The sequence below is a fragment of the Sorex fumeus genome, unplaced genomic scaffold (genome assembly GCF_029834395.1).
Source record: "Sorex fumeus unplaced genomic scaffold, SorFum_2.1 ptg000265l, whole genome shotgun sequence".
Lineage (NCBI taxonomy): Eukaryota > Metazoa > Chordata > Mammalia > Eulipotyphla > Soricidae > Sorex > Sorex fumeus.
In genome coordinates this window covers 32,529,567-32,601,655 of record NW_026606322.1, presented here as the reverse complement: position 1 = coordinate 32,601,655, position 72,089 = coordinate 32,529,567, and the positions used below count along the sequence as shown (strand labels likewise).

General features: G+C 43.9%; 1 pseudogene; it reads left to right on the top strand.

Annotated features, from left to right (window-relative positions):
• The first annotated feature begins 29,211 nt into the window (after nucleotides 1-29,211).
• Nucleotides 29,212-55,123, top strand: LOC130018491 (dnaJ homolog subfamily A member 1-like; annotated as a pseudogene).
• The last annotated feature ends 16,966 nt before the right edge of the window (nucleotides 55,124-72,089 follow it).

Sequence of the window (72,089 nt, the reverse complement as noted above, 5' to 3'; positions counted from 1 at the left end):
AAGAAGCAGAGGCAGGGGCAGAGGCAGAGAAGAGAGACTGTTGTGGATGGAGAGAGGGTTGGAATAAACTGCGACTAAGACCAACCAGTCTGGCCCTCGTTCCTTCCCTTGCCTGCCCATCACCATCGACCTCCCCGGGGTGGGGGAAGAAGGGTGAGACTAGCAAACACAGGCGGCGGGAGAGATAGAGCCACCCGCCACTGTGTGCCATGCCCCTTTCTTGAGTTTACACACCCTGCCACAGAGGCAGGGTGGGATGGAGGGGATGGGGGGGGTGGGAGGAATGCTGGGACCCGTGGTGGAGGATGGGCGCTGGTGGAGGGATGGGTACTTGATCATTGTATAACTGAAACCCAAGCACAAAAATTTGTAAGTCTACAACTGTACCTCATGGTGTTTCACTAATAAAAAATTTTTTTAAATAATAAAATAAAAAATAAAAGTAGGTAAGGGAAATTCTAAATAACTTTTCAGTATTAATATTGCAAACCACAGTGCCCCAAAGGAGAGAGAGAAGAAAAGTACCTTCCATAAAGGCAGGCGGGGGTCGGGGGGGGGGGAGATGGGAGGGAACCTGGGGACACTGGTGCTGGGAAATGTACACTGGTGGAGGGGTGGGTGTTGGAATACTTATTCACAGCAAGGTAGGAGCAAAAGACCAAAGAAATGATCCAGACAATTGAGTTGAGGGATGGGAGTGTGGGGACTCACTCAAGAAACCCACTGGGATCCTCGGGGGAGGTGATAGTTGACATGTTGGAATTATGCTCATGAGAAAACATCATTAGCAGTCTTCTAAACCTCAGAATCTCAATGAAAATTAACTAAAACATTAATAGGGCACAAAAGAGATAGTACATTGGGTAGAGCACTTGTTTTACTTGCAGCCAACTGTAATTTAATTGCCTGCACACCAGATGGTCCCCCAAGTCCTGCCAGGAGTGATTCCTGAGTGTACAGCCCAGAGGAAGCCCTGAGCACTGCTAGCTGTGGCCCCAAAACCAAACATAGAAAATTATTAAATTAAATTGAAAGATAAATCAGGGCAGGTCACTAGAAGCAAAAACCAGGTATGTGCAATCAGTAACATGCAGACTCGATCACACTTTTCATCTCTGGAGGGAGGTGGTGCTGTTTCCTGCCCCAGCAGCTGGAAGGTGAAGGTCCTCCACTCAATACCTGATACAACAGAAGCTCTACACAAGGGATGACTTTAGCACTGCAAAGTATAGATGTTTTCCCTCAGGAGACAGTCCTTTCCAAATATGCCTCTGTTGTTGTTCCTGAATGAGTTTCTTTAACAGAATAACTGATCCCTTTTTGTTTGAGATCAACAGGTGCAACAGCTGGTAGAATGTAGATGTTACAATTTCTCAGTCCAAGAGTTCCCAAATGACTAGACCAGGAGTTCAAAAAGAAATAAAGTCACCCATCTTTGTTTCAAAGACATACCACTTCATCTAGAAAACATTCAGTAACAGTAATCTGATTGGAATAGAGAGAGAGAGAGAGAGAGAGAGAGAGAGAGAGAGAGAGAGAGAGAGAGAGAGAGAGAGAGAGAGAGACTCAATTGTGCAAATCACCTGTCTTGGATTTAGTGAAAATACCTGGACTCAGGCCGGAAAGATTAGTATGTAGGGAATGACATTTGCCTTGCATTCAGTCAACCCATGTTCAATCACCAGCATCACACATGGTACCACAAGTACTGCCAGGAGTGATTCCTGAGTAAAGAGGAAGGAATAGCTCTCTGAGAATTCCTGAATATTTCCAAATGTGGCTCACACAAAAAAAATACATTTGGACTCTTGAGCAGTCTTATCTACATTTGTTTATAACTATCTGTTCTGTTACAACCTTAACCTCTGACATTTGAGCACACAATGGAATAAAAATCTTGTCATATTTGTTTTGTCACAATCATAATCTGTCACAATCTGTGTCTGCCCTGGATCGTCATCAAAAATTTCACCAGTTTAATTCCTCTGATTTATGTTTACCTATTTGCAATATACCAACACATTTCCCCAAAATTTCCCAACTATGGAAAATTGGGTTCTCCAAATAGTCTACTGAAGTCCCTAGTCATAATCAAAGATTCTTGTTTCTTGTTTATTTGCTTTTTGTGTGTGTTTAGTTTTGGTTTTGGTTTCTGAGCCACTCTTACCAGTGCTCAGGGCTTACTCCTGGCTCTGTGTTCAGGGATCACTCCTGGCAGGCTCAGGAGAGCATATGAGATGCCAAGGAACAAACTCAGTCAGCTGCATACCAGGAAAGTGCTCTGCCTTCTATTCTATCTCTCCAGTCCCCCACTGTTTATAAATAGATATTTCTGCATCCCTTGAGTAATTCGAAAACTATCTATGCTATAATCTGGATGAAACCATACCACAGGGCAGGGGCATGGTTCAAGGGGTAAGCACATGGCTCCTGGGTTCTCTCCTCAACTGGCCCCAAGCCGGGGAAAAAAAGAAAAAGCAAAAAACATTCCACAGCTGTTATCAGCATAAAGATCTGATTGACAAAGAATTCATCACTGGGCAGAGAAAATTTCTCTCTGAAACACCTCTTATTCTATCCATTCTAGTTTTGGGCTTTTTGGTTGTTGTTGTTTTGTTTGTTTATGGTTTGAGGTCCAACTGGCTGTGCTCCTGATTCTACACTCAGGGAATGCCTAGTGGGGCTCAAGGAATTATTTGGGATGTTGGGACTCAAACCAAGGTCAGTTACATGCAAGGCAATCACCTTACTCACTGTACTATCACTCCAGCAATGAATTACATACATTCTAAATGTGATTATGTGATTCTAGGTATGATGACATCCATCCATTAGGATATTTCCTTGTCAAAGACAGTAGATCAATTGTTATGTCTCATACAACCCCAGACATAATGATCCAAGCAACATTCATCTCACTCCTTGTTATCATCTACTCAGATTGATCACTGGACATCCTGTTACTCATCGATTTGCTTGAGTGGGCACCAGTAACGTCTCCATTCGTCCCTGTCAAGTGCTCCCTGTCCAGGGATTACACACAGAAGACCCACCCTACCAGTACCAGATAAATACCTCATCGACAGACCTCCACTACCTCCACTACCTCCACTACCCAGCCTCCACCATGCTCCAGGATGCTTTCCAGACACATCATAAGATACTAACTATAAGATTACTGCACCATATTTGATAGGGTTCAAAAATGGTTTGAACCATGGGAACACCTGCAAGGGAGATTAGACGCCGCCCTAAAAGCCTCTATCCCTCTCAGAATGCCTGACAAGCTACTGAGAATATCCCACCCGCACAGCAGATCCTGGCAAGCTATCCATGGTGTATTTGATATGCCAAAACCAGTCAATACAATAAGTCTCACTGGGCTACTCAGAGTACTGTGACAAAAATAACAGACTTGGGGAAGAAGTGAAGGGGGCTTACAGCAGTGCGCACTTATTTCTGCTATATTTCTATTTCTGCAGCCCTATGGCATCCTAGACAATAGCACTGGCTAACTTTACCCTCCTTCATCACCTTGGTTTGACAGACCTATGAGTGTGGGAGAGACACAAACATTCCAGTTTTAGAACTCATGAAGGTGTCAGCCTCAGACACCTGCACCAGGATCAGCCAAGTGGCTGTACAATGAGCATCTGGCTTCAACTGAATGTTGGTCGGGGGCCTCTGCTTCTAGAAGCTGGCTGGCCATCTACAGGGCAGCTTAGCTCTGCACCCTCACAGTCTCCACAGCAGGCTGGACTGCACTTGGCTAAGTCCCCAGAGAGATGAGAAGTGCATGCCACTCTTGAGACACGTTCATTTCTCTCTGTGTAACAAAGACCATGAACTTCGCACCATCATACAACCATCATTTATTCGCTCACGATTCTGGAAATCAATTACATGCTATGTGACTAGTTTCTCTGCTCTGGGAAAGATCATGAGGCTAAAAGCAAGCCTGGACACACACGAATCTTGGAATCAAGCAGCTTGCTGGAGAGATGCCTCCGGACTTTACAATAGACCACTTTCACCAGGCCATTCCAGATGAGAGCAGGGGCTGTTCCTCTGCCTGGCCCTAGAAATCCCAGCAGCCGCCACCTGCTAGCACTCAAGAAAGATCCAGGTATGCGGGAGGAGTGGCAGCAAATGCCAGGTCTCACAGAACAGGAGAGGAGCCAGTCTTTCTCCTTCTTCCTGCCCCAATGGGACTCTGAGATGATGCCCACAAACTGCCACTGGCTATGTAAGCCCCTACATGGCCATGTTCTAGAGACACACACACGAATCACGGAACCAAGCAGCTTGCTGCAGAGATCTCTCCAGACCCTAATTATTAAAATTTTAGAATTCCTAGAGCAGCCATGCTACATTATATACTATTCATAACCAGCAATATAAAACAAATCGTCTAGCATTGCCTTTTAGGCAGGTTTGAGTGGTAGTGGGACTGGTGTCGAAATATCGAATGTAACCAAAGTAGAGAGAGAGTATGGGACAAATTGTCTGCCACACAGGCAGGGGAAGAGTTGGAACGGTGGGGGGGGGGGGTGGGGGGGGGGGGGGGGGGAGGAGGTGGAATACTGGGGATTTGGGTAGTGGAAAATGTGCATTGGTGAAGGAATGGGTGTTTGATGATTGTATGATCAAAGCTCAAACATGAAAGCTTTGTAAATGTATCTCACAGTGAACCAATAAAAAGAAGGAAAAAATAAAATAAAGTCAAGCCTGGCCACCTTCTTGTCTTGGGGGACAGAGATTGGTGGGGGGGGGGAAGGTTTGAGGGGCCCAGAGAGAATCTTCCAATCTCATTCTTGGTGTTGGCACAATTCAATTCCTTGCGGTTGTAGGACTGAACCCTCCCTCCGCGCCCCGTTTCCCAGTTGGCTGGGTGTGAGAGTCTGTCTCAGAGAGTAGAGGAACCCACCATTCTGACCACTTGGCCCTTTCCAAGCCAGTAGGGGCACTTCAAATTCTTGTTGAACTCTGACCTCTGAACCCAGATTTTTTTTAATGGGGGGGGGGGAACCACACTCAGCAGTGCTTGAGAACTACTCCCAGCTCTGCATTCAGAGTTGCTTCTGGTAGAGCTCAGAGAACCCCGCGGTGCCAGTACCCAGATCTCCCACTTCCGCAGCAGGCATTCTGGTTCTCTTAGTTCTCTCTCTGGTCTAACACCCAGATTTGTGTTCCTGTGATTAGGTCAAGCCCACCTGGAAAATATCCCTAGTCTGGGAAATCAAACCATCTGGACAGTTCATCGCAGCAGCAAAGTTCCTTTTGCTGTGACACACAGGAGTGATGGCTCATCAGATCTACAGGTGCTGAGTGTGCTCAAAGATAACATCACACAAAAGGGGGTGGGGGCAGAGGGGAGTGGAGGAGGTCACTAAGGTTTAGCTGGCAACTCTGCCTGCTGCAGAATCCTGCCTCACAGCCTCCCCGCCCCCCACCCCTGCCTCCCACCCCCCACATTGGCACCTGGTTACTTCTGCTGCATTCTAAAGCCAAAGCACATCAGCCCAGAGGCAAACAAACAGGGAGGCAGATGGTGCCTCCTGTCCATGCCAGGAACTGGAAAATCACAGATGCAAGAAGCGTGGAAGGAGCGAGAGCAGGTTTTGTAATCCAAGTGAAGCCCTGGAACTGCACCTGAGTCGCGTTCCCTGGACCCAGGTGGTTTGGAGTCCCCTTGGAATTATAAATAGGGTGACCTGATGAGAGAAGGGAAGCCAGGGTCAGGTTTCCCCCCTTCCCACCCCTATCCTTTGTAATAGATCCAAGCCGCCTTTTCCTGGCCAGCCACATTGCACACAGCCTGGTCCCTGGCTTATCAACAGTGTGAAACTCCGGACGCTTTCACACCCGCTTTCGGGGGGCTCCCAGGCAGGAAACTTGGCTGTTCCCAGATCGGAAAACCCGAGTCCACTAATATCCTTTCTAGAAATTCTGCTGCTGAGTGTGTTGTTTCTCCAAAGAAAAGGATGAGAAAGGCAGGTGCAAAGGAAATAGAAGCTCCACCAGGCCAGATGGGAAAGTCAGAATGGGCACGAGAGTTTCCTTTCGCTGATTAATATTTCAAACTCCGTGGAATCTTTGGATCTTATCTTGCTCATGAAACCTCAAGCTTCATTCTCTCCATGCAAAATTGAGGCATTAGGGAGGTTTTAAAGGGGCTGCTCTGAAAGGCAGACTTAGAGGCCAGAGTCTCCACTGAATACACAAACTGTTGGGGGCAGAGAGGGGAGATTTTTCTGTTCTTTGTGAATTTTATCTATTATTCAATGTTTTTGAGGCTTTGGGGGCAAGACCAGAGAAAAACAGGACTTCACATATCAGCCCCTTTTAATTTTTTAATTTTTATATTTTTGGAAGTGTTGAAATCATGGCCTACTTGGGTGGAAATGGTTTTACAGAACTTAACTGGTGCATGGAATGTTCTTGAAGCAAAAAAAAAAAAAAAACTTGAAAAGAAAAAAAAAAAGATGAACTGCTGTAAGATTCCTGGGCCACCCGGGAACTCAAGCACCAAGATGAGAATCTCAGTTGGAAGGAAACACTTGTCTCAACAGCTGTCCACAGCCGCCTTTTTCTCTACTCACCTCGCTTCACTACTCAGTCCTCTGTGCCACGCTGGGCGCCGTTTACCGTGTCCTGCAGATTACACCAGCCGACTCTGCCAGAACACACACGCAACCTTTGCTGATTGGCATCTGGCCAGTCCTGCACACGCAACATCCAGGAAAAACCAACAGAATGTGAGAAGTGAGGAATCCTGTTGGAGACAGGAGAAGTGAATGACAACACTGATGTAGGCAGGTAGATAGGGAAGAGGCCCTTTGCAATGAAACAAAGTTTCATGGAAGAAGAATTCTAGGAATGACCCACCTTGTGAATACAGAAAGCAGAGGCCTGATAAGACCATCCGCAGACCCTGAGGATATAGGCCTCCCCATGAAATTCCTCTTTTTGGACCTCCCTGGTAACCTCCTTAGCAACGGACTTTTACCTGGAAAGAGGGCCTCACGTGGGGACAGGCTGGAGAAACCCTATAAAGGCCACCTTGAACAAAGGAAGGGCGCGCATATGCTGCCCGAGCCCATGTGCTGCTTGTGCCCACATGGCCAAGCACATGTGGTGCCCGAGCACATGTGTCATCCGCATCTCCCCTCTTGAGATGTGTACTTTCATGCTTTTGTGTCTAATGCTAGGATGTGTGTAGGGGCTCTCTCTACCCTTGGGAGAAGCCTGGGCTCTCTCTTGAGTATTCTCTCTCTCTCTCTCTCTCTCTCTCTCTCTCTCTCTCTCTCTCTCTCTCTCTCTCTCTCTCTCTCTCTCTCTCCCCTCTGCACCTAAAAATCCTCCAAATAAAATCTATTTGTTTCACTGCTTGTCTACTCCTGAAATTCCTCTCTGCGAGGCGAGACAAGAACCCAGTAACCCTGGGTCCCGAGTGGCAGAGGCGGGTGGGGAGAAAGTGACCGTCTTTCTCCTCCCCACTTCACATAAGTCACCCGTGGGGCCCACCGACATCAACACTTCTACTGATTTGCAGGGGCCGGCCTGGAGGAGGATAAGGATACAATTTCGTGTTTTCAGCTGATCCCCAGGTTATTGGTAGAGATCAGAAGCTCAGAGCCCCTCTGCGTGTCAGCAAAGCTGTGTCCACTAGCTGGGCCTGAGCCTGTGTCTGACCTTAGATGTTTGCATGTGCTATTGAAATCATAATGGGGGCTGAAGCGGTAGCACAGTGGGTAGGGCGCTTGCCTTGCACACGGCCAACCCAGGTTCAATTCTCAGCATCCCATATAGTCCCCTAAGCACCGCCAGGAGTAACCCCTAACCCCTGTGCATTGCTGGGTGTGACCCCCCAAAAAATCATAATAGAAGTGATTAATTTTTTTTCAGCGTGCTACTAGCTTAGCTGGTGGTCTGTATTATTTCCACATTTGAATAATAAAGTGTTTCTTTTTTTTTTTATCTGACTCCTTTCAGTCAAGTTTGTTGCCAGCTCCAAAAAAAAGACAGCTGAAGTCTATTAAGCACTTTGAAGGCTTATTACTGCAGGTGTTGGCAATACTGGAGTGGGGCAATGTCAGGGATGTATTTTTCTGACAATGGAAGGATAAGAACAGGGTGTTGAACTGGAACTGAATGACACCTCCCACCCCCAAAACCCCAGGGGCAGTGTACATGCCTACAGGACAGTTAAATCTGTCCTCTCCCTCACACCTCATTCAGACACCAATCTGTGACAGGACACAGGAAATAGTCACATGTCATGACCGGGAAGGAGCCTGGAGGCCTACTTGGCCCAAGTCCACCACCCAACTCTCAGGACCCCCAAACAATAGAAAATCATACAGAAATGGTCCTGACTCTGAGCACCAGGATTACAAACTGTTATTAGTAGGATTTCATATGTAAACTATGCCAGCACCACACCCGAAATTTTTTTTTTACTTTTAATAGAGTACTTAAAATTAAAAAAATTTTTGGCTATTTCTGGGCCAAAGGCAACACAAAGAGAGAACTGATTCACCAAACTGAGTTGTTGGGGCTCTCATGGGGGAGGGAACGAAAGGAGTTAAAGGGAGGGGCATTGGGTCCATAGCGGAGGGGGGTGAGTGCGCTAGTGATGGGTGTGGTGTTGGGCTGCTGCTCACAGGAAACCATCATCAATGGTTTGATGAGTCACAGCACCTCAATTTTTTTTTTAAAGTTCACAAAGGAGACAAAGGAGAAATGAGCCTGAGAAACAGAAACGGGGGCTGCAATTCTAACCTTTCTCAGCCCAGAATACAATCCGAATGGACACTCCACCACCACCACCCCCCCCCCCCCCACACACACACACATACACATACACATACCCATACACACATATTCATTCCACCACAGCCGCTCTGGGAGCGCCTGGGGCTATCAGCACTGATTCAAGTTCTTCAGGGAACTTGAACCTTAGCAACTTGAATTGCTTTGACTCATGAGCGATAGCACAGCGGTAGGGTGTTTGCCTTGCACGCAGCCAAGATGGTCGAACCGAGTTCGATTCCTCCGCCCCTCTCGGAGAGCCCGGCAAGCTACCGAGAGTATCTCGCCCGCATGGCAGAGCCTGGCAAGCTCCCCGTGACGTATTCGATATGCCAAACACAGTAACAACAAAGTCTCCAGTGGAGACGTTACTGGGCCCGCTCCAGCAAATCGATGATCAACGGGAGGGCCTTTTACTTTTACTTTACATTTCTTCCAATAGGGTCAATATGATGTAGGCAGGATAGGGGAGGCCCCCTCCCAAGGCAAGGGCAAAAGCTGACCTTGCAGAACACAGGAAAAAACGGGAACTAAATTCTGAAAAGACCCTCACCTATCTACAGCAACAGAGCCAAGAGGCTCCTGCAGAAACAAAAGGCCAGGAAAGGAATTTCAAAGAAGACCATCAGCACTCCCAATGCCCCTGGTAACCTCCTTAGCAACGAACTTTGACCTAGATAGAAGCCCCAGCTGGGGGCTGGTTGGAGACCCTATAAAGGCCACCTTGAACAAAGGAAGGGTGTGCATGTACTGCCCCGTGTGTTGCTTGTACCCATGTGCCCAAGCGCAGGTGTTGCCTGAGCACAAGTGTCGTCCGCATCTCCCCTCTTGAGATATGCACTTTCATGCTTTCTTATCTAATGCTGGGATGTGTTTGGAAGCTCTCTCCACCCTTGGAGAGATTCTTGGAGAGTCCGGGTTCTCTCTTGAGCCCATTGCTCTCTACTTTCTCCCACTTTCTCTTCCTCCTTTCCTCCAAAACCTCCACTTATTTTATCTCCTCCTGAAATTCCTTTCTGTGAGTCACACTGGGTCCTGGGTGGCAGAGGGAGATGCGGAGAAAGTGACCGTCTTTATCCTCTCTGCTTCACATAAGTCACCTGTGGGGCCCACCGACATCAATCAGAAAATTTGCAATTTTGAGAGCACCTCACCATGTTGAAATGATCAGCTGTATTCTAGACTCTACCTACCCTCAGTTGTAAACCATTCTATGGGGGAGGTAGGGGGGTACACCTGGCAGTATTCAGGGTTGACTTTGGTCTCTGTGCCCAGGGAACACTGCTGGCTGGATTCGAGGAACCATCTGGGGTGCTGGTGAGGGAACTTGGGTGAGCTGTTGCAATGCAAGCTCCCTACCCACCATACTATCTCTCCAGTCCCAGTTGTAAACCATTTTAAAGATTAAATTTTAAATCCCATACAATGGTCAACCAATGGTAACTTAATCATAAGAATTTATTTTTTAATTCTTCATCTAAAATAAGTTTGATAAAGGTCTTGTTTCCTGGAACATTCACAGTGAGACCAATAAACTAGCCCAAAGTTAGATATACATGTGGTTCCTTTTGGGGCCACTGGAGAAAAAAAGCAAACTCATAGTCACATTTCTGATGCCATTTTTATAAAGACCTAAAAAGGTTCCTTCTTAGTTTTCTACTATTAATCTACAGTCTTTTTCTGTTTGGTCTGAATAAAGAAAGTGGGTCCTTCTCAGTTTTATTCCACTGAAAATATGAAATAAAACTTACTTTATTAGGGACCAAGAATAGTCATTTCAGCAATGAATGACTGAAAGAAACCCACATGTATTTAACTATATTTGAAGGAACTAAACACAAGATGCTAAATATTCAAAATGGAATTTATTCAAAATGCACAATGGGAGTATGAAATACTGAGCAAGTGTCAATCAGAGGTGAATAAAAGAGGAATTTCCTTTCTCCATAGCATTCTTTATGAAACTTAGTTGGTTGAGAGAAAATCCAGTCTTCAAAATGAAGGGTAGCTAGGACAGTAGAAACAAGAGCCAGGAAATTGCCCCAAAGTTGGAAGCCTGTCTCATGAGCTGGGGGAGAAGGCAGCTGGGATAGAGAAGGGATCACTAAGGCAATGATGATTGGAGGGAGAGCCGAAGAGATGGCATGGTGGGTCAAGGTCGTCAATTAGGGGATCTGAATGATGGTTGGAGGGATCATTCGGGATGGGAGATGTGTGCTGAAAGTAGATAAAGGACCAAACATGATAGCCTCTCAGTATCTGTATTGAAAACCATAATGCCCAAAAGTAGAGAGAGAGTATGGGGGAAATTGTCTGCCATAGAGGCAAGGGGAGGGTTGGAAGTGTGTGTGTGTGTGGGGGGGGGGGTGTAGTGGGGAATTGGTGGTGGAAAATGTACACTGGTGGACGATGGGTGTTCAATCATTGTATGGCTGAATCTCAAACATGAAAGCTTACTAACTGTATCTCACAGTGATTCAATAAAAAAAATGGGGGGGGGGGTTGGAGGGAAGGAGGCTTCCCTAACAGCTGCACCCAGAGATGCTCAGGACCCTGGGGTGTGGGAATAGAACCAGGGTCAACTACATGCAAGGCTTAATCCCTGCACTATCACTCCAATCTCTCATTTTTCCATATTCAAGCAGGATGCATGTAAGCAGAACTTTCTATAATGACTCTCTGTCGCTGTCTGTCTGTCTCTCTCTCTCTATCTTTCTCTCTCTCTCTCTTTCTCTCTCTATCTCTCCATCTCCCCATCAGTTACAAGTGATTATTAAAAATCCAATGAACCAAAATTCCATAAAATGAACAATTCACTTTTCTGTAGCAGTCTCCCTCACATTTTAAGTGCTTAATAACAACTCGTAAGTAACGTCATGCCAGCAAGTGGTCCAGCACTTCGCAAAGCTGTTTAGGTCCACGGTGAAAATTCAGAGCTTGCCAAACAAGGGTGGAAGTGGAAAATGTTTCTCAAAAAGCCTCCATAAGATTAAAAAAAAAAAGTCTACTTTGTATCATCAGGAGAATTTTTTTCCTTTTGCCATCAAGTTTCAGCCAATAATTAAAACATCCTCAGCAGTCTTTTTCATCCTGACGCCTTGAGTAAATTCTCGATAGGCTCTTACACACCCTGTCTATAGAAACACACTTTCCACACAGACCGCGTAGGTTTTCCACGTGAATTCGCTTTTCTGATCCCTCTGAGTCAGTGTTTCATGGAAACTGCTCCTACATAAAGCCCAGCTATACCTCAGCAAACCACACTTTCCAAGCTGCCCCGTGAAAGACGTTTCTCTGTTGAGTTTCGTCTATTTCTGCTGCCCAGACCACGCAGCAAGATTTCCAACCCCGCAAGAAAGACAAAAAATGGACAAAGGCCTTGATTGTACAGGTAAGCTCTGAGATGACTTTTCCTAGGAGATCAAGCAGAGAGCAGGAATTCAAATGAGCTTAGATCAGCATCCGCAGGTCAACCACGAATTTCTAACCTTCTTCTCTATGTGGGTGTCATAGTTCACACACAGATGATAGCGTCCATTCACAAATTAATGCTGAGTGTGAGAGCGATAGCACAGCGGGTAGGGCATTTGCCTTGCACCTGGCCAACCCGGGTTTGATTCTTCTGCCCCTCTTGGAGAGCCTGGCAAGCTACTGAGAGTATCCCACCCACACAGCAGAGCCTGGCAAGCTCCCCATGGCATATTTGATATGCCCAAAACGGTAACAAGTCTCACAACGGAGACATTACTGGTGCCCGCTCGAGCAAATTGATGAACAATGGATGGAAGGACAGTGCTACAGTGCTACAGCCGTCATTAGATGAGATGCATCTCTAGCATCCTGCTCAAGAGTCAATACCAACTCCCCAAACTCAATGTTCCACCTATGCAGACAATGATACCAGGGTCAGAGCGAGAGCACAGCGGGCAGGGCACTTGCCTTGCACACAGTGAACCCCAGTTCCATTCTCAGTACCAAATATGGTCCCCTGAGCACTTCCAGGAGTGGTTTTCTGAGCACAGAGCCAGGACATAACCCTGACATCGAGGAATGGATGCTCCAACTCTCCACATCTGTCTCAAAAGATGATATAAGGGTGTTTCTGAGACAGACGTGGAGGGTAGTAGCATCTGGTAGAGAGAGTCTTCCTAGAAGAGAGAGAAAACTCAGGCAAAGAGCAAATGGAGGGAAACCATGGACCACAGTGAAGTCTGGCTGGCTTCTTTTATCAATAAAGCTTTATTAGCACGTGGCCATGTTCTTTTGTCTAGTTGTCATCTCTGTCAGCTTGCAGGGTATGGAGTGGAGTCGAATAGTAGAGACAGACACCATATGGCCCCAAAAGCTTAGACTACTATCAGGACATGTGATGAAAAAGTTTGATGAACCCAAGCGTAGAGGTTTAAAATATGTCAAAAGTAGTCCTTTTTTTTTTTTAACTTTTTGCATCACACCCAGCCATGCACAAGGGTTATTCCTGGCTCATGCACTCAGAAATTTCTCCTGGCAGTGCTCGGGGGACCATATGGGATGATGGGAATCGAACCCAGGTCTGCCACTTATAAGGCAAATGCCCTACCTGCTGTGCTATCACTCCAGTCCCTCCCTTTTTTTTTTTCTTTTTAATTGTAACACTGTCAATGACAAAGTTGTTCCTGATCCAGCCAGGTGAGACAGAAGTGGTGGCTGTGGGTCTCTGTGTTCATTTGCGATCCCAGGTTCTTCAAAATATTCAAGAATGAAAACACTAAATCATAAAGATGCTCAGATGCAGAGTTGGAAAGTAGAAAGTTTATTGGAAAGTAAAAGAGAGAAGAAAGCTATTTCCCAAATGAGGAGGAACTTAGAATAGGACTAAGTTAAAAGTAAGGTTTGTGTAGGCCTTTTGCAAGGCCCTTTGCATTTCTTATCAATGGACAATGCAGGGAATCTCCAGGGTGGTCGGGCTGGTCTTCCTGGCCATCTGCCTCAGCCATCGTCCATTACCTTAGTCTCTCTGTGAGCCTAAGCTCCCGGGCAGAAGCTTATGATGAACAATTGTTAACTCCCTGTTTATCAGAAAAGCCAGAAATTTGCAGGGAGTCAGGAGTGTAGGGTGGGTCAGCCAGAAGTGGAATTGCTCACAGCTGCTGGCAAGGGTAAACTGAGGCCTCCTCTTTCATTCATAATGCAGCTGTTTGGGGCATACTATGTTCCAACACCAAAGCCTCCACTCCTCAAACCCCCCCCCCCCCCAAGCCTGCCCTCTCAGCAAGCACATAACAACTTTGGGGGGGTTGGGTTTTTTTTGGGGGGTTGGTGTTTTTTTGCTTTTTGGGTCACACTCGGCAATGATCAGGGGTTAGTCCTGGCTCTGCACTCAGGAATTACTCCTGGCGGTACTCGGGGGGACCATATGGGATGCTGGGAATCGAACCCAGGTTGGTCGCATGCAAGGCAAACGCCGTACCCGCTGTGCTATCTCTCCAGTCCCAGCACATAACAATTTTATTTCAAGTTGCTTGTTATAACAAAATAGCAAATGGAATGATCAGAAAATTGATCAGTAAGAGTCCATTTGTGGTGATTGATTGTTATATTGTGCAATAGTTTTCCGAAAGTCAGCAGAATACCCTGGGTTAAATCTTTTTTTTTTTCTTTTTAGTTAGAAAATGAATGGGGCACAGTTGACCTGTTCCCGTAAGCCCATCACAGGGACTGGCATTCTAGAATACATTCTGGAATCGATTCCATCGGACAACTCTCCGTCTCACCACGCTGGGCTCGTGCTTCTGAGAACACTGACTCCTTTGTTAACATGCACTGAGCTTAACCTCTAAGAGCTTGGAAGACGGTCGGCTCAGGCTCAGATTCTAGCTGATCTGACACACAGTACCTGGCCCAGAGGGTTTGCAGAGGACAGAGGTGGCTGGTTGGTCTTTGATGAATGCAAAGCATTTATCATTATCATTATCATTATCAAATGCAAATGAGTGTGGAAACACAGGCATGATAGGTTTTCCAAGTTTTCACCAGAAATAATATCTTTTAAAGTTTCCGGTAACCTGCCCACTAGGAAAAAGAAAAAAAGAAGAGAAAAGAGAAGAGAAGAAGGGGTAGGGGCAGAGGGGGGAAAATGAAGCAATGGATGACACGGAGATTTTACTCTAGGAGGGTGAAGTGTGGCATCGTATTGGCCCCTGCAGGATTTCAGCCCTTTCACCAATAATCAAAAATCAAACTGGGGGCAGATATTGGATAGGGGTTCAGGCACCCCCCACAGCCCACCCCATAATAAATGGCCCTCCCCAAGTATCACTGGGGCTCACTCCTGAGAGTGAGAACCAGGAACAATCCCTGAGCACGGAGAGAAAGGGGGGTAGAACGAAGGTGCAGGGAGCACAGTGCCTGCCTTGCATTGAATCGCCCCTGGTTCAGCCAGGCACCGAGCATGGCCCTCGGAGCACCCCCAGGAGCGGCTGAGTGAATAAACACCAAAGTGGGCCACGGGGGCCTGACTCCAAGGACTGGAGCAGGGGCTCTGCTTGAGGGGGTAGCTCATGCTTGATCCCCATCATACCTGCTAGGGAGACAGGTGGTAAACTGAGTCAGAGTGCAGTGTCTGTTAGAAGTCCCAGCAAGCCCCACAAAGCTGTGAGCTCCTGCCCGGTCACACAGACACTTCGACTAGCGCCAGGCGTGGTACTACACCAGGGTGAGACCAACCTGAAGAAAGCCCATCTCTTAAAATGCGGTGAATTGGGGAATTCAAGAGTCTACAAAGTGTGTTTCCCTCCCTCCCCTCCCCCCATCCCTTCCCCTTCCTCCTTCTCTCCCCTTCTCCCTCTCTCTCTCCCTCTCTCTGTCTCTGTCACTCTCTGTCTCTCTGTCTCTCCCTCTCTCTGTCTCTCTGTTTCTCTGTCTCTCCCTCTGTCTCTCTCTGTCTCTCCCTCTCTCTGTGTGGCTCTCTCCTCTGTCTCTGCCTCTCTGTCTCTCCTCTTTCTATCTCTCTCCTGTCTTTGTCTTTGTCTCTGTCTGTCTCTGTGTCTCTGTCTCTGTCTCTGTCTCTGTCTCTCTGTCTCTCTCTCTCTCTCTCTCTCTCTCTGTCTCTCTCTCTCTCTCCCTTCCTCCCTCCCTCTCCCTCCCTCTCCCTCCCTGCATCTAGGATAGAATTGCAACAGAACAGACAAATCTGCCTGACTCCTTCCCTTCAGCACAAACTCCTGCAGTAATGCCTTCTCTCAGAGGAGAAATGAAGCAAAGGCACCGCAGAGATATTTCGATGGGTCATAGCACTGCTTGGCATGAGGGAGACCCGGGCTCACTCCCCACCACCACAGGGTCACGTGAGCACAGCAGGAATGAGCCCTGAGCTCAGAGGTGAGAGTTGCTTCTCAGCACTCCGTCGTGATCCAAAAGACAAACCAACAAATCAAAGGGCGTTTGTGAGGGCAGCTCTACCAAACTGCCACAGAAGGGCTGCGGAAATGAAAGAACAGGATTTCAGCACTTCCAGAGGTTGAATGTAAGATAAGAATATGCAGCCATTAACCATGAATGCCTTGGAAGAAGAGCAAGTCCCAGTGGCTGGAGCAGATAGCACAGCGGGTAGAGCATTCACCTTGTACGCAGCTGACCCGGGTTCAATTCCCAGCATCTCATATGGTCTCCCGAGCACCGCCAAGAGTAATTTCAGAGTGCAGAGCCAGGAGTAACCCCTGTGCATCGCTGGGTGTGACCCGAAAATAAAAAGAGAGAGAGAGAGAAAAGCAAGTCCCTATCGTTCTGTTTTGCTCGGTGTGTTTGAAAGAACACATTGCAGGTTTGAAAGAACACGTGTACAGGAGCAGGACAGGGGGTGGGGGGCAGGGGGACTGTTGCTGAGATCTGCTCAGGGCTTGGTTTCTTCCGGAAACTGAAGAGAATCGAGGCGTATTTCATGGCAATTTCAAATACTCATGGGCAATGATGGGCTCACCAGGCAGCCGTTGGTGACTGGGCTGATTCTCCTGAGATCTTTCTCCTCACCCTGTGGTTGTCTGTGTCCTTCCCTCTGTGGTTCCCCCCTCTGCATTCTGTGAGAAAGTCAGTGGATCTGGCCACTAGAATGACCTCACTGAATCATTCTTTGAAGACTAGAGCTCCCAACACAGACCCGTTCTGACGCATGGGGAGTCGTTAGCACTTCAGGATGGAAAGGGGCCAGGGTAGCAGGCTCTAGCCCACTTAGAACAGGAAATCAGAAGTTAAATAGAGCACTTCCTGCGCCTGTTTGTACCAAACATGAAGATAGCGGGGGAACAAGACAGAAGCAAAAGAAAAGCGGATAAAGGAAAAAAAGGAAAGAAATGAGGAAGGAAGAGGAAAGGAGGAAGAACATGAGAAAAGATGGAAGACAGGAAAGGAGGGAGAAAAGAAAGAAATGTGGGGCTGGAGCGATAGCACAGCTGGGAGGATGTTTGCTTTGCACGCGGCCAACCTGGGTTCGATTCCCAGAATTCCATATAGTCCCCTGAGCACCGCCAGGAGTAATTCCTGAGTGCTGAGCCAGGAGTAACCACTGTGCATTGCTGGGTGTGATCCCCCTCCCCCCCACCTCCTGCCCCCAAAAAAGAAAGAAAAGAAATGTGATGAGAGAGACAGTAGATAGGACAGTGGGTCAGGCTCTAGAACATGGTTGACCCAGGTCTGATCCCCAGCACCCCAGACAGTCCTCCAAGCACCATCACAAGGAATTCTGAGCACAGAGTCAGAGGGAATATCTAAGCACTGCTGGGCATGGCCCAAAAATCAACAACCACAACAAAAATGTAAGCAGAAGAAGGAGAAATGTCGCAGGGGACTAGAATCTGATTTGGTCTAAGAGATTTCACTGAGCTATGAAATTTGCCCCCATCTATGCTTACTAAGAGGAGGGCAGGAAACTACAAAACAAACAAATGAAGAAAATGTCAGTTGGATGGTCCAGCCGTGAAAGCTCCTCACTTTTGTCTGTTGAGCCCTGCATTGCCCTCGACTATCTACAAGTTGCCATGAAATGTGCTTTTGGGGGGCCAGAGTGATAGCACAGCAGGTAGGGCATTTGCCTTGCACACGGCCAACCCAGGTTCCATCCCCAGCACCCATATGGTCCTCCCACCACCACCAGGAGTAATTTCTGAGTGCAGAGCCAGGAGTCATCCCTGAGCACCGCTGGGTGTGAGGCAAAAAGAAAGAAAAAAATGTGCTCTTGACTCTCAGCTTCCTCAAGAAACCAAACCCTGGGCAAATCTCAGCAAAAGCCACCCCCCACCCCCACCCCCTTGCTCCTCCACACGTGTTCTTTGCAAATTTGCAACAGGAGATTTCATCCCAATCGAGCAAAACAGAAAAACACGGGCTTGCTATTCTTGAAAGGCATTCATGGTTAATTGCTAAATATTCTGCTCAGCACGATCCAAGGACAGAGCCCTCCACTGCTTGTTTATGCCCTGGACCATCAATCATCCAGAGAAGCGAGGCAGACAGCTCCCAGACAATGGTTCCAGTAAGGCAGCGGGCTGGTATGTCGGCACAAGCGAGGGATGCCCTCTCCGCTGCCATGACCTCTGATTTCTCCCCGCTGCAGGGGACGGCAGCTCAGCCTTGCTGCACGTGAGGCTATTTCATAATCCAATTTTCAAAGTCCTCAGCCCCAGCGATGCATTCCCAAAGAGTTGCTTTCGACACAGACTGTTGTAAAAGATGTAAACCATATAAACAGGAGTCATTCCTGAGTGCACAGCCTGGAGTAACTCCTGAGCACAGAGCCAGGAGTAACTCCTGAGCACGGTCGGGTGTGAGCCCAACCCTCAAAATAACAATAACAAGAATAATAACAAATCGTGAACCCAACAGCTTTCTGTTGTTTTGTCTGACAGTCTTGCAGCACGCCATCTATTCTGGCTGCGGGACAATACCTCAGATCACATTGCTTTGGCTTTGTCACAGATCATTTTAAATGACAGATTGACACACCGGACAACCTTTCGGCTCACCTCTTTGCAAGATAGCAACTGAAGTATGCCTAAGGCGGCCAGGATTAATAGCAAAAACATATATTATTCATGCATGGGGAAAGTTTCACTGAAGAATTAATTTCTGCTTTTAATTACAAAGTGGAACCGTAGTGAAGTCTTTTGTGGGGCAACACTGCCACCTGGTGGCCAAAAGTAGGTATCTTCCCTTTAGTGCCGCGTATTTCGTGTCTGCAGAACCTGGTGTCTTTGCATTCCTTTTACTCTCATTGACGCTGCTGGTTTCTCATAGACACCTGGTGTATCCTTGCAGCCTTTTTTATTCTCATAGACACTCATGGTTTCCCACAGACACGTGAGTCTGACTAGGACAGAGAAACCTTGTAAAACCTGCAATTTATTCATGGTTTAAGGGTGAGGTTGTTCCAACAAGCTCAGGACTTTGCTCTGGCCTTAGGAGACGGTTCAGTTTGGGTTTCCCCCCAAGACTGATGATGTCCCTGAGACTCAGGACGCTGTATTCCAAAATTCAGAATTCCGGAGGCCTAAGGACAAGGACGCCCAGGTCAAGGCCTTCCTTTCCTGCGGCCCGCCCTCACTCTTACCTCACCACCAGTTCCACTTGCCTACATCTTACTCATGCATGAATTAGTAAGCATGACTTAATTAGCATTCATTCATTCTCAGGGTTTGCCTGAGGTTTTGTTTTCTTTTTCTTTCTTTTTTTTTTTTAAATAAACGGTAACGAGCATCCGCTTCCCAGATATCGTTTGCATTCGAGTCGTTTCCCGAATTTCCACGACCCACCCCTTCCCGGTGATACTAATAATGAGCGGAAATTTGAAGATACAGGCAAGCCCGTGGGATCATTTTCTCTGAGCCGGTAGAATCCGTTCCCATCACGTACTCGGGGAACCTGGAGCGTTTTTCTCCAAACCCGCGGCCTCGGCTGCCACCTTCAGGACGCCTGGCGTAACAGCAGGGGCTAGGGCTGGGGCCGGCCTCAAAGAAACATAGGAGAAGGAGAAGAGGAAGCAAAACAGAGCGATGTGCAGGATATAACGACACAGAGGCGGAAATGAATGTCCAAAGGCAGCTGAAACGGAGAAGTGACCCATGAATGGGGCGAGGGAGGACACTGGCACTGGTAGAGGGAAGCGGTCAGTGGTGGAAGATGTAATGATCTCTGCAAGAAGCCCTACCGTTAACAGTACTGGAAATCACAGTGCCTAAAAAAATATTTTTAATTGCTAAAAAGTTTTCTTTAGGTTACAAAAAATTTTAGTCACCCAAGATGAGTCTGTTCTAGAGATCAACTGCATAGGTTTGACAATGCTATACTGAGCATTTTTTTTTAAATGAGGGTAGATCTCATGTTGAGAGTGTTTAGGATAAATATGTGAGTCTTTTAGAAATGAAAAAGAGAGGGAAGGAGGGCCGGAGGGAGGGAGGGAGGGAGGAAGGAAGGAAGGAAGGAAGGAAGGAAGGAAGGAAGGAAGGAAGGAAGGGAGGGAGGGAGGAAAGGATGGAGGGACAGAAAGAGAAGGAAGGAAGGAAGGAAGGAAGGAAGGAAGGAAGGAAGGAAGGAAGGAAGGAAGGAAGGAAGGAAGGAAGGAAGGAGTAAGAATGAAAGAAAGAGAAAAAGAAGGAAGGAAAGAAAGGAAGAAAGGAAGGAAGGAAGGAAGGAAGGAAGGAAGGAAGGAAGGAAGGAAGGAAGGAAGGACACGTCCACTTCCTTTACGATCTTTCTCAAATCTTGTAGTGCATTTTATTTGAAACACTATCAAAACAGCAATGGCAGCTCACACTGGACTTGAGCCCCTTGCAGACCGCATATGAACAATGCAAAGGTATAAGCGTCATGGTTCAGATACACCTGAACCGAACGCTAAGGCTCTGTCCAGACACAGGCCTCACAGTGAGGTTGGCGGGCACTTCCAGGGGCCCCTGTCCCTTCTCTGCCCTCAGCAGGCCCAGGCGGTTGGTGGCTCTGTGATGAGACCTATCTCCAGGACAACGCGGGCAAGGGCAGTCCTTGTTCAAGCTGCGGCTGGTGCAAGGTCTCTACTACCTCGGCCTCTGCGTCACCGTGCCTGGCAGGCGGTTAATTCCGGAACAGGAGGATAAGGAGAACGTGTGATGTGTGAGCCCTGAAGGGGGACTGCGTTGGTTCACAAGTGTTGCTGGCTTGGTCCCCTACTGGCGACCTGAGCCCTAGGAAGCAGCTGCCTCTCTCACGGATTAAATGTGCCGGGAATCAAAACAGGGAGACGTGATGGGAAGGGACTTTCTATGGCCAAAGGTTTCGGGGTGGTGAGGGAAGGTTTTTCTTTTCTTTTCTCTCCTTTTCTTTTCTTTTATTTCTTTCCTTTTTTTTTTCCCTGAACTAGGAAAGCATCTTGAAATGATTGGAAATACCAATAAATGCAGGGAGGAGGAAGACAGAGAAGGAAAGAAACCGAAAGGGCAAGATAGCGCAGCAAGTTAGGTAGGCATTTGCCTTGCATGCAGCAGACAGGGGTTCTATTCCCAGTATCCCATATGGTCCCCCGAGCACCGCCAGGAGTAATTCCTGAGTGCAGAACCAAGAGGAACCTCTGAGCATTCGGCAGGTGTGACCCAAAATTCAAAAACAAACAAACAAACAAACAAAAAACACCCAAGAGCTGGAGAGAAGCCCACTGGCTCTCAACTGTGTGTTGGAGCCAAGCTGTGAAGGCACCTGGAGTGCTGCCACCGTGCATCCTGCCCCCAGGGAGCCCCCTCTGGACCTCTGGACCTCAGTGAAGCCCACCACACGTCTGATCCTCGCTGGGCACTGCCATCTGAGTCCCACTCTCACTGAGCATGCACTTCTGGTCCTTGCCAGACCCCACCTTCTGGTTTAAGGCCAGAGAAGATTCTCCCATATTGCTTCTGAGTCAACAGAGGAGTTAGTGCAATTTGCATAAAGGTGCCTTAAACCCTTTCCAGCAGGTGGGTAATAATGGAAATACCCCATTGGCTAACTCTGGATGCGCCTTTGTGAGAATTTTAAAAATCTGTAATATCCCACCTTCCTAGGAAACGGCCAGAATTGAAGTTACAATCTAGTGACAAACTTCTCGCTCATGGAGCGATAGCACAACGGTAGGGCATTCGCCTTACAAGCGGCCAACATGGCTGACCCGAGTTCGATTCCTCCGCCCCTCTCGGAGAGCCCGGCAAGCTACTGAGAGTATTCGATATGCCAAACACAGTAACAACAAAGTCTCCAATGGAGACGTTACTGGGCCCACTCGAGCAAATCGACGATCAACGGGAGGGCCTTTACCTTACCTTACCTTACTGGCTTCAAATTAATTTTCATGCTACTGGAGCAATAGCACAGCGGTAGAGCCTTTATTTACCTTGCGTGCGGCTGACCCAACTGACCCGGGTTCAATTCCTCCACCCCTCTCAGAGAGCTCGGCAAGCTACTGAGAGTATCTCGCCACATGGCAAAGCCTGACAAGCTCCCTATGACATATTCGATATGCCAAACACAGTAACAACAAGTCTCACAATGGAGACGTTACTGGGCCTGCTCGAACGAATCCATGAACAACGGGAGGACAGCGACAGGAATAGTTCTGAAGCTACAGAGTATCCCGCCCGCATGGGCAGAGCCTGGCAATGGTGTATTCTATATGCCAAATACAGTAATGACAATAGGTCTCATTCCCCTGACCCTGAAAGAGCCTCCAATGTTGGGAAAAGATGAGTAAGAAGAGGTTGCTAAAAGTCTCAGGGCTAGGAGGAATAGAGATGTTACTGGCACCTGCTTGAGTAATTCGACAATCAATGGGATGACAGTGACAGTGATAGTTCTGAAAACTTTGGAGGGGAAGCAACTCTAGACAACAAAAGCACCCTCTGTTTGCTGAGACTGGCTCAGGAGACACTTAAGGACTTAAGACATTTTTGTTGGGGGCTGGAGTAATAGCCCAGCGGGCAGGGCGTTTGCCTTGCACGTGGCCGACCTGGGTTCTATTCCCAGCATCCCATATGGTCCCCTGGGCACCGCCAGGAGTAATTCCTGAGTGCATGAGCCAGGAGTAACCCCTGTGTATGGCCGGGTGTAACCCTCCCCCCCAAAAAAAGAAAAAACAAAAAAATTTTTTTAAAAAGACATTTTTGTTTTTCTTCATATTATTGAATCACTGTGAGATGCATAGTTACAAAGCTATTCATGATTGAGTTTCAGTCATACAATGTTCCAACCCCCATCCCTTCATCAGTGTGTTTCCCACCACCAATGTCCCCAGTACCCCAACCCCCCCTCCATGGCAGAAGTGCTCTCTTTTGCTCTGTCGCTCTCTCTCCCTTTCCCTCTATCTTCCTCTCTCTTTCCTTTTGGGCCTTTGGTTTGCAATACAGATAATGAAAAGTTACCAGTTTTATCCCTTTATGTACTTTTAACACTCAGTTCCTGTCCAAAATGATCATTTCCAACTATTATTTTCCTGTTGGCCTCTTCTCCATTAAGGCCAATTTTTAACATTCATATTCTGTTATAAATAAAAAGCAAACATTTTATTTTTGTTTCCTGATAGGTTATAGAAACTCTCACTGAAACAGCTGAATTTGCCTGGCTTTGTTTGTAAAATGACTCTCAACTCCATACAATCTTTCAGGGGAAAGAGTACACACTTTGAGATGCTCAGGAAGTCCTCCTGGCTCTGAGCTCCACACTTAGACATGCAACAGGGACCAGGCTTGAAGCTGGGCCTCAGGCATGAGAAACATGTGCTCACCCCTTTGCGCTATTTCTCTGGCCTCCACCCAGTTTTTGAAGATCTCTACAATGACGTTGTCACATGTCCTGGAAAAAGTTTGCAATTTACATTTTCTTAGATCCTGTTTATCATTAAATAAGCTACTTGATCCTAAATGGGGGGAAGGGGGGAGGGAGGAATACCTGGATATATACATCCTCACTGGGATTAACTGGGTCAGGGGAACAACCAGAGACTGAATCAGCAATCCTCTGTGATAGTTAAAATGACGTAATAGAACAGCAGACGCTGCCTGATGGTGAAAGACAGAATGTGACATTTAGTGGTACACACCACAGAGGGTGTGTGCATCATGATTTGTGGGATGCAAACCTAAAACACACAATGCTATTATGTGATGGTGCTGTTTTTTTTTTTTTAACTTGTAAAGTGGGGAGGACGTTGCAATACAAGTTCATGGCCAAGATGACACCATTATCCTCACACGGTGAGGGGGCCATGGCAGGTGCCATCATCAGAAATGTGCTTTCCTGCCAGTGGCCAGAATAAACCGCCTGGCGTCTTCTAAGGCCTTGCCTTCCCAGGTGGTCTTGATGGAAGCAGGAGTCCCGTGGTCACATTCTTGACTCCAGTGAAGGGAGGGAGAGATTGGTGTGTCTTAGGTCTGAACAGGAAAAAAGTTTCCACAAGTCCTATATTAAGTCCTTCATTAGATTTTTTTTTTCTTTTTGGATCACATTCAACAATGCATAGGGGTTACTCCTGGCTCTGAACTCAGGAATGACTCCTGGCGGCGGTGCTCGGGGTACCATATGGGATGCTGGGAATCAAACCCGGGTCGGCTGCATGCAAGGCAAATGACCTACCTGCTATACTGTTGCTCCAGCCCCTCCATTACCCTTTAAGGCAGGCAACCGAATGCACAGCAATATTTAATCTCTGAAATTTGCCACTCACAATGCTCATAAAAATAACTTTATTATATGAAAAGGACCCCCTTTTTAATTTAATCACCGTGAGATACAGTTACAAAGCTTTCATGTTTGAGTTTCAGTCATGCAATGATCAAACACCCATCTCTCCACCAGTGCACATTCTCCACCACCAATGTCCCCAGTATACCTCCATCCCATCCCTCCCCCTGCCTCTATGACAGACAGGACCCCCCCTTTTTTATGAAATACCAACCTTGAAAATCAAATTTATTCTGTTCAGTCTTACAGAATTCTTTCCAATCTACTCTTTTTATTTAGATGATTAAGTCCTTTCAAAGCATACACACTCTCGCTCGGGATGGGAGATGCATGCTGAAAGTAGACTATGGGCCAAACATGATGGCCACTTACTACCTGTATTGCAAACCATAACACCTAAATGGAGAGAGAGAGAGAGAGTAAAAGGGAATGTGCCTGCCACAGAGGCGGGAGGTTGGAGTGGGGTGGATGGGATGGGGGTGGCGGAAGGGATACTGACAACATTGTTGGTGGAGAATGGGCACTGGTGGAAGGATGGATACTCAATCATTGTATGATTGAAATGTAATAATGAAAAGTTGTAAATCTGTAACTACCTCACGATGATTCATTAAAAAACATATTTAAAAAAGCACACACACACACACACACAAGCACCATGCACACGCAGACATATATATCACACACATACCTACACACCACACATGCACACACTGTCCTGCTCTCTCTGTTGGGGGATACCCTTCTTCCTACAAAGGAAGGCCAGAGGGCCCAGAGAGATCTGTAGGTAGCTCGCTTTATGCATGACTGGCTTGGGTTTATAATCCCCAGCATCCCATGTAGTTCTCCAAGCATTGCCAAGAACTATCGCAGAGCTCAGAGCCAGGAGTGAGTCCTGGGTATAGCCAAGTCTGGCCCCCAATCAATCAATCAAGAGGGACTTGAAACCAGGTGGTTCCTAGTACATTCTGAGGTTTATTTCAAATGCAAAAGTAAAATCATGGCTATTACTTTTCTTTTTTTCTTTAAGGGAGAAGATAGTGTTTTTCAGAAAGAAGTGAATGAGCCCCAGGGATTTTTATCTGGAATTTTCTAGCCTCCAGGATGTGTCTGAGTGGAGCCCCGGCTCCCTTCACTCCTCCAAATCAGAGTTCTAAAACAGACCGGGCACGACGTGCCACTCCCAGGAACCCACGGTGCAGTGAACATCAAGCTTCGGGAAGAACCTGATCCTCATCTGCAGATACAATTGCCCAGAGTGAAGAAATGAATGGAAATTCATTTGGTACCAGCAGCCTCCAGTAGCGAACAATAAAAGTGTCTGCGGAAGTTCTGGTGAGCCCATCAACAGAGCAACTTTGTTCCTGCACTTGGCTGGGCTCGCCTCATGCCTTGTAAATGTCAGCATGTCTGTCTATGTGTGACCATCTGACATTACTCAGCAACACATACCAAAGGCCAAGAATTTGGCAGAGCCCGGCTGATTAGAATGCCTAAAAATATTCCGTTTTATCAAAATCCTTTCGGATGCCTTTTAGCATGTGGACAAAACGCTAGGACAGCAAGATCTTGAAGAAGCATGAATTCTAAGTGGTTTTCCAAAAATCCAAAATGACACAACCTCGTTGTGTAAGAAGGAACCCTTCGTCTTAAATTCCTGGTGTCTGTCTATTTTTAATGTCCACAGATATTTTTTGTACACCATATAAGGTGATGCTTTCTCTATTACAAATATTTATGAAATCTAATCTGATTTAATTCAGCAAATTGTTATTGAGAACCAGTTATACACAAGACACTTTGTTGGAAAGTAGAAGAAGGTCAAACGAATCATTCCATTTCTTTGAGTCTGTCTGGAATGCAGAAAGAATTGAGTTCTGTTCTAAGAATAAGCTGTTCTAGAGCCAGGTAAGCCAGGATGCATGCTTTAGAAGAGTCAGAACCCAAGAACTAGAGAAGAAATAAAGACAAGACCCATTTTTGTTAGCGTGGATCCACACAGGTTTCTCGAAGGTAGTGATTTTGGATGTGGTCCTTCAGTGGTAAATCGAGTTGGTCCAGCCAAGAGAAGAAAAGCTTCAGTCTCAGGGAGCAGTGTAATGTGAAGAATCAGAAAATGCAGGGATGGGGCTGAAGTGATAGCACATTGGGTAGGGTGTTTGCCTTGCACGCAGCCGACCCGGGTTTGATTTCCAGCATCCCATATGGTCCCCTGAGCACTGCCAGGAGTAATTCCTGAGTGCAGAGCCAGGAGTAACCCCTGAGCATTTCAAGGTGTGACCCAAAATGCAAAAAAAAAGGAAAAAATGCAGGGACTGGAGTACATAAGGTTTGCCTTGCGTGTGGTTGACCTGGGTTTGATCCCCGGCATCCCCTTGAGTTTCCCTAACACCACCTGGACTGATTCTTGAGTGCAGAGCCAGGAGTGACTCCTGAGCATTGCCAGCCATGCCCAAAAACCAAAAGAAAAGAAAGAAAAAGCAGGGCATTGGGAAAACTGGTATGAGAGCATCCAGATTCTTTAAGAGAAATAGGATTTTCCAAAAATAGGGTTAGATGGCACCAGAATAAAAATTCCCTTGATCATTGCAAACACAAAAATAACCTTCTGTGGAGCAGACTCGGAATAAGAGGGAAAATATTTCTGCAAAGTGTCTGAGGTCAGAAGGATGATAATGTACACTAACGCAGGCCAGGATTTATCTTAATCTGGTGACGTGCCAGAGTTCCGTCATTTGGCTATGTGCTCAGGTGTACACACGGGTATTTATACATAGATTTCACTCTAGCCACTTCACCTTTCAGCCACTCTCTTTCAGCAAACCATATCTTCTTAGTCCTGTATTTGATTTTAGACAAATACATTTATATACGTTTGTATATAATTACATAAATATTAGATACATTTATATATGTTTGTATATAATTACATATATATTTAATTAGAGGTTTTAATCATATTGGCACCATTAGAGTCTGGGGAGTTAATCCAAGATATAGTACATCTTGGTTGGTCAGAGAGTTGGGAAATTAGCTCAGGAGTTGCACTAATTCTGCATCTGTAATATTACACAGCACTATCTGGCATCTAGGAAGAAGATAGATTGCTTATTTTAACACTACCAAATTTAGCCAGTTAGATAGCTATTCCATAGTCACTCAACCCAGATTCAACTAGAAGATGGAAATTGTAACTGAAAAATTGAACTAAGAAGAGACCCATTTCTTTATAAACAAAGTACCAGAGCAATAGTATAGTGCAGCAGGAGGCATTTGCCTTGCTTGCGGCCAACCCGGGTTCGAGTCCCAGCATCCCATCTGGACTCCAGAGCGTGCCAGGAGTAATTCCTGAGCACCTCTAGGTGTGGCCACAAACCCAGAAAAAGAAAAAAAAAGTACCAGTAGATTGAACATGAATGGGTTGAGTGAAAGTGAAAAAACCAAAAGATAGCAAGGGATGTGTAACAAAAAAAGTTACATTGATGCAAATATTAAGATAAATATGTTACTCTGTTGTGGGTGGGACACAGCAATGTTGTATGTGAATACCATAAACTTTAACACAACTGTAACCATGTGGCCTAAACTACAACCAAAGAGTAATAATAAAATAAAACATACAGCTTATGAATGACAAAGCTAAGTAGTAAAGGACTGGCAAGATAGTAACGCATGTAGGGCCCTGGTCTTGCCTGCAACCTACCCAGGTTCAACCCCTGACACCCCAAAGCCTGCCAGAAGTTATCCCCTCACACAGAGCAAGGAGTTATCCCTGAGCACTGCTGGGTGTTGCCCCAAAACCAAATTATAAAATAAACATGTTTGCCCATTTCTCACATTTCTAAGACCTGAATGATAACACCTGATGTGAAATGACTTCCAATCATTGACATAGGTTTCCTGGTTGTCCTCTGTAACTCTAAGGCATCTTACTCATCACCAGTACCTACAGTTATAACCCATTATCCTGAGCCACAGATGGGCTGTTCAACCACATGTTCCCCGTGAGCTGAACGGTGCCATTGTCCAACTTGAGACACCTAAGACCACTTAGTCAATTGCCCTAGGCTCCAAGTGCTATCTAGGAACTGAACCACTAGCCGATTTCATGTTCAATATCTTCCTCATTATATCTTCCAATGCCAAGAGATCATGGATATATTGCATGCTCGGTAATTTGTTTTTCACCTTGGGGCACAGGAAATACAAGAAACTTATTTTCCACTTAGCAGTATAAAAGGGAGGGCTATGAATATAACTTTAGCAAGGTTCTAAGAAGATGGGAAGGTGAGTAAAAGCAGAATATGACCCTAAGACAAAAATATAAAATAGAAGAATGAGTGGAGACACTCAGACTCACGAGTTACTTTAGGAAGTAAAGAAACTCCTGTTCTTAGTTATTTTAGCAAGGTAACAAGAAAAAGAAAATGACAAGGGGGAAAGTACAGGACATGCAAGGTAAGAGCCACATCGAGTATAATTTCTGCTGCTTGATAGAGGGATAAAATTAATCCCTACACCCCAGAGAGAGAAATTAGGAACATAATTGGAATAGAGCAAGGTATAAAAATAGAAAGGTGTCTAACAAGACTGAAGAGGCAGTTGGCAGCCACGGTCATTCATTCATTGCCGAGAACCAGAAGGGTTGGCAACAAAGAAAGGACAGGAAATCCATGTGGCCATGAGGGGCTCATGGCATGGCAGAGAACGGCAAAGGTGGAGAAGACGGAGCTGGAAATGGTCAATCAGAGTTGGAGAGCAAGATCAAGAGCAGAAACTCTTCGTGCCAAGGTAACAAGCACAAACCCAAACGCCCTCACATGGGTGTGTTTGGCATTGTATTAAATTGTTGGAAACAATTCTTGTAAAACTCAGTCCTTGGGCATGAAGATGACAGGTCAAACCTCTCCCCTGTAGGTCACTCAAAAATAACTTCCAAGTATCAAGGAGAGCTGGTGAGTGGGCTGACACTGAGTGATTTGTGGGTTCAGATACGCTGCTGAGATCCAGACCGCTCACAATTCAGCAACCCACGCCAGCTTGGAGAAACATGTGTTCCCGGTGGGGTCCCTCAGCAGAGTTGCGAAAGTTCACTGCTCTCACGCTCCAGGAAGTCAGCTGAGGAGTGTGGCCTAACTAGATTTCAACAGGCAAGCATCAAATCAATGATTAGGGATCTTATAACGTCCCACTGAATAACAATGTACCAGGACCAGCATCCTGGATATGAAACCTGCACACTTTCTCTGGGTTTTGGGTATCCTTGTGGGTGTTGGACTGGGTGTAATGATCTTCTGTTGTCATTTTGAAAGCACAGTCATGATGTCTAGATGATGAATAGATTTATGAAAAAGTGTTCATCATCACTGATTATTAAAATGATAATGATGAATTTTGTCTCACACCAATAAAAGTGACCTAATTCCAAAGAGTCCAAAAATATCCAGTGCTGACAGGGGTGTGGTGATAAAGGACCCCCGTGTACTGTCTGTAGGGATGTACCTACAGTATGGAAACTTCTGAAAAAAAGAAAGTTAAAAATTGATCTACAACATGATCTAACAATACCACTCCTTGGTATCTCTCCCAAGGACACAGAAACACTAATTTGAGAAGATACTTGCACCTACGGTCATTGCAGTACTACTTACAATAGCCAAGATCTAGAAACAACCCAAATGCCCAACAACAGAGGAGTGGAAAAAGAAGTTGTGGTATATACACAGTAGAATATCACTCATCTATAATAAAGGATGAAATCTTGCATTTTGCATCAGTGTGGATAGAACTGGAGGGGGTCATGCTAAGCAAAACAGACAGAAGTAGAAAGACTAATTCCAGATGAATCTCACTTTTGTATTTTATGTAAAGAAACAAAGCAAGGGAACAGACATGGTCAATGAAAACAAACACTTAGACACTGATGTCAGAGCTGAGGTTACAAAGGAGGGTTAGGAGGAGGTAGGAGAGGTGGGAAAGGAGAGTGCAGGTAAGAAGGACCAGAAAGGGGCTGGTTTGATGGGACAGTGGGTAGGGTGTTTGCACATGGCTGACCTGGTTCAATCCCTGGCACCCCATATAGTCCCGTGAGCCCCAGTAGGAGTGATCCCAGAGCGCAGATGGAGTGTGCGGGAGGAAGGAAACAAGGTAGAAATGGAGGGGGAGAAGAAGGAATAGAAGGACGAGGAGGAATAATCTAGGGATAAATATGGATAAAGATGGTGGGATATTGGTAGGTGTGGCACAGCAATATTGTATACCTAAAACATAAATACTAACACTGCTATATTACCTCAGTAGAAATAATAAAACCCTCTGACCCAAAGATCACATATTCTAGATAAGTTTTGTTGTTTGTTTCTGTATTTTTTTTTATCAATAACTTAGCATTTTTTCATCTTTCATTGAATGTCCAAATGATGAGGTTGGACTGTCTCAGATCTGGGTTACTCCGTCAATCTGAACAAGAGCTGATACAGCATCATCCTTCTGGGCTCACAGATTATAGCTTCTGTTTCAGACTTCTTTATTTGGAGCATAAACCAACACACTGATGGTGAACAGAATGTAGCCCAGGGTTTACCAATTAATTTAACAATCCTTTCTCTTGAGCGAAGGGTCATGTCCTTGAATCAAAGACTACAGTGAAGTAGTTTATTTCAGTTACTTGTATACTAACACTCAGACTGAGACCTTGATTCTCCTAGTACCTCAGTTTTCCTATCTACCCAGGTTTCCCTTGGATTTATGATGAGATACTTGACTGGAGCATTAAAATCAAGGAAAACCTTATAGGTGGGTTTGGAAATGTTTCCAGTCTTTCTGTTCTGTCCACCCAGTGGCCCATCCTTCCATCTATTTTATAAAACTATGTGGTGGGGCTGGAGCGATAGCACAGCAGGTAGGGCATTTGCCTAACATGCGGTCAACCCAGGTTCAATTCCCAGCATTCCATATCATCTTCTGAGCACTGCCAGGAGTAATTCCTGAGTGTAGAGCCAGGAGTAACCCTGTACATCGCTGTGTGTGATCCAAAATATATATATAAAAAATTAAAATAAAAATAACTGTGGTAAGAAGAACAGGGGCTTGCAAATCAAAGATGAGGCATCAGTAAGAAAAGTAACAAGCACTGTAGCACTGCCCTCCTGTTGTGCATTGATTTGCTCGAGCGGGCACCAGTAGCATCTCCATCATCTCCATTGTGAGACTTGTTGTTACTGTTTTTGGCATATCGAATATGCCATGAGGAGCTTGCCAGGCTCTGCCCTGTGGGCAGGATACTCTCAGTAGCTTGCCGAGCTCTCCAAAAAGGACAGAGGAATCAAACCAGGGTCGGCCGCGTGCAAGGCAAACGCCCTACCCGCTGTACTATTGCTCCATTATTTAGGAAAATTAATGAAGACCCCAATGTGGAAAATTGGAAAGTTGCAGAAGGGAAGGAAAAGAGTTTGTTGTCAAATTCGAAAGGGTTAAATCCAATGTGATCCCTAGACCAATAGATGGTATAGAAATGAAGGTACTTGACATATACTAGGCCTATTCTGATTCAGTCCATGACCCCACATAGGGTCCCCAGAGTCCCTTGAGGAGTGATCCCTGAACACAGAGGCAGAAAGAATTCCAAAGCACTGCCAAATGTCACCCTGATCCGTTCTTGCAAAATAAAAAAAGATAAAATCTCTGCCCTGGCACATCGAAAAGAAAAAGAACAACCAGTACTGGCGTGGATGTGGGGAGAAAGGGACTCTCCTTCACTGTTGGTGAGAATGCCAACTGGTCCAGTCTCCTTGGAAAACAATATGGACATTACTCAAAAATACAGAAATTGTGCTCCCATTTGACCCAGTAATAGCACTTCTTGGAATATACCCTGGAGGCCCAAAAACATAGCAGAAACACCATCTGCACTCCTAAGTTCACTGCAGCACTATTCACTACACCCAGAATCTGAAGATAACCTAAGTGCCCAAGAACAGATGAATGGATAAAGAAACTGGGGTGCTGGAGTGATAGGACAGCGGGTAGGGCACTTGTTAGGGTATTTGCCTTACATGCGGTCAACCCAGGTTCGATTCCCAGCATCCCCTGGGAATGGTCCCCTGAGCATGGCCAGGAGTAATTCCTGAATGCATGAACCAGGAGTAACCCCTGTGCATCGCTGGGTGTGACCCAAAAAGCAAAAAAAAAAAAACAAAAAAAAAACTGGTACATCTACACATGGAATACTATGCAGCTGTTAGAAAGAATGAAGTCATGAAATTACTTGTGAATGGATGGACATGGAGAGTATCGTGCTCAGTGAGATGACTCAGAAGGAGAGGAACAGGAAGAGAATGACAGCATTAATTTGTGGGATATAAAATGTATTGTAGAAGACTAATATCCAAGGACAGGGAAAAATAAGGGCCAGGAGGACTTGTTTAATGCTTAGAATCTACCACAACAAGTGTGTGTGGAGTAGAGGGTAGATAAGATAGAGAAGGGACCAGTATGACAATAACAGTTGGAAATAAACACGCTGGACAAGAACTGAGTGTTAAAAATAGGTAAAGGATTATGCACAACAAACTTTGGGTATCTGTATTAAAGGAGGGAAGGAGGGGGGATGGAGGGAGGGAGGGGAGAGAGGGAGAGGGAGAGAGAGAGAGAGAGAGAGAGAGAGAGAGAGAGAGAGAGAGAGAGAGAGAGTGCTTACCAAAGATGCAGTCTGGGAGTGGGGTGGGGATAATGGGAGGGAAATTGGAGACACCAATACTGGGAAATTACACTGGTGGATGGATGGGTGTTGGAACACTGTATGACTGAAACCTAATCATGAACAGTTTTGTAAGGGTGTATCTCACAGTGATTCAAAAAAAAAATCCCTCACCTTCCCAGAGAAGTTGGTTCTCACTCTGGGGGTAAAACTGAAAATCTTAGCATTCCCAAAGAAGCGTTGTTGCCCTCTGATGGCTGATAACCTGCAGGAACCCCCTCATGCACGCAGACGACAGGAATGCTGCTCCTGTGTCCTCCCACTGATGCTATCTCTAGAACACGGTGTCTCCCTGCCTTCACCCCTGCAGACCTGAGTTAGTCACATCGGGAGCTATTCCTGTGCTGCTTTCGGGTCTCCACACAACAAGACAGAGAACATGCTTGAGAATGTCTTGAAAATGTCTACAATATTTTCAACTTGACATATGAAAATCATCCAAGTCACGGTCTATATTAAAAATAATAAGGTTGAGTTTTTCCTTTGGATCCAGCCCACTATAAACAGCACACTCTCATAGTATTAGGGTTCAAGGAGAACCCAAAAAAATATTGAATGAGAAGAAGTAAGCTCTGCAAAAAGCATGTGCTTTGTTTTAGATTCTAAAATCAACTGGAATTGGTAGCAAGAAAAAGAACCAAGAGATAAAGCCATTATTATAATTACACCATTTGTGGCCATTTCAGCTTGGGGAGACAGGAAGTCCAGCAAGAAATGCCACTGGACTCTGCCCCTTGTTTCGTGACCAACCACCCACCGCCCAACTTGTTGAAGTAAAACTGCTTCTTACCCTTTCTATCACTGCCAGGTAAAATAGTGGCAACTGCCATCCCTACCCAATCTCATGGCTTAGGTCAAATTTCTTGAACCCCTTAAGGCCAGCTTGCTCATCAGAATTCAAAAACATGAAGTGAATCTTGTCAATTCAACCCCAGAGACCAGGGAGTGGTGGTGGTGACAGATGAAAGTGTTAAGCAAATTAATTAATGTTGATCCTAAAGAAATGGGGTCAATGATACTCAGGTGCAGCTTATAGAGAAACCAAGTGGGCTGAAAAATAGTTTCAGTGGTAGGGGACTAGGTCATAGAACAGTGGTTAGAACATGTGTCCGACCCTGTTCCGATACCTGGCATCATATGGTCTCTCAAGCAGAATCAGGATAGTCCTGGAGAGTCCCAGCACAAGTGGCATAGCCTGGGAAATCTCTGGCATCTCAGGACACCCATAGCAGTGCAGTCTCAGGGCCTTATACTAAAACATCAACCCAAAACAGGGACCAGGAGGACTGCTCAATGGATGGAAGCTTGCCACAAGCATGTGTGCGGGGAGAAGGACAGTTAGGATAGAGAAGGGACCAACATGACAATAATAGTTGGAAATGATCATTTTGTACAGGAACTGAGTGTTGAAAGTAGGTAAAGGGATATACCTGATAACCTCCATTATCTATACTGCAAACCACAGGCCCAAAAGGAAAGAGGGAGAAGCGTGAGAGAGAGAGAGAGAGAGAGAGACAGAGAGAGAGAGAGACAGAGAGACAGAGAGACAGAGACAGAGAAACAGAGACAGAGAGACAAAATCAAACAGACCAAGAGACAGAATCAGAAAGACAGAGACAGAGAGACAGAGACAGAATCAGAGAGACTGAGAGACAGAGAGAATCAGAGAAAGAGAGAGAGAGAGAGGCAAGTGAAGAGGTGGAGGGAAACTAGGACCATCCATGGTGAAAAATGTACACTAGAGAAGGGTTGGGTGTTGGAACATTGTATAACTGAGTATCACTGAAACCCAATCATAAACAACCTTGTAACTATGTATATCACTATAATTCAACAAAAAATTAAAAACAGAATAAAATAAAACATCAACCCAGGATGGAGAGATGGTTGAGTAAGTCAGATGTTTGCCTTGCACTTTCCTGGCACAGCTTCAATTCTTAATACCACTGTGGTCCCCTGAGCCCTGACAGAATGACATCTGAGCATAGATCTGAGAATAAGTCTTTAATACTGCCCACTGTGGCCACCAAAAGATCCTTTTTTCAATAAAAATAAATAAATAAAACTCCATCCTGGTTTTCTTTGCATCTCCAGTGGGGTTCCCAGACAAGATTTGAGAGCTTCCCCCTCACCCTACGCGCCCCCCCCAAAAAATAGCTCAAGAGATAGAGCTCATGTCTAGCACTGAGTTCAAGTCCTGGCACTATATGGTCCCCAAACTGCCACCACCTATGGTGCCGGTAACCTCCTGAGCACTGTTGGGATAAAACTCAATAAAATAAAACAAAATATTAAACTCAAGGGGTCTGAATAAAGTACAGAGGTTGAGGTACTACCTTGCAAAATCAGACTGACCCTGGTTTGATCCTTAGCGCTGCCTACATTTTCTAGAGCACTGCCAGGATTGATTCTGGAGCACAGAACCAGGAGTAGGTCCCAAGCACGGCCAAATGTGGCATCAACCCATCCCCCCACCCAAATAATAATAAATTAATTCTTTTTTTTATAAAGAAAACAAGGGCTGAAGCAATAACACAGCAAGTCGGGTGTTTGCCTTGTATGCCGCTCACCTGGGTTCAAAATCCAGCACCCCATATGGCACCCAAAGTACCACCAGAAGTAATTCCTGAGTGCAGAGCCGGGAGTAAACCCTGAGTATTGCTGGGTGTGGCCCAAAACAAAACAAATAAGTAAATTTAAAAGGAAACAAAGCAGCAGGCCATGACCAGTGAGAACAAATCATTAGACTCTGATGCCAGAACAAACTAAACTTCCATGTTGCACATAAATTTTGTCAGGCAGAAAATGGAGTTTAGAAAAGTAAGTTCAGATAAGAGAAAGAACACATGGAGGGTGCGGGATCCCGGAGGAAAAAAAAAAAAGAAAAAACAGGTTCCAAAAAGAGCCGAGTTCACCCGCAAGTTCCAGATGGAGTAGGTGCCGCATCCCGCCTCCCCCAGATGGAACCCCGGTGACCAGAAGCCTCTACAAACACAGCTCGAGTATGCGGGAACGAGGACTTTTTCTCAAATCTGCCGGACTACACCTCCCAGGTAACCTCTGATTCCGGAAGTCATGCCCACAGCCCGCCCCCCAGCGCCATCTTTGAAGCCTTAAGCATAAGAGAAAGAACACATGGAGGGTGCGGGATCCCGGAGGAAAAAAAAAAAGAAAAAACAGGTTCCAAAAAGAGCCGAGTTCACCCGCAAGTTCCAGATGGAGTAGGTGCCGCATCCCGCCTCCCCCAGATGGAACCCCGGTGACCAGAAGCCTCTACAAACACAGCTCGAGTATGCGGGAACGAGGACTTTTTCTCAAAACCTTCCTTCTCTGGAAAGAAGGATGGCGGCCACATGGGAGCCTTGTGGACAGCAGGTATGAGCCGGGGGTGTGGGGGCGACTAAAACCTCATGGGAAGGGGGGCGTTCCGGTCCGTCCTTCACGCCCTACCGAGGTCACCAGTTGCCCCCCACGACATCTCTCTATATACAAAGTGATCAATGAGAAGTAAACCACCCAATCTTTCTCCCTGAAAGTCAGAGTTAAGTTTGGAGCACGGCCACAGCCCCAGAAACACAAGGACTTGGTGCAGAACCCAGCAGCTTGGAGCAGAAAAGTGAAAGGACTATGCGTTAATCCAGGCCATCAAGTCTGCCGGAGGGGAAAGGGTGTTGCCCCATTCGCCCTCTCTTCTCTGGAAAGAAGGATGGCGGCCGCATGGGAGCCTTGTGGACAGCAGGTATGAGCCGGGGGTGTGGGGGCGACTAAAACCTCATGGGAAGGGGGGCGTTCCGGTCCGTCCTTCACGCCCTACCGAGGTCACCAGTTGCCCCCCACGAGCGGCTCTCCAGCACGGCCACAGCCCCAGAAGCACAAGGGCTTAATGCAGAACCCAGCAGCTTGGAGCAGAAAAGTGAAAGGACTATGCGTTAATCCAGGCAATCATTTCTGCCCAGAGGGGAAAGGGTGTTGCTCCCTTCCGCCCTCCTCCCTCTGGAAAGAAAGATGGCGGCCACATGGGAGCCTTGTGGACAGCAGGTATGAGCCGGGGGTGTGGGGGCGACTAAAACCTCATGGGAAGGGGGGCGTTCCGGTCCGTCCTTCACGCCCTACCGAGGTCACCAGTCACCCCCCACGAGCGGCTCTCCAGCACAGCCACGGCCCCAGAAGCACAAGGACTTAATGCAGAACCCAGCAGCTTGGAGCAGAAAAGTGAACGGACTATGCATTGATCCAGGCCATCAAGTCTGCCGGAGGGGAAAGGGTGTTGCCCCATTCGCCCTCTCCTCTCTGGAAAGAAAGATGGCGGCCACATGGGAGCCTTGTGGACAGCAGGTATGAGCTGGGGGAGTGGGGGCGACTAAAACCTCATGGGTCGGGTGGCGTTCCGGTCCGTCCTTCACGCCCTACCGAGGTCACCAGTCGCCCCCCGCGAGCGGCTCTCCAGCACGGCCATGGCCCCAGAAGCACAAGGACTTAATGCAGAACCCAGCAGCTTGGAGCAGAAAAGTGAACGGACTATGCGTTGATCCAGCCCATCAAGTCTGCCGGAGGGGAAAGGGTGTTGCCCCATTCGCCCTCTCCTCTCTGGAAAGAAAGATGGCGGCCACATGGGAGCCTTGTGGACAGCAGGTATGAGCCGGGAGTGTGGGGGCGACTAAAACCTCATGGGAAGGGGGGCGTTTCGCTCCGCCCTTCACGCCCTACCGAGGCCACCAGTTGCCCCCCACGAGCGGCTCTCCAGCACGGCCACGACTCCAGAACACAGAAACCAATTTCTTAACTATCTGACTTTCAGTAGAAATACTTCCAGGGTCAATAGGTAAAATAGCAGAAATCCAAAACCAACATTTAATTCTTGAACCCAGCTGTAGAAAGCAAATCACTTCACAATGCTTTTTCAGCATGTCTGATTTGGGGGGAGGGGTAAACTCTAAATAATAGTGGTGAATCTTTTATTGAAACAATCTAATCAAAGCGGATAGAGTGTTAACTAGAATTCATCTGCCTCACAGGGACGGGGAGGGGTGGGGGGTGGGGTTTTATTGGGGTTCTTCATGGGAAAAAATAAGTATTGGTAAAGGGAAATGTTTGATATTTGCATGACTGAGACATAAACCTGAAAGCTTTGTAACCTTTCCCACAGTGATTCAATAAATAAATAAAAAAAAAAAAAGAAAAGTAAGTTCAAAACAAAAAGTTCACTTTAAATATGAAAATTTAAAGGTGATACCCACATCCCACAGCCACCACCATGTAAGATCATTTAGTAGCCGAGCCTTACAAACTCATGCTTAAATCTCAGAAGAGATCAGCTCGCCACAAAAATTCACTCACCACCATGGCTGCCACCATGCCAATGACCAGACCCACCACCTCACGACTAAGCTCCACAGAGATGATAAACTACCAAAAAATTTCAGTTACACCAGTTCTTTTCTTTTTTTTTTCTTTTTCTTTTTGGGTCACACCCACCCAACCAATGCTCAGGGGTTACTCCTGGCTCTGCACTCAGGAATCACTCCTGGCGGTGCTTGGTGCTTGGGGGACCATATGGAATGCTGGGAATCAAACCGGGGTCAGCTGCGTGCAAGGCAAACACCCTAACCACTGTGCTATTGCTCCAGCCCCAAACACCAGTTATTTTTCTCTGAGAATGCTAGGGTCTTCTCAGAGTGGGGGTGCACAGCCTCCCTGCACCCCATCACCATACTTTCAGAAACCCAGCAGCCATACCCACATTCCACAACCATTGTTTTGTAAACTTATCTACCAGCCTATCTTTAGAGACTCTCTCAGAAAACATCAACTCACCACAAAACTTCATAGATGTACCAGTTCCTGGCTGAGAACTCTGGCTTCTTCTCGGAGTGGGGGCATTCTTAGACATGGTCCCTCTCTAGACTAATTCTCTGAGCCTACTCAAAAGATGAGCAGTGTTTATTCCCGTCAAATACTGCACCGCATTCTGATTTTTCCAAATACAGTCACAGATCCTGGAGAAGGAATGATGTCTCTTGTGAACAGGCATGATGTGGAAGGGGAGGGGAGGGGAGGTCCACTGGTCACACACAACTATTGTATGGTGGAGGATTTCTGAGACAGAAATGTCACTTCTTGTAACAGGGGGAACAGGGGTGATAGGAGGGAAATTGGTGACACTGGTGGAGGGATGGGTGTTGGAACACTGTGACTGAAACCAAAATATTATGAACAGCTTTGTAAACATCAATCTCACAGTGATTCAATAATAAAAACTTATTTTAAAAAAAGATATCACTTCTCTCCTTCAAAGCCCTCTCACATCTTTTTCCCAGCTCAGAGGAACTCAGACCAGACTCTCCCCTTTCCCAACTTTGATCCAAGAAGTTCCCTTCTCCTCCAAGTCAATCTTCCCACTCCTTGAGATGAAGCAGGCATGAGGTTAGATGTGACGTCTCTCTGATCTCATCTCCAATACAACAACCTTCCAAGAGAACCAGAGTTGATGGACCAAGTTCCTTCCCTACTGATTTCTTGGTGAATAGACAATTATTGCACTAATAGCTCATCATCCTCAGCAAGGATCCTCACTAACCTATGAGAAAGTATGAATGTCTTCAGAGGTTAATAAGCTTAGTCCCACCAAGGAAATCTCGAGTTCGAAAGGAAGACCCAGAGGCTGGAGGGATATTACAGGTAGGATGTTTGCGTAGCACATGGTTGACCCAGGTTCAATCATTAACATCTTCTATGGTTCCCTGAGCACTGCCAGGAATAATTCCTGAGCACAGAGCCAGGAATAACCCCTGAGCATCACTGGGTGTAAGGTTCAATTTCCATAGAGTCTGGCACACATCAAAACAAACAAGAATAACAAATGCTGGCATGGATGCGGGGGAAAGGGGACTCTTCTTCATTGTTGGTGGGAATGCCAACTGGTCCACCCTTTTAGGAAAACAGCATGGGCATTCCTCAAAAAATAAAAAATAAAAATTGAACTTCCATGTGACCCAGCAACATATACGCCAGGGACCCAAAAACACACAGCAGAAATATCTGCACTTCTATATTCATTGCAGTATGTTCACAATAGCCTGAATCTGGAAACAACCTGAGTGCCTGAGAACAGATGAATAAATAAAGAAACTATGGTATATCTATACAGTGGAATACTATGCAGCCACCAGGAAGAGAGAAGTCAAGAAATTTGCTTATAAATGGATGGACACGGAAAGTATCATGCTGAGTAAAATGAGTCAGAAGGAGACAGACAGACATAGAATGACTGCGTTCATTTGTGGGCTAGTAAAAAAAACATATTATGAAACGTACCCAAGGACAGTAGAAACGAGGGCCAGAATGACTGGCCCACAGTTGAAAGTTTGTTACAAATCAAACTTCTATGGGGAGAGGGCAGTTAGGACAGAGAAGGGACCACTATGACAATGATAGTTGAAAATGGTCACTCTGGACAACAACTGAGTGCTGAAAGGAGGTAAAGGGATATGCATGGTAACCTTTCAGTACCTGTATTGCAGGCCATAATGCCCAAAAAGGAGAGAGAGAGAGAGAGAGAGAGAGAGAGAGAGAGAGAGAGAGAGAGAGAGAAGGTGCCTGCTGTAGAGGCAGCTGGAAATGGGGGGATGGAGGGGGAAATTGGGGCCATTGGTGGTAGGAAATGTACACTGGTGAAGGGACAGGTGTTGAATAGTGTATGACCATTATATGACCTAAACCCAATCATGAATAATTTTATAACTATGTATCTCATGGTGATTTCATTTTTTTTAAAAAAGACCCAATTTCTGGCATGCAGGTTCTGTTCTTGCCCCTGAGTATTGTGAAATAACAAAATAGTTAGAAATAATTTTAAAATTGCAGAGGTTTAGTTCTGGGCCTTGAGTTAGCTAACTTTTAATATTTGGACATACTGAAGACCCATAAATTATCTTCCTCCAAATAAACCAAAACTTTCAGCAAAGCAAAACAAAGCTAGGGGTTTTAGCTCCTGACACCCCTTTTTTAATGTGGTGGACTAGGACATCTGTATTTACACTCCATTGTCTTTTCTATTCCAAAAAAATTTTTTTCAACCTATCGTTAGGGTGAGGCTGCGGGTTCCCTTGGCTATGATACAGAATTATGGATCATTTTAATTCTACCTAATTTAAGTGTTTCGCCCATGATAACAGATCCTTATTCCCCTCACTTGGTCTCAGTGATTCAAGCAGGAGGCCAGTGAATTGAACATTTTCTCCACAAAATTCATGAAATAAAGGCTCTCTTCTCCTCTGTGGAAAAAGACTGCACATAGCTAAAATTAACCTGATTAAGTTTTAGCTGTTCAGTTCCAAGAACAAAAAACTCAGACCTTTCTGACTCTAAATACTTCTATTGCAATACTACTATTGTGAATTATCTCTAAATAGGAAGCCTTCATAAGTAACAGTTTTCACAGGATGAATTGCTTTCAAGGGTCCCATTTTAACTAGGGTTGCATCTTAATGAAACTTGGATGCATTGAACCACCAGTCAGAGTACTAGGCACCTACAAGGCAAGAAAAGCTACTGTGTGAGCACTAAATTTATTGTCAGTGTGCTCACAAAATAAAACACAAAAATAAACAAATAATTTTTATTTGCCACTGCAGCAAGGTTGTTTATGGCCAAAGAAGACTTGTCGAGGTGATAAAATATGCTATACTTTGAAGAAGCAGATTTAAGGGGTCTCTCCTCCATTCTTCTCCATTCCACACACATACACACACATACACACACACACACACACACACACACACAAACACACCCGTCCACATTCTGTTTTTTCACTCAGCAAAAGGCTCACAGCTGATTGGAGATAAAAACGAAATTCTCCACTATGACTTCTTTTCTGCATCCTATGGCCAACCCATCTTCTCAAGATCCTCATTCCCTAACACTGGGTTCTTATTGGGTTTTAGTAACCTAGTTGGTTCCAACTGCTTGAAAGCAAGAGAGTAGAGAATAAGGCTTCCGAGTGACAAGTCAAATTTCTGCAAGGCACTCAGATCCTTCAAAGCCACTGCCTTGCAATAGTTCATGAATACTTATTACTCTACAGACCTGTTTCTTCTTCCCTGAGTCAGTACCAAGTAGCAGATACTTCTCCTCTCTTACTCTAGCCCCCCCAAAAAGATGCAGAAAGATTAAAAACAAACATCCACATACTCCCAATGAGAGCTCACAGGATCCTTACTCAGGGATATTGTCAATTTATCCTCACAAATAACCTGAGTCACCCATGCCCTAGGAATGACGGTTCAAGTATATATGGTGAGATTCAATCAATATGCTCTTGAATGGACACTCTTTGGTGTTTGCCGTTGAAAGAAAGTGCTGTTTTAAGATTTTTGTCACTTAGATTTCATGTTTTAATCCTGAGGTAAACTGAAACCTGCAGAAACCCATACAATTCCATATCCAAATACTGTGCTTACATTTTTTTGTATTCTGGTTTTGGTTTTGGTTTTTGGTTTGAAGGCCACACCCGGCTGTCAGCAGCATGTACTTCTGGCTCTGCACTCAGGGATCACTCCTGGCAGAGCTTAGGGGACCATATGTGGTGCTGAGGGATCAAACCTGAATCAACTGAGTGTAAGGCAAAAATGCCCTATCCACTGTACTATCACTCCAGCCCCTAATTTTTTTATATTAAAAAAAAAGAACTTTCCTCTCATCTTGCAAAATGATCCATCTTAACTAAATTTTAATAAAGGCAATTTTATTGACAGAAATAATTACCATATTCTAGAACATCAACAGTGCTGAGGCTGACACCAGGCCTAAGGGTTTGGTCTGCGTGACACTTTTCTCTCTCCCCTTCTCATTCTTTTTCATCGATTTTCACTCTCTATGTCCAGTGTAACAGTCTTCTATCAACTTTTTACAGTGGATCACCCCAAGTTCTTTTTGGAAGCATCAGAGTATAAATAAATAACAAACAAACATCAGGAACTCATTTGAGGAGACAGCGCCTAGCTTGGAAATAAATGCTCCAATGGGGGACTGGAGCAATAGTACAGCGAGTAGGGCATTTGACTTGCATGCAACCAACCCCAGGTTCAATCTCCAGCACCCCATATGATTTCCCAAGCACCACCAGAAGTAATTCCTGAGCACAGAGCTAGGAACAACCCCTGAGCATTGCTGGGTGTGACCCAAAAAAGCAAAAATAAATAAAATAAAAATGAAAAATAAGAATAGTCAATGCTCCGAGGGCATTGTTTGGACATCAGTGACCCAGCATGTCTAATGTCCATCACTGCCATCAACTTTGGGACTGGTATTCCTTAGACTCTTGTTCCCGAAAGTGATTAGAAGGTGGGGAGAGTGGTTACCCTGGAACATGCCGTTGCAATGAGACATGTTGAAAGGGGGGAGGGAGGAATCAAAAAATAAACCTGTAACCCAATTCCAGTCTTAAATACTCTCCACTAAACCATAAATCAAGAGAAAGTGAAATAATTTCCATCATACTCCAATGGTATGTTCTCTGGGGTTTGCAAGAACCAAAGAGGCAATGTGGAGAAAAATGCATTGTTTCAATTTCGAAATCAAAGCTCAGTTGGTCAGAAGATAAATGTAATAGGCTTTGGTGATAAAACATAAGCCCCAACCATGGCTATATTAACAAGCCAAAAATTGTTAGATGATAAAACAACTTTAGTGAAGAACATCTTTGTTTACATGACAGGAATTTACACATAAACTCTGAAAGTACGCTGCCAACTGAAGGAAATATTTTAATAGGTTTGTAAAATATTCACATGGTGCAAGTTCCACTTGTTTAAAATGTTGCCTAACTGGTATCTAGCTACAATAGCTCATCACACTGCCTTAATGTTGTAATAATTATTAATCATCATGTCCTTTTTTTAAAACATACCCAGATCTACTTCTTGGTAGAGGTTACTCATACCTTAGAAAGCTCATAAATGCTTTGTAGCACAAAAAAATCAGAAATGAGTTATCATTATTGACAATGATAAATTTGACTCAGACAAATGTCTCATTAATTCATACCTTAGCAAATTTTTGAGTCCAGAATGTGTTTAATTCCTTTTCTTGCCTCCCAAATTTTACCTTAACGTGCAAGGTCTAACGTAAGCCACTCTCTGATAAAACATTCCCTGACTGACTCCCTATCAGCTTTAACTAAAATGACTTTTCACTACCAACTTGTTGCGTCTAGCTTCACTAAGCATATGTAAGGATCATTTACTTCATGTTGTATTTCTTAGCTATGCCTCCTTTTCTGAGTGAAACAGCGGAGCCAACAGCATGTTACTTAATTTGTATCCCCAGAGATGGACAAAGTGCCTTAAAATAGTAAACAACCAATTGCAGTTTTAAGTTTCATAGAATCATTCGATTTTGATCAGATAGAAATTCTCTCTCAGTGTTTGGTTTGTCTCCAGTAATTTTCCTCAGGTCAATAATTATGAAACCCAAATATCAATTTGTAAGGACAAATCACCCTGCCACCTTTTTCTCTCTAGGCTTAGTTTTGCATTCCAGGAGGCGCCAGGAATACTAGCACTAGCATTATCCTCCCGTTGCTCATTGATTTGCTTGAGCAGGCCCAATAACATCTCCATTTTGAGACTTGTTACTGTGTTTGGCATATCAAATACGTTACGGGTAGCTTGCCAGGCTTTGTCGTGTGGGCGAGATACTCTCCGTAGCTTGCCAGGCTCTCCAAGAGGGGCAGAGGAATCGAACCCAGCTCGGCTGGACTGGCTACATACAAGGCAAATGCCCTACCACTGTGCTGTCACTCCAGTCCAGGTGCCAGGAGATGAGCTAAATATTTTTGCATGTATCTGCTACTCCATATGGGACACATACCCGCTGCCACTTTCTAAGCAGGTGAATAATATGCTCAGTATTTGGTCTTACTTAGGAGCATACAAAGAGCTACTTAATGATTAAAAGAGGTTCTTCCATTATTTTTTGGTTTCAAACTCCCCTCCTCATTCCCTCACTCATTAAATCTCTCATTTATTTTCTGAACACGGTAGATATAAGGCATTTTTAGCAGTTCAGTATCACTACAGAGCTCAGAAAGGGTATAGGTCACTGATAAAAGAGCATACTCATAGTCTACCTTTCAATCTTTAAAAGTCCCAAATAAGATCTTTCTAGAATGCTCATTTGAGGGGTGAAGTTTCTGCGGCCTGAGCTTTGCGCAGCAGCATACTCATGCATGTCCCTCAACACCAGCTTGGGCCAGCTCATCACTCACCTTTCACTGGCTATAGAAAATAGTTAATGAAACCACTTTTACTGTGATGTTTGGGAGTCGTTCCTTAATGCCACCCAATTGAAAAGGACTTGCCAAAAACTGGCCTTGAAGTACCACCCTGATAAGAACCTGAATGAAGGAAAGAAATTTAAAGAGATTTCTCAAGCTTTTGAAGAGCTCTGTGATGCAGGGCAAAGAGGCTTATATGACAACGTACTATCAGTGTCACTGTCCTCCCGTTGTTCATCGATTTGCTCGAGCAGGCCCAGTAACGTCTCCATTTTGAGACTTGTTGTTACTATGTTTGGCATATTGAATACGTCACCGGTAGCTTGCCAGGCTTTGCCGTGCAGGCGAGATACTCTCGGTAGTTTGACAGGTTCTCCGAGAGGGACGGAGGGATCGAACCTGGCTCGGCCGGGTTGGCTGCGTGCAAGGCAAAAGCCCTACTGCTGTGCTATTGCTCCAGCTGGTGACAAAACACAAGAACAGGTAATTAAAGAAGACAGAGCCAGTGCCCAGTTTGACACCTCCATGGACATCTTTGATAGGATTTTTTGAGGAAAAGGAAAAATACAGAGAAAAGAAGTGGAAATGCTGTGCATCAACTCTCTGTAACCTTAAAAAAGTTATGTGATGGTACAACAAGAAAACTGGCTCTGCAAAAGAACATTATTTGTGACCAAAGTGAAGCTGAGGTGGTACAAAGGACAGTAGAATACTTTCCCAATTGCTGTGGCACTACAAGGCAAATAAGAACTCAGATAGGACTGGGATGGTTCCATGTTCCATGTCTGTGTACATGCCAGGGCCCTGGGGAATGAATGGGTCAATCCTAAATATGGATGTAAAAGCTGCAGTGAAAGAAAGTCCAAGAGAAGATTCTTTAAGTTCATATTGGCAAAGGCATGAAAGATAACCAGACGATAATATTCTAGGGTGAAGGAAGTCAACATCCAGGCCTGGATCAGTTGTTTAAATCAGAAGGACCATGCTGTTTTTAAGAGGCAAGGGGAAGACTTTTGATGTGTCTGGATATACAGCTGTGTGAAGCATTGTGTGGTTTCCAAAAGTCGGTATCTACTCTTGACAAACAAAGTATAGTCATCACCTTTCATCCAGGGCAGATGTCAAGCATGGAGAAAACAAGAACAGGTAATTAAAGAAGACAGAGCCAGTGCCCAGTTTGACACCTCCATGGACATCTTTGATAGGATTTTTTGAGGAAAAGGAAAGATACAGAGAAAAGAAGTGGGCATGATGAAGGCAGGCCAATTTGCTATAGACCAGATGAAAAGGGTCGCCTAACTGTTGACTTTAAGGTAAACTTTCCTGAGAATAGCTTTATCTCTCCTGATAACTCTCTATGCTAGAAAAACTCCTTCCTGAGAAGAAGAAAAGAGAAGAAACTTATAAAATAGATCCAATAGAGTTGGTAGATTTTTTTGTTTGTTTGTTTGTTTTTTGGGTCACACCTGGTGATGCACAGGGGTTACTCCTGACTCTGCACTCAGGAATTACTCCTGGTAGTGCTCGGGGGATGCTGGGAATCGAACCAAATACCCTACCCACTGTTTTATTGCTCCAGCTCCAGAGTTGGTAGATTTTAATTCAAGACAATTTAATACCTATTAAATAAACTGCTTTGACAGAAAATTACCCCTAGCATTTGTTTAGCCATGTCGCTAAATGGTATCAGCTATGTCTATTAGGAGCAGCTTATGTTGACAAGCTAAGGTGGGAGGCAAGCCCCCCATGCATGAGAATGAATTCTCTGGAAAAAAAAAACAGATCTGTAGGACTTGTGACGGAAACCTCCAGGCTTGCATGTAGTCAGAAATGAGCCCCTGCCCTCATCTCCTTGTGTTTCTGGGTTCCTGGTAGTCACACCCATGAACTGCCTCTGGTTGCCATATAAGCACATTAATGGCTATGATCCAAAGACTCATGAATAAATCTCGGAATAAAGCAACATACTGAGGAGATGCCTCAGGACCCCAAAACTAACACCCAGTTAAAATTTTAATTCCAGCTCTAGCACCTTATTTAAAATTTTAGACTTCCTGGAGCACACAGCTGCAACATCTCATACTTTATTCCACTGATATACCAAGAGTAGCACAGCACATTTGATGGGGTGTAAAGTAAAAGGGAAACAATCTTGATAAAAAAATTATATGTGTGTGTGTGTGTGTGTGTGTATACATACACACTGTAGCACTGTAGCACTGTCCTCCCATTGTTCATCAATTTGCTTGAGTGGGCCCAGTAACGTCTCCATTTTGAGACTTTTTGTTACTGTGTTTGGCATATGGAATGCATCACAGGTAGCTTGCCAGGCTTTGCTGTGCGGGCGAGATACTCTCAGTAGCTTGTTGGACTCTCTGAGAGGGGCAGAAGAATTGAACCTGGCTCACCGGGCCAGCTGCACACACCCTACCACTGTGCTATCACTCCAGCCCAAAAATAAAAAGGGCCCTGCATAGGCCGGGAATCAAACCCAGCTCAACTGCTTGGAAAGCAGCTATGCTCACCACTATACCACCAACACGTACGGACACACACAAATATATATATATATATATATATATATATATATATAATTATATATTATAGATATATTAGCACACAAGACTCAACCTGTAACAACATGTTAGTGATCTCTTATATACAGGTTTAATTGCTCCAAGGTAAGATACAACAATTTTCATACTCTTTGCTCTAAGGAAATCTTTTCAGATCATTTTTAATCAATTATTCATAATAAGCACTGTCACTGTCACTGTCCTCCCATTGTTCATCGATTTGCTAGAGCAGGCCCAGTAACAGCTCCATTGTGACAATTGTTACTGTGTTTGGCATATCAAATACGTCACAGGGAGCTTGCCAGGCTTTGCCATGAGGGCTAGATACTCTCGGTAGCTTGCCAGGCTGTCCGAGAGGGACGGAGGAATCCAACTCGGGTAGGCCATGTTGGCTGCGCACAAGGCAAACACCCTACCTGCTGTGCCATCGCTCCAACCCCCTAATAAGCAATACAAAATAAATTACTTAGCATCTGCCTTTGGGACAAGCTTGGGTGATTGTGGAAAAATTCAAAATAACAGTGGTGGAAAGCTGTAATGATGGTGGGATTAGTGTCAAAATATGAATGTGATAAACTATTGTGAACAAAAAATAAATTAAAATTAAAAATATAAAAATAAATTCTGAAAAAATATAAATAAGTTCTGAAATTCAAAAAAAATATTTTTAAAACAGAAAATGTTTTAACAATATTGCCCTGAGCAAGGTGTGGGCAAGAAAGGGTTTGCTTTGATAAAATATAGGAACTATGTCAGCAATTCATGTCATACATAGACAATGTGTCCCTGAGATGACATGATACTGACCAAAGTCGCCAACCATGTCCACTGAAAATCATTGTGAAGAGAAAACCAGCTATCAAGACCAACCTTGAGAAAATTCTAGTGCTTCTGCTGTACTGATGCTGTGCATCCAACACCCTACCAAATCTCTGAGTGCTGTGGCTCCAATAATTAGTCTGATGTTGTTTTCTTATGACCTGAAACCTGATGTTCCTCAGCAGGAAAACCATTCCCAAACTGCAATTTGTGGTTAGGACTCTGCTTACAAGCATGAAGTGGCACAATCCTTTAGAAGCTGTGAGACTGTTTTTGTAGAAAAAGAAATCAAGAATAATGTGAGAATAAATTCCCAAGGGCTCCTTATCATTCCATACCCTAAAACTCTGGCTAGGAAAAAAAAAAGAGCCCAAGGTGCTAGTGCTGGCTGGATTTTGAAAATTTGGTCAAAATATTTTAATATCACAGACACAATTTCCTCATCTTCAAATAAAAAAAAAGGTGGGAGGGATACTGGGAACATTGGTGGTGGAGAATGGGCACTGGTGGAGGGATGGGTATTCGAGCATTATATGACTGAAATGTAAGCAAGAAAGTTTGTAAGTCTGTAACTGTACCTCATGGTGATTCATTTAAAAATAATAAAAAAATAGAAAATAAATTTTTTAAAAAAGTAATCCACGAGGTTATTCCTAACAAACGCTTAACTTGGGTGTTTTGTTTATTTGCTTGGGGGCCACACCAGCAGTGCTCAGGGCTTACCCTTAACTCTGTGGCTGGGGATTTACTCCTGACACTGCTCAGGGGACAATATAGGGTTCAGAGGATTGGATTGAACTTGGGTCAACCATAGGCAAGTCAAGCACATTTTCTTTCTCTCCAGTCCTAAGAGATCATTTCAGATTCCTGTTGGTACAGTCTATCAGTACATCTAGAGAATTAATCTACCTAGTAAAAATTGATGCCAATATTAAGAAATATCTACACACATAATCTTCCAAACGTCTCTTGAAATTTTGTTCATTATTCATTCTTTCTAGCGAAATGATTTCATATGGATGTTTTCAAGATCACTAAGAGTGGAAATATTTTTTTCACTTCAAGTCTATTTTTGAAGACATCAACTTATCTCCAAGTTGCATCTAAAATTGGACTCATGTTATTTAAAAAAAATAATTCGTGAGGAAAACCTGGAAGAGAAGTATATGACAAATGAAAACCAATACATTCCAGAACTAAAAAGCATTGCTTCAATAGTAGGAAATTTTAAGGTCATAACAAAGGAGGAATTTTAGACAAAATTTATCTCAAATCCTTTTGTTCATTTCATTTTTACAGCTTAATGATTTACAAATTTTTAGACCTAAATGTAAGCATTTGAGGGAATCAAATACAATTGTTTTATTTTACATGTTAGGAAATTGAAGTCATTTCCTAAGTCAAAATTTATGTCTTGCATGATTGGGTGATAACATTATTATTTGAAAAATTGAAAAAATGATGTTTGAGGTGTGTGAATAAGAATGGGATGGAGATAATAAATTGATATTCATATTTATATTGATATGCATATATAACATAAAGGTTGAGAGGTCCAGAAAAATTGGTAATACACGTCTAGCATTCATAGATTAGATATATTACAATATTAATATATATCTATATATTGATATAATCTATATATTGCAGAGAAATGGGCTGGAGCGATAGCATAGTGGGTAGGGCATTTGCCTTGCACGTGGTCGACCCAGGTTCGATTCCTCTGCCCCTCTCAGAGAGCCCGACAAGCTACTGAGAGTATTCCGCCCACACAGCAAAGCCTGGCAAGCTCCCTGTGACATATTTGATATGCCAAAAACAGTAACAAGTCTCACCATGGAGACGTTACAGGTGCTCACTCGAGCAAATCAATGAACAACCAGAGGACAGTGACAGTGACAGAGAAATACATTTAAATGAACTACTTTAGTTTAAATAGTAAATATAACTAAAGGTAAAAGATTAGTAAAAATCAAGACAACTCAAGCATCAAGGACAAGCATACGTCTGAAAGCTTAATTCCTTGTATGGCCATATGCTTCAAGGCAAATAAGATACTGTTGCTTGATATCTCTAGAGTAAAAAAAAAAACTAAGGATAGAAATAAAAAGCAATTTAAATGACCTAAGGAATAATTTTAATGCCTTAAGGAAGCCCAGAAAAAGAGAGAATGAGTCTATAAAGAAGTTTAAAAATAAACTTATTCTAATTTTCCAGGTAAATTCAAGAAAAGAACTGTAAAGAGTGCTTTATTGTTGCGACATTAAAGGCTATTGTTGACATTAATGTGTGGAAGCACAAGGGTATTCACAATATGATCATAAAAGACTGAACTGTATGAGTGAAAAGAAAGGTAATAGGAACCACAAACTTTCAGGTTGTTGAAGATATTAGCAACTGGGACTGCTGGAGGAGAAAGTAAGAGGGAGGAACTTAATAACATTGAGAAAGTTTATTATGTTAGCAGTGACTGTATGTATGTCTTTTATCTCCCTTGTTAAATTGTTTGTTTTCAATGTACCCCCAGTCTCCTGATATCTTTGATCAAATTTATGAATGAAGTTATGCTTCTGAAACAAATTAGGAAAGATTATAGAGTTAGGTAAAAATTGAAGAGGTTAGAGAGAAAAGAAGAAGGAAGATAAATATGTCATGGCCTTCAAGAAATACTGGCAGCAGAGTAACAACAAGCTACAGTTTCTATTTATTCGCTTTCATAGTGAAGCCATATCCCTTCTTAAGTTAGGAAATTTGTAGGCCAGTAAGAAGACAGACAATGCCAAGAAGAACTTTTAGACTTTCAATTTTGCAACTTTTAATTTAACGCCTCAAGCATGGGGCAGGGTAAGCAATGCTGGAATAGGGATTTCTTTTCAAAATTTGGTATAAGAGAAACCTATGAATAAAATGTTTTATATCGGGCTGGAGTGAACGCACAGCAGTAGGGCATTTGCCTTGCACACAGCCAGCCCGGCTGAGCCGGGATCAATTCTTCTGCCCCTCTTGGAGAGCCTGGCAAGCTACCAAGAATATCTCGCTCGTACAGCAAAGCCTGGCAAGCTCCCCATGATGTATTCGATATGCCAAACACAGTAACAACAAGTCTCGTGATGGAGATGTTATTGGGCCTGCTCGAGCAAATTGATGAACAACGGGAGGACAGTAACATGACAGTGACAGTGATATCTTATTGATACCCTAAGATAAGAGACCAATGTTTTCTAAGATAATAGTTGTCACAGAGGGGCTGGAGTGATAGCACAGCAGTAGGATATTCGCCTTGCACGTGGCAGGCTGGACAAGCCAAGTTCAATTCCTCCACGATTCCTCCGCCCCTCTTGAAGAGCCCTGCAAGCTATCTCGCCCGCACAGCAAAGCCTGACAAACTACCCATGGCGTATTCTATATGCCAAACACAGTAACAATGAGTCTTGCAATGGAGACATTACTGGGCCCGCTCGAGCAAATCAATGAATAACGGGAGGACAGTGCTACAGAGGCACTATCTGCAGAGGGGGTATGGTGCTGCCAGCAGGTCAATCTGTACCTGTGAGGCAAGTGCATCAGCATCCTTATGGCGCCTTCAGACTTTCAGATACCCCAAAATTGCTGCTGTGCCTTTGGCCAGACCCCCAAAACTTGGGGCAAAGTTTACCAAGAAAGTAAACGGCCAAAAGTTAGTTATGTGGGAAACACACCCACAAACCACCTCCGGCTCAGCTATATAATTGAAGGCATGGCCTCTCTGGTTCCTGATTGAACTGCTTAATGGCCATGATCACAGAGACTCAGAAACTAATCTCGAAACCCAGTGGCTTTTGGCAGAAATGCGTCCGGTCCCTGCAGTAGGTTACCGATGCTGGGCCAACCCAGGTGGGAATAGGTTTTATGCCTTGGCCTGTTCCCCCTGGCAGCCCGGTGGCTGCCATACTCCAGAGGGCACTGGACAGTCAGGCTTGGGCCTGCAGTGATGAGACACGCAGGGCCTCATGGGATGGGGGTGGAGCTGGTCCTGTCCTCCCCACCCCAGTGAGACCCCAAGTCATCACCCATGAATTGCCTTTCTGGCTCCTGATCAAACTGCTTAATGGCCATGATCCCAGAGACTCAGAAACAAATCTTGAAACCAGTGGCTTTTGGCAGAAATCCCTCCAGAAGTGTTAAAATTTCAGAATTTCAAAATCGCGCGGCCACTACTGTAGCCACATGACATCATATGTTATTCATAACCAGCAATAGAAAACAAATTGTCTACTGTTGCCTTTTCAGCAGATCTGAGTGTTGGGGTAAAATCTCAAATAATAATGGTGGGTCTGGTGTCAAAATATTGAAAGTGATCAAAGTAGAGAGAGTAATGTGGAAATAATCTGCCCCACGGGTAGGGGGAGGGTGTGGGATGGGGGTATACTGAGGTTGTTGGGGGTGGAGAATGGGCACTGGTGAAGGTATGGGTGTTTCATTATATGACCAAGACTTAGACCCGAAAGCTTTGTAGCTGCTCTCACGGTGATTCAATAAATAAAATGATAAAAAATGAAAAAAAATGTAAGGTGGAGTTCATGCACAATTCAATCAGCTAATCAGTGACTGAATAAATAGCAGTCATATATAAAAAAAATAGTTGTCACAGACACAGTGGGTTATCTGCCTGGTGGTACAGCTACCTTAGCATGGTAAGAACAGAAAAAGTACAATTCATAGAGTAATCATCCCATTATACACAAAAATATTACATATAACCCTGTTCTAAGGAGAATCTCAGACAAATGTGGGTTGAAAATCTGCTTCAAGTGCTGGCGACAAAGGCAGTTGAGATAGAGAAGGGACCACTATGACAAAGGCAATTGGAAATAATCACTCTGGATAAGAACTGTGTTCTGAAAGTACATAAAGGAATAAAGATGATAACCTTTCATATCTGTATTACAAACCATAATGCTCAAGTGGAGAAGAGAGAGAGAGAGAGAGAGAGAGAGAGAGAGAGAGAGAGAGAGAGAGAGAGAGAGAGAGAGAGAGAGAGAGAGAGAGAGAGAAGCAAAGTGCCTGCCATGAAACAGGTTGCAGTGGCGGGCGATGGTGGTGGCAGGAGACTGTGGCCGAAGAGAAACTGAAGATATTGGTGGTGGGAAATGTACACTGGTGGAGGGATGGGTGTCAGAACATTGTATGACTGAAACCTGATCATGAACAGCCTTGTAACTGTGTACCTCGTGGTGATTTAATTTTTTAAAAAAAGTAAATGAATTATTGATGATGGGTCTATAGATTAATGGACAGAGATTTCACCAAAATGTGTGCCTTTTGTTTTCTTTAAACATTGGTATCTATTAGCATTATTTACTGAAGCAACATTGGTTTCTAACATTATATAGGTTTCAGGTATGCAGCATTATTATTTGACATTGGTACATGCCACATTGAGATCCCCACAAAAGGTCTACAATTGACTCTCTTTACCCAATTTTCCCATCCCAATCCACCTTTCCCTCTGGTGCACACTATTTGTTTTCAGAATGTTAGAATCTATTCTTAGTGAAACAAAGTAGATTTTATTTAAAGAAATTTACTTAGAGTAGCATGAGAGGAGTAAAAAAGAAAAAGATAAGTGTTCATTCAAGGGAGTACGTGGGCTTCTCCAGAGTGGAAATGAAGAGAATAGTTTTTGCAGGAGTTCATACATAATTTCTCCAAATTGTCTTGGCCTAGAGTTCTCTTCACACACAAAAAAGCAAATCTGCATATTGTCACAGAAGAAGTCTTGAACTCCTTTTTCAAAAAATATTTTTTTCCATAAAGTTGTTCACAATAATAGTGTACATTCAATATTTCAACACCAGTCCCATCACCATTATTTCTAATTTTACCACCACAACCCAGCTGCTCATAGGCAGATGCTACATGATTTATTTCATATTGCTTGTAATGAATAATATGAGATGTTTCACAATTGCGTGCTCCCTGAAATTCTAAAATTTCTAAATATATGGGATCCAGAGTCATCTTATCAGCATGTTGCTCTCTTCTGAGATTCATTTGTGAGTCTCTGAATTATGGCCGTTAATGTGCTTATATGGCGACTAGAGGCAGTTTGTGGGTGTGACTGCTAGAAAACCGGAAGGGCTGGAAGATGGGGGGACAAGCCCATTCCTGACTTCAGAGGATGCCTTGGACTCTTGATGGATCTTCCATATTCTTATTGCAGACTATATATTCTCTTACAGTTTCTCCTTTTCTGAGAACCACAATTCTCTGGATGGAGCCTCCTATTTCAAGTGTGCAAAGTGGGGCTGAAGTGCCAGTATGGCTGGTAAAGCCCTTGCTTTCATTGCACACAGCCAACCTGGTTGAATACCCAAAAATACACATTGTCCTTTGAGCACCACCATGAATGATTCCTGGGCACAGAGTCAGGAGGAAGCAGTAAGCACAGCCAAGTGTGGCATAAAAACCTTAAATATACTATCTGTACCACTATATTATCACTCTGGCCCCATTTACTTAAAAACCTTAAAATATTTTAGGGACTGGAGTGATAGTACAGTGGATAGGGCATTTGCCTCGCACATGGTTAACCCAGATTTATCCTCAGCATTCCAGATGTTCCCCAAGCACTGTCAGAAATAATTCCTGAGTGCAGAACCAGAATAACCCCTGGTTAACCTGAGAATTACCAGGTATGTACATGAAGAAATGTTTTAAACATTGAATTTATCAAACACTATGGAATGGTGGTTACTAGGAACTCGACAGTAAGAAAAATCAGAAGAAAATTGCTAGTTTTCACGTGGCTAAGTTCTCAATAGTAGCTAATGTATAATATGGTGTTCACATTATATTAGGTCACTGAAATTTTCTGAATAGACAAAGCAAATATTCTCACACACACAAAAAAGAGTTGGAAGTATTAAATAACTCAATGAGGGAATTCCTTCACACTGTACATAGAATCATAACATTGTTCACTTTAAATTATCTTGCAATTTTGTCAATTCTAACTCTAGAATTATGGAAAATGCCTTGTGAAAGGGCTGGAGCGATAGCACAGCGGGTAGGGCATTTGCCTTGCACGCAGCCAACATGGCCGACTGGAGTTCGATTCCTCCGCCCCTCTCAAGGAGCCTCGCAAGCTACCAAGAGTATCTCACCCTCACAGCAAAACCTGGCAAGCTACATGTGATGTATTTGATTTGATATGCCAAACACAGTAACAACAAGTCTCACGATGGAGATGTTACTGGGCCCTCTTGAACAAATCAATGAATAACAAGAGGACCGTGACTGTGACCACCTTGTGAAAATTTCAGTTGTTGACAGAAGCTTAAGTAACTTTTTTAAAAAAAACAGGCTGAGAAAATGACTCAGGTAAAACATTTGCTTTGCACATCTCAGGCTCTGGGTCTGACCACCAGTATAGTAATAGACATAAAATTAGTAGCTATTTCTTTATATATCTCTTTATCAGTGGCCACTGGTTTGAGAAATAAATCGAATACAAAGTCAGGAAGGTATGGTGGGAGGACTTTATCCAGTTGTAATCTGAAAACTCAGAAAACTTAATCGTTAAAAACTCATCGCCTTAGGCAAGAAAAAGATATTAAGGGCATTCAGGTAGGAAAGGAAGAAATCAAGCTCTCACTATTCGCAGATGATATGATATTATACTTAGAGAACCCAATAACCTCCACCAAAAAACTCTTAGAAACTATAGACTTGTATAGTAAAGTTGCAGGCTATAAAATCAATACCCAAAAGTCCATGGCTTTCCTATACGCAAACAGTGAGAGAGAGGAAAGCTACATGAAAAAACCAATCCCGTTCACAATTGTGCCCCAGAAAATCAAGTACCTAGGAAACTAAGGAAGTAAAGGACCTGTACAAAGAAAACTACAAAACGCTACTTCAGGAAATAAAAGAGGACATGAGGAAATGGAAAGATATCCCCTGCTCATGGGTCGGGAGACTTAACATTGTCAAAATGGCAATACTACCGAAAGCATTGCATAAATTCAATGCAAGCCCCATAAGGATACCCATGACATTCTTCAAAGAAATGGAGCAAACACTCCTGAAATTTATATGGAAAAATAAGCCCCCACGAATAGCTAAAGCAATTCTTGGGAAAAAGAAAATGGGAGGAATCAACCTCCTTAACTTCAAACTCTACTACCAAGCAGTAATAATAAAAACAGCATGGTACTGGAACAAAGGCAGAACTGCATACCAATGTAACAGGGTTAAATACACTGACATCTCCCCTCAATCATATGATCATCTAATCTTTGATAAAGGTGAAAGAAATGTGAAGTGGAGTAAGGAAAGCCTCTTTAACAAATTGTGCTGGCATCACTGGATGGCTACATGCAAAAAAATGGGCTCAGAACTCTGCCTAACACCATGTACAAAAGTAAGATCAAAATGGATTAAAGACCTCAACATCAGACCAGAAACCATAAGGTACATTGAAGACAAAGTTGGCAAAACCCTCCATAACATTGAGGCTAATGGTATTTTCAAAGATGCCACGCCACTGGCCAAGCAAGTGAAAACAGAGATAGATAAATGGGACTATCTTAAACTAAGAAGCTTCTGCACCTCCAAAGAAACAGTGACCAAAATACAAAGACAGTCTACAGAATGGGAAAGGATATTCGCCGAATACACATCTGACAAGGGGTTGATATCAAGGATATACAAATTACTGGTTGAACTCCACAAGAAGAAAACATCCAACGCCATCAAAACATGGGGCAATGAAATGAACAGAAACTTTCTCAAAGAAGAAATCCGAATGGCAAAAAAGCACATGAGAAAATGCTCTACATCATTAATCATCAGGGAGATGCAGATCAAAACCACAATGAGATACCATCTCACACCTCAGAGACTGGCCCACATTCAAAAGAACAAAAGCAACCTATGCTGGCGCGGATGTGGCGAGAAAGGGACACTCCTTCACTGTTGGTGGGAATGCCGATTAGTTCAGCCCTTTTGGAAAACAGTATGAACGTTTCTCAAAAAATTAGAAATTGAGCTCCCATTTGACCCAGCGATACCAATCCTGGGAATATATCCCAGAGGGGCAAAAATGTGTAGTTGAAGTGACATCTGCACTTGTTTGTTCATTGCAGCACTCTTTACAATAGCCAGAAACTGAAAGAAACCTGAATGCCCAAGAACAGATGACTGGTTAAAGGAACTTTGGTACATCTACACAATGGAGTACTATGTAGCTCTTAGAAAAGATGAAGTCATGAAATTTACATACAAGTGGTACAATATGGAAAGTATCATGCTAAGCGAAATGAGTCAGAAAGAGAGGGATAGACATAGAAAGATTGCTTTCATCTGGGGGATATAAAGTAACAAAATATGAGATTAATTCCCAAGAATAGCTGAGATCAACACCAGGAGGATTACTCCATAGCTTAGAGGCCAGCCGGGTATTCTAGGGGAAAGGGCAGTTCAGATAGAGAAGGGAGCACCAAATAAAGTGTGTTTGGAGGATCCTCCCAGGAGGGGAGATGCATGTTGAATGTAGACTATGGACTGAACATGTTTGCCACTCAATGCCTCTTTTGCAGACCCCAACACCCAAAAGGAGAGAGAGAACAAAAGGGAATGCCCTGCCACAGAGGCAGGGTGGGAGGGGGGATGGGGGGAGGGATATTATCCATGGTGGTGGAAAATGGGCACTGGTGGAGGGATGGGTATTTGATCATTGTATAACCAAAACCCAAACACAAAAATTTGTAAATCTACAACTGTACCTCATGGTGTTTCACTAATAAAAATTTTAAAAAATAATAAAAAAAAACCTCATCGCTATGTAGTAGTTGAGAACTGAACTTTATAGATAAGCAAACATGGTTGCACTTAGATCTTTTCCTTTAGCCTTACAATGCTTCTCTGAATGAAGGGACCACAGATGGGACTGAACAATGACTCCACATGAAACTACAGTCAATCTAAATGGAATTCCTGAGGGCCAACGTCATAACCTAGACCTCTTTTGGGGAAGAATGAATGCAACACTCAATGTGGAGAGGGGAAAGAATGACTCTATAACTTTTCTTCAGAAAACAAAACCAGGGGCCAGAGAGATAATACAATGGGTAGGACATTTCCCTTGCAAGCATCCAACCCAGGTTTAATCCCTGGCCCTCTCTTTGGTTCCTTGAGCACCACTATGAGTGGAGGGATGGGGTGTCAGAACATTGTATGAAAACTAAGCACAGAAGCAGGATTGAGGTCTGAGCACAGCCAGATGTAGGGAAGAAAGAAAGAAAGAAAGAAAGAAAGAAAGAAAGAAAGAAAGAGAGAGAGAGGGAGGGAGGGAGGGAGGGAGGGAGGGAGGGAGGGAGGGAGGGAGGGAGGGAGGGAAGGAGGGAGAGAAGGAAGGAAGGAAGGAAGGAAGGAAGGAAGGAAGGAAGGAAGGAAGGATGACCTCAATTAAAATCTATAAAATGAGAAAACAAAGTCTTTCTTGAGAAATAATCTATAAAACTGACTATGGCTTTTGATAAAGAAATACAGTGACCAAAACTTAACTGGAGAAAGAGTATTCACTCTGAACAAATAATATACTAGAGTAAAACTTAGAAGGAATAAATTTTTTGACAAAAATATAAATGTAATAAGCAACTTTCTGAAAATACTGGAACTAAGGAGAGTGATTCTGCTATAAAGTTATTTATTTTCCAGTTAACATGATGTAAGAAGGAACTTAACCTGAATTATCACTATGAGGCCCAGAATTTAAATGTATCATGTTTAACAGGAATCAAAGTGACAACCAATTCAACTGGGTTCCTTTTTATAAATGCAATCAAATGGAAATCTTAAAATACAACATGTTTGAAAATTGAGACAGACCTACCTAATTAGATGTAAAAGAGACGGACAAAAAGGCAGAGTAAACACTGTTGTCTTGTGGATTTAGGATATTTATTTAAATGACCCAGATGGGACCCACAAATAAAATAACTCGTAGTCACTCTAGACCAAGATAGTTACAAGGAATATGTGATAGTGGAAATGATGAGGAAATGGTTTTAAATCATAGGGTATGGGTTACAGGGTGGCCAGTCTAACATCAGTGCAATAATCTTACCAGCTTAGATGGAAGGAAAAGAAATAATTTTTTACAGGAGAAAAAGTGTGCTATCCTCTAAATATATGAGCGAGAAGAAGGCCCTTTCTAGTTTTGAGGAAGCTATAACACTGTCTGAAGTGGTGATAGAACAGGAAGGAGAGAGAACTACTTTTATTAAACAGATATATGATGCAACATAAAATGTGGCACCCAGGGACTGGAGCGAAAGCACAGAAGGTAGGGCATTTGCCTTGTAGGCGGCCAATCCGGGTTTGATTCCCAGCATCCCATATGGTCTCCCAAGCACAGCCAGGAGTAATTCCTGAGTACAGAGCCAGGAGTAATCCCTGTGTGTCACTAGGTATGAGCCAAAAAGATAAACAAATGTGGTACCCATGCAAGATTTCTTATGTGACCTTCAAGCCCAACTTACTAATAATAATAATCAGAGAGCTAGAGCTTTACCTGCAAGTGAAAACAAAATTTTATTGGAAGAATCTTTAGGAGAATTACAGTCTAGAAGATACCACCCCCAAACAAAATAAGCTCCAATGGTAGGGAATTGGGGGAAGAAATGCAGAACTTCTATAGGTCAAACTGCCACATATAGGTAGAATAATACCTTCTCTCAAGGAAAAAAGGCTTGCTCTTCAAGCCCATGTTTTCTTGAACATGTATCTCACTTGCTTCTCTGGTTTTTTTGTAGCCTGTGTTCTCTTGTGAACACATCCCCCTTCTTTCTCTCCTCCCACCTATAAGTAAGATTCAATTAAAAAAAAAACCTATGTTGCTTCACTAAAAATAAATAAAAGAGGAAAGGAAAACATGGAAAAATGAAGGGATGTTTGCATGTAGGAACAGTGATTGGTAGTTTTCATTGAGTCCAGAATTCCATAGTGTTTGTTGATTTCTGTGAGCAGACTGGTGCCCTTCCTCCAGGTTCCCCAAATTCCATGTGTCAGTTGCTGGGCTCAAGGGTGTGATGAATACAATCATGAATCCAGGTTACTAAGTGGTCAGACGGGACAGTCATGCATGAACTCCAATGCCCTCAGGGCCTCCCAACTCCATTTTTTTATATATATTTATTTATTGAATCACTGTGGGAAAAGTTACAAAGATTTCAGGTTTAAGTCTCAGTTATGCAATGATCAAACACATTTCCCTTCACCAGTACTTATTTTTCATGACCAAGAACCCCAATATACCCCGCATGCCACCCCTCCCAATGCCTGTGAGGCAGATGACTTCTACCTAACTCTCTATCTACTTTGATTACATTCATTATTTCGACAAAAGATGCACCATTATTGTTTAGAGTTTATACCCAACACTCAGAACTACTGAAAAGGCATTGCGAAATAATTTTTTTTTCTACAGTTAGTTATGAGAACCATATGATGTCACGTGGCCGCTATTTGAATTTCTGATATTTTACTTATTAAGCCTGGAGGTATTTCTGCCAAGAGCCAGATAATTACGAGATTGGTTTCTGTGGCTCTGGAGCCATGGCTGTGCCAGAGAGGTGCTCGTGGGGGGCAACTCGTGACCTTGGTAGGGCGTGAAGGACGAGCCAGGAATGCCCCCCTTCCCATGAGGTTTCAGTTCCCCCGTCACCACCGGCTCATACCTGGCTTTCCAAAAAGCTCCAAGGAGGCCACCATGTTGCTGCCCAGGGGGAAAAGGACAGAAGGGAGCGACACCCCTTCCCTCCCGGGCAGGCATGGTACTGTGGATTAACGCATAGTCCACTCACTTTTCTGCCGCAAGCTGCTGGGCTCTGCATTAAGTCCTTGTGCTTCTGGAGCCATGGCCATGCTGGAGAGCTGCTTGTGGGGGGCAACTCATGACCTCCTCCCAACTCCATTTTGACTGTTTTCCTTTATCAATTTTGACCTCATGATTTCTTTCTTTCTTTCTTTCTTTCTTTCTTTTTTTTTTTTTTTTTTTTTTTTGCTTTTTGGGTCATATCTGGCAATGCACAGGGGTTATTCCTGGTTCATGCACTCAGGAATTACTCCCAGCAATGCTCAGGGGACCATATGGGATTCTGGGAATCAAACCCAGATTGTTTGTATACAAGGTAAACAAATGTTCTACCTGCTGTGCTGTGCTATAGCTTCAGCCCCAACCTTATGATTTCTTAGCCATCTTTAAAACTGGGTGTGCCTGCATATGTGTGTGTATGTGTGTGTGTGTGACAGAGAGAGAGAGAGAGAGAGAGAGAGAGAGAGAGAGAGAGATGCAGCAGGAGGGGTATTTAGAGACATTCTGATTTCACTCATCAGCCCTTTGAGCCTGTTTACCAAGCCTATTAATACGAGTTGGATTCTCTCTCAGTATTCTATTAAAATCCAGCTAAAGAACCTGCCAGAACAAAGGCTAGAACCAACAGGACATCCACCAAGACTATGATACCACCCTTTTGTCCTTGTGAAAAAGAGTCAATACCTCGTCCTCTGAGATGATATAATGCTTTACCACATGGCTTTTAAAAAATCATATTTTGATTTTCTTTTGTAAATAATTGCACTGTAGCACTGTCCTCCCATTGTTCATTGATTTGCTCGAGTGGGCCCAGTAACGTTGTTACTGTGTTTGGCCTATCAAATATGTCACGGGTAGCTTGCCAGGCTCTGCTGTGCGGGTGGGATACTCTCGGTAGCTTGGCGGGCTCTCCAAGAGGGGTGGAGAAATCGAACCCAGGTTGGACAAATCAGCTACATGCAAGATAAATGCCCTACAGCTGCACTATCGCTCCAGCCCTTGTGAATAATTGCAGCTTACTATTCAGTACAGATTGCGCCAATTGTTGAAAACAACTTATTCATTCATTTTGGTAAAAATCTAAATATCTATTAGTTACTCATATATTATACATTGGCTAAATATCTATCAACTTAAAGGAATTGTGTCAAGCTGACAGTTTTCTCCAATTTGAAAAGGATATAAAACTTAAGGGCCTAGGAATGGCCTCATAGAGAACAGGATCCCACCTCGCAAATATGAGGCAATCAGTAAAATCCCTGGCTCTGCCCATAAGCACCAAATTCATTCATTCTTTCCAACTCTACAACAGTAGAAATCTCTGGCTCCAGCTGAAGCATGATAAATACAAGCATCACAACTAAAGTTACCTGAGTACAATGGCCAGCATACAAGCTGGCCAACAGGATAGAGAGCACCCCAGCATGGCCATATGAGCACTATAACCAGGTAATGCACTATCAGCACAATTAAAGGCACTCAACCCAATGAGCACTATGGCCAAGTGTGTGAGCACCACAATCAATTATGGAAGCAACAATCCATCATGGAAACAAAAAAGGCCGGGGGGGGGGGGTTCGGAATTAAAATAAAATGAAGCAAAACTTAAAAGTAAGAAAACAAAGTAAGGGGCTGGAGCAATAGTACAGTAGTTAGAGCATTTGCCCTGCATGCAGACATCCCAGGTTTGATCCATGGTCCTCCAAGTCTACCCAGGAATGAACCCTGGGCACAGAGCCAGGAGGAGTAAACCCAGAGCACCACCAGATATGGCCTAAACTTTTTAACAAAAATTTAATTAAGTTTTTAATAAGTGAAAGAATGGTGATTTTTAAAGAAAGGGTAAAAGTAAAGAAGTCCTATAAAAAGATACAAAACTAGAACTTTGTACTAAACATAAAACTCACAAAGCAAAACCATAGCTTGTTCCTACAGAAATTGTCAGCTTTTCCCTCCAGAAGGTTACTGAATATTGGGAGTGTTAGGGATGTCAGGTAAATGACAAAACAATCAGATTTTTACTTCAGACACACACCAAGTGAATACTTAGTGTCTGTCAATGTTATAACAGCATCACTTTTACCTGCTAAACTGGTAACTCTAGTTTAGGAACAACTGTTCCTCTCTGATGTTCTACACCATATCCGAATTTACGGGTGCATGGTAACAATGAGATTCTGGTGAAGACGTCAATAAGGCAGATCTTGTTCCCAAGAACAGATGACTGGTTAAAGAAACTTTGGTATATCTACACAATGGAGTTCTATGTAGCTGTTAGAAAGGATGAAGTCATGAAATTTACATACAAGTGGTACTACATGGAAAGTATCATGCTAAGTGAAATGAGTCAGAAAGAGAGGGGCAGACATAGAAAGATTGTATTCATTGGGGGAACATAAAGTAACAAAATAGGAGACTAACACCCAAGAATAGCCAAGAAAAGTACCAGAAGTTTACTCTATGACTTGAAGGCCATTACTACTCTAGGGGTAAAGGCAGCTCAGATAGAGAAGGGAGCACCAAATAATGGGCGTTGGGAAGATCCGCCCAGGATGGGAGACGCATGCTGAAACTAGACTATAGACCGAACATGACTGGCACTCAATTCCTCTTTTGCAAACCACAGCACTCAAAAGGGGAGAAAGAACAAAAGGGAATGTCCTGCCACAGAGGCTGGGAGGGATGGGGGGTAGGGGGTGGGACGGATACTGGGATTAGTGGTGGTGAAGAATGGGCACTGGTGGAGGGATGGGTACTTGATCATTGTATAACTGAAACCCAAGCACAAAAATTTATAAGTCTATAACTGTACCTCATGGTGTTTCACTAATAAAAAAAATTTTTAAAAGGCAGATCTTCACCCATGTACCCCTTGAAGATTTAACAGAGTGAGATATCTAGGGAGAGATAGGGGATGTTGCATAGGTAGGGGGGCTCGGATAATGAACTTCTGGTAAATAATAAAATTTAAGAAGAAATTGAGTAGGGCCGGAGCAATAATACAGCAGGTACGGTGTTTGCCTTGCACACAGCCGAAATGGGTTTGATCCCCGGAATCCCATATGGTCCCCCAAGCACAGACAGGAGTAATTCCTGAGTGCAGAGCCAGGAGTAACCCCTGAGCATCACTATATGTGACAGAAGAAGGAGTAGGAGTAGGAGGAGGAGGAGGAGGAGAAGAAGGAGGTGGAGGATGAAGAGGAGGAGGAAGAAGAGGAAAGAAGAAGAAGAAGAAGAAGAAGAAGAAGAAGAAGAAGAAGAAGAAGAAGAAGAAGAAGAAGAAGAAGAAGAGGAAGAAGAAGAAGAAGAAGAAGGAGGAGGAGGAGGAGGAGGAGGAGGAGGAGGAGGAGGAGGAGGAGGAGGAGAAGGAGGAGGAGGAGGAAAAGGAGGAGGAGGAGGAGGAGGAGGAGGAGGAGGAGGAAGAGGAGGAGGAAGAGGAGGAGGAGGACGACGACGACGACGACGACGACGACGACGACGACGACGACGACGACGACGACGAGAAGTTATGGGAGAGGAGAAACAGAGCTACTACCCAGATGCAGAAATCCAAGACCCTACCCAGAGAAGAGTGAGTTCCTCCGCAAAAAGTAGGTAGAGAAGAATCTATGAGATTATGAAGGGACCATCAACAGATCAAGAAACCATCAACAGCCCACAGGATGAGGTTATGAGCAGGCCAGGAAGGTGCAAGGCTTGCCTGTTGCAGCCTCCAGATGAGCTCTCATTCCAGACAAAAGGAAAAACATTTGGAGGAATTGTATAAAATCTCCCCCCAAGGCTCCTTCAGGTCTTGCTCCCCAAATCCAGGTTCCCCCTTGAACATCTACCTCACTTACTTGTCATTACAATAATCTTTTATTTTTTTGTATTTTTTAATGAATCACCGTGAGATAGTTACAGATTTTCCTGATCATGTTCAGTTATACAATGATCAAGTACCCATCCCTCCAGCAGTGACAATTCTCCACCACCAATGTTCCCAGTATCCCTCCTACCCCCACCCCATACCCCTCCCCCCATCGCCTTTGTGGCATGCATATTCCCTTTTACACTTTCTCTCCTTTTGGATGTTATGGTTTCCAATACAGGTAGTCAGTGGCCATCATGTTTGGTCCACAGTCTTATTTCAGCACACATCTCCCATCCCAAGCGAGCCCTCCAGGCATCATTCACTTAGTGGTCCCTTCTCTATCCCAGCTGCCTTTCCCTCCAGCATGTGAGGCCAGCTTCCAAGCCATGAAGCAATACTCCTGGGCCCTTATCTCTACTATCCTTGGATATTAGTCTCCCATTCTGTTACTTTATATTCCACAAAAGAGTGCAGTCATTATGTATCTTCACTGGCTTCTTCCACTCTGGAGAAGCGTGTGTTCCCTCCTGAACACGTACTTCCTCTCTGCCTCTCCCCTCACATCTTCCTAAGCAAGTTTCATTCAATGGAAACTATCTCCTTTCAGGAGAAAAAAAAAATAAGATGCTGAAACTGAATTATTCACACAGGAGACTCAGCACGGGGCTACGGACAGAAAAACTGGGAAGATCAGCACTGGCAATGGCACGCTAGGAGAGGCGACACTCACAGAAAGACACTTGTCTCAGGGACATGGGAGAAGGGACACTCACAAGAAAAAAACACCGAGGAGACTTCTTGCCAGCTTCCCAAGGTATAAAATCCTCCTCCTTTTGCTGGCTAAAATGTATTAGGAGATAAAGGTAAGCATTTTTTTTCCTGGAGAAGAAGGTGGCTAGTCCTAAAGTTTGGCACAAAACAGTCCACATATGGATTCTATGAAGAATTGCGGGAAATCTTTAAGCAGCAGTAAGTCACCATATATGTTTTTCACTCAGTCAGCTAGGCAGGCCCGTAAATCCTCCCTGAATAATACATGAAGCAAAGTAACAGAAACTCTGCTCCAGGCTGGTGGAAAATAGCTTCTGAGCAAACAAAAGAGGGCTTGGAGCCACACCAGATCAAATCACTAACTTCACTCTTCATAGACAAGGGATTCAATGACATCCTTTCATGGAGGACTACGCGACCTAGCAAAGATTTTATATTATGATGATTAAACATTATCCTCACACTAGAAGGTCAAACCTCCATGCTGTTATGAAGCCACTGTCTGGAGCATTCACTTCAATTACGTTCCGCACCTACGTTTTTCACTTGGTGTTTATTTTTTTCGAACAACTTAACAAGTTTGACCTTTTCCAAAGGCTTTATAACACATCTATAGAACTAAAATAAGTGTCGGAAACTTGAAGCAATGAACTGTACTCCGAAACATCTCGGAAATGCTTTTGAATGCCAGCTTTCAAAATAAAAACTTGGAAATATGATTTCATTTTGATGATAAACACCTGCAATAAGCTAAGCACAGTTTTGCAAGCGGCTGCTCTACTTCCATTAAACAGTGCAGTGCTCTTTGGCGAGGAGTCTGATTTTTGTCTTTTGGAGTTTTATTTTTTTTTTATGGGAGCAGGGGACTTTATGTTTTGGTGGTTTTTTTTTTTAATGTACTGCTATTTTTGTGTTTTGTTGATTTTTTTTTTGCATTATTCAGAGAGAATTTAAGCCAGTGAACCAGCACTTAGCTAACATCTTCAGGTGTGCTACCCAGGTCTCCTGAGTTCAAGCCCCTTTCTGATGCTTTGTTTAGGGTATTGGGTAAATGTATAAAATCTCTGAGGGATGGGGGTGGGGGGCGACGGCTCTTCCCCTAGCCGCCCACATTCCAGGTGGGCCCTAGCCACTCCCTGCAGCCCGGGCCAGCCGTGGGGCAGATAGTGGACAAAATGAGGGCCAAGCCGGTTGATTGATCAGATGCTGTTTATTCCCTTCTCCCCACGTGCCTGCCCCAGTCTCTCTGAGCCTCCCATTCTAGACTCACACTGCCCCTCATTCCTTTCTCCTCCTGTCTCTCCTGCTCATCTCTCCACTCCGTCTCGCAGCCTGGGCTCTCTCTCTCTCCGTGTGCCTGCTCCTGTATTCTTCTACATTCTTCTCTCTCTGTCCCCCTTGCTAGCCTCTCCAAGGTTCATCATGATGCCCTGCTCTCTCTCTCTCTCTCTCTCTCTCTCTCTCTCTCTCTCTCTCTCTCTCTCTCTCTCTCCAGCTCTCTTCTCTCCAACTCCCCAGCACTCTGGGCTGACACTACCCCCAGTCAGGTAGCCAAATCAACATAAGAAAGCCCTTCCTGAGGGCCCACCAAGTTCAAAGGGAACACCACCTAGGATATTCCAAAGCCCTTCCTGACTGCCTAAGGGTAAAATACCCTTTAAGGTGTTTTTCTCTTTTCCCTAGCCCAATAACTCTGTCAACATCTCAATACTAGTTATTTTTGTATGGACACAGTAAGAGATAACATTGAGCCTTATAGGGCAGCTCTCCTGGGAACATCTTGCCACAGACTCAGACTACACAGCTCAGGCCAGATTAATCATTCCTAATCCCAGCAGGGTCCGAATCTAATTATTACTTTTTGGATCATGACCACATTTGTCCACGACCAAGCTCTTAACTTACAGTTAACAATTATGGTGCTTTGGCTAGGCCCATCTCCATGCCAGGGTAGCACATAGCTTACCGCTTGCCCTGGTTCCATCTAGTCCCTCGTTGGGACCCTGCTTTGGGGGGCGCTAGAAAGTAAAGGCAGCTGAGGCTTAGGTGAGAGAACAGATGACCAGGAGGAAAATATCACTGAGAGTCACATTACAAAAGCATGTCTTCTTGTGTCCATACAAAAAGGACATTGCTCTGAATAAACTATGCAAAAAAGTTAGGAAGAAGAGAAAAACAATATTTACAAGTCAACAGAGCACAAAGAAAGAAGTTACAAATAAACACAGAGGAATGGGAGCATTGTGATGGGAGCAACCCAATAAACCTAAACTACCTGAGGCTATGCAGGAAGGACAGAACAGTATTATCCTACAGGTAAAGTTCAGTTTCCATGTTTATGTTCACTGCTAAGTGTGGAAGACAAACTTTAAGAGTATACCATGATGAAGGGAACTTCCGTGTTTACTCTTCTGACAGCATTCTTCCCATGATGTGTCAGTTGACATAACCTATAAGGGCTATTGTTACAAAGAAATACACAGGTACCTTTAAGAAACCACTAATAGGGACTGAGGCACAGTGGGTATGGTGTTTGCCTCACATGTGGTTGACCCAGATTCAATTCCCAGCATCCCATATGGTCCCCTGAGCACTGCCCAGAGTAATTCCTGAGTGCATAACCACCAGTAATCCCTGTGCATTGCCAAGTGTGACCCCCAAAAAAGCAATAATTAATTAATTAATTAGTTAATAAACCACTAATAGAAACATACGGTAATGTCAGGCAGGGTGAAAGGTGGGAACTATTACCTCATGTTTTCTGCTTCTGGATTTTTGGTGCCTCGGCTCACTACTCATCAGTCTCCTGGAGCTTTAAGTAGCAGGAGGATGAATTTTATCCACTGTGGTCACCTGAGCCTCCAAAGGTGGGAACAGACCAAATAGAGAAGCTCAGAGCATCCACACACCACCCAGTGAACAATCCTCTGTGCCCTGCTCTTGTGGTCACACAGGCTGACTCATGAGAGTTAAGAGGATGCACTAGATAGTTACTTGGGCTACAAGGAAAATGTGAATTCCCAAAGGTGAAGTAACCCCACTGAACCAAAAGCTGTTTATTGAACCTCTACCTCAGCTCAGCTTCATAACTCTTCTTTTTTCTTTTTGGGTCACACCTGGCAATGCACAGGGGTTACTCCTGACTCATGCACTCAGGAATTAATCCTGCTCAGGAGACCATATCGGATGCTGGGAATCGAACCCAGGTCAGACTCCTGCAAGGCAAATGCCCTACCTGCTGTGCTATCATTCTAGCCCCAGCTTCATAATTCTTTCCCATCCCTCAGGACATCTTTTCCCTTACTCATAGAGTCATTTGACTCCACAGTTCCACTCCTTCCATTAAACCTGGCTGGTTTTTTTGTTTGTTTGTTTTTGGGTTTTTTTTTTTTGTCTCTCTCTGGATTTTTTCAATGTTTCTCTCAATGTTCAACCCAGTGGGAATCTCTCACGTGTCACCCAAGCATCAGCACATTTAAAGCTTTCCAGAGGATTCCAACGTGCGCTCATGGTGGAGAACCAAGCACCAAAGGAGAAGTTTCAGAAATAAAAGGGAGAAGACCCTGTAGAACACTCTGAATTTACCAATTCCATACTGAAGTAGAAACGAATCTATAAACACTAAATCACACTGACCCCCAAAATTACATTAAAGTGACACAATGTTCAGTAAAGTCATATGAATTTGAAGCCTACCCTTGGAAGAAATTTAGGAGCAACCTGGATCTGTAGTTAACAGTTTTAGCACAAAACAACAAAACTTGAAAAAGATCTCAGAATGTTGAGGAATTCTTTCCTTCATGCATTTTTGTTTCAAGTCAGAACCCGTGTTTCTTTCTAGAGTGTATAACTGTACTCCAAGGCATTTAGGATTGTTGTAGATAAAGGGCTGCAAAAACTACTTAAGAGGCTGGTGATGTTGGTTTCATCAGTTGCTGGAGGAACTGGTAGTCTAGACGAAGCTCTCTAGTGAGCCAAGTCTGCCATCTACTGGTAGCTACCCCTGAATTGCAATTACAATACTTCTCAACTTGAATGGAATGTTCTAATAACTCATTTGCCTACCACAAAATCACCTATTGGTAAAAGTAGCTTTCTAGCTTTCAAACTCTACGTGAAAATATCTTCATGACATACGGCTAAAATATGCCATTGAGTTTATAAAAGGAAAATTAGCTGTTTGTTAGGGCCAGAGTGATAGTGAGTAGGGCACTAGTTCGCCTTGCACACAACTGAGCAGGTTCAATCCTCGGCATCCCACATGGTCTCCCAAGTACTGACAGAAGCAATTCCTGAGTTCAGAGACAGGAGTAACCTCTGATCATCACAGGGTGTAGCCCAAAAACAACACCCTTCCCCCCAAAAAATAGAGCTGTCTGTTTGTGAACGCAAGTAAATGACTGTGATGAAAAGGTATATATGCCCAAAGTGAGTAAACTCAAATGTCTTTGGATTGACAGAGAAAAAGTAAATGACTGTATCAAGACAGATATTAGATGCCCACAGAGAAATGGCTCATGATAAAATCTTAGCTTATTAGTGCAGGTTGAAATGTCTTCCTTCTACAGAGGAAGTTGTGGGTGTAATTTTAAGTTGAAAATGAGTCTCTGCAGACCCAATTTGGATTAAATATCCAAATGAGATCACCAAGGATCATTCACATGGACCCTAATTCCATCCATGGTGAGCCTTATGAGAGACACATAAAAGAGAAGCTTTAAAACTTAGGAGACAAAAGTCACAATAAAGATAGAAGCAGAGACTGGGGTGAAAGCAGTCACAAGTCAATCATTGCTTAAAATCACCAAATGTTAGGAGAGATAAGGAAGGACTTTTCACTCGCTTCTTCAGAAGGTATGTGTCCCTGCTGACACTTTTTTTTAAATAATTTATTTATTTATTGAATCACTGTGAGAAAAGTTACAAAGCTTTCAGGTTTAGGTCTCAGTCATGCAAATATCAAACACATTTCCCTTTACCAATACTTATTTTTTACCATGAAGAACCCCAATAGAACCCCACCCCCCACCCCTCCCAATGCCGGCGAGGCAGATGAATTCTAGTTAACACTCTATCTGCTTTGATTAGATTCATCCTGGTGACACTTTGATCCACAGTCCTAGTTTTCAGAACGATAACAGTAAATCTTCACTGCTTTAACATTCAATGCTTTTTATAATTTGTTATCAAAAGGCAGCCCCAAGAAATTCTTTCCTTTTAGGCATATTCTTACCAAAAAAGCAGTGAGTTTGGAAATGACCTGCATGCAAAATATTGCTTATATATGTTCATTAGTCTACAATATTTGGAAACAACCCACATCCTAAATTTTTTAATATAATACATATTTATTGATTCTCTCCTTTCATGCCAAACACAGTAACAAGAAGTCTCATGATGGAGACATTACTGGGCCCGCTCGAGCAAAATCGATGAAGAACGGGAAGACCGTGACCGTGATTTATTGATTAAGGTATTATAGAATGCTATTCTACTAATAGTCTAATATGTGATTGTCTATAATTTCCTAAAGTGTTTTGTTATCAGATTTTCATTTTAAATGCTTTTCAATAAAAATACTAAGCTGAGAAGTTCACTCTGGTGGTGGGATTGGTAATTGGAACACTGAGTGCCTGGAACAACAGTGTTATGAACAACTT